The 72089-nt window shown below is 31.3% G+C and overlaps 4 protein-coding genes and 1 long non-coding RNA gene across 5 annotated transcripts; 1 reads left to right on the forward strand and 4 right to left on the reverse strand.

Moving 5' to 3' along the window:
• Positions 1-9012: 9012 nt before the first annotated feature.
• On the forward strand, positions 9013-11586 carry LOC143042799 (uncharacterized). The gene is made up of 3 exons (XM_076215260.1): positions 9013-9198; positions 9829-10041; positions 10792-11586. The coding sequence occupies exons 1-3, from the start codon at positions 9068-9070 to the stop codon at positions 10940-10942; spliced, it is 495 nt and encodes a 164-aa protein (XP_076071375.1). The 5' UTR covers positions 9013-9067; the 3' UTR covers positions 10943-11586.
• Positions 11587-27281: 15695 nt separating this feature from the next.
• Positions 27282-29030, reverse strand: LOC143042797 (uncharacterized). The gene has a single exon (XM_076215258.1). The coding sequence runs from the start codon at positions 28682-28684 to the stop codon at positions 27629-27631; it is 1056 nt and encodes a 351-aa protein (XP_076071373.1). The 5' UTR covers positions 28685-29030; the 3' UTR covers positions 27282-27628.
• Positions 29031-32033: 3003 nt separating this feature from the next.
• On the reverse strand, positions 32034-35564 carry LOC143042798 (cyclic GMP-AMP synthase-like receptor 2). The gene is made up of 2 exons (XM_076215259.1): positions 35512-35564; positions 32034-34277 (listed from the first exon to the last, which is right to left on the reverse strand). Exons 1-2 carry the CDS (start codon positions 35516-35518, stop codon positions 33430-33432), a joined length of 855 nt encoding a protein of 284 aa, XP_076071374.1. The 5' UTR covers positions 35519-35564; the 3' UTR covers positions 32034-33429.
• A 7913-nt stretch (positions 35565-43477) lies between these two features.
• LOC143042800 (uncharacterized) lies at positions 43478-45370 on the reverse strand. Its single transcript, XR_012968131.1, has 3 exons — positions 44990-45370; positions 44155-44234; positions 43478-43595 (listed from the first exon to the last, which is right to left on the reverse strand). It is a non-coding gene; the product is annotated as an uncharacterized LOC143042800 (long non-coding RNA).
• An 8753-nt stretch (positions 45371-54123) lies between these two features.
• LOC143043817 (uncharacterized) lies at positions 54124-56021 on the reverse strand. The gene is made up of 2 exons (XM_076215995.1): positions 54732-56021; positions 54124-54203 (listed from the first exon to the last, which is right to left on the reverse strand). Exons 1-2 carry the CDS (start codon positions 55885-55887, stop codon positions 54124-54126), a joined length of 1236 nt encoding a protein of 411 aa, XP_076072110.1. The 5' UTR covers positions 55888-56021.
• Positions 56022-72089: the final 16068 nt, after the last annotated feature.

Below are 72089 nucleotides of genomic sequence, written 5' to 3' on the forward strand. Positions count from 1 at the left end.
ACACTCAAAAATAAGAGAAAACAAACGACGCAACGTTAAATTGTAACACACACAGAAACGAACTATAATATAACAATGGCCATATTCCTGACTTGGTACAGGACATTTTTAAAGGAAAAATGGTGGGTTGAACCTGGTTTTGTGGCATGCCAAATCTCGCACTTTAATGGCAATGTTAAATATAACATAGCAATGACAACATAATATTACAGGAATACAATACAAATAAATAGGAAAACGTATAAGACAAAGAAACACATGGTTAATGAATAACAAAAAGCATCAGGTTTAAAATTAATACGCCAAAAACGCGCCTCGTCCACACAAGACTCACCAATGACGCCCAGATATAAAAGATCGAAAGCGAAAAAAAGTACACAGTTGTACAGCACTGAAGATCAAAATTTGAAAAAAGGTTGTGTCAAATACGGCTTAGTTTGTATGCTTGGGATAAGAACATCCTAATTATTTAGAACAATTAATGCTATTGCAAACAGTAAATTTTATCAACTGAATATAACAGATATACATAATGAAACTGAAGTATTAACTCATTACATAAAACAAACACGAATACATAATGAATGACCAACACAGAATAGACACACCCGACTCAGTCCAGGCCTCAACGAAGTAAATTATGAAAATGACGTCACATACGACGGTGAAAAGGCATTAAAAATAACGTTACATACGATGGTGAAAAGGCATTAAAAATTTGAACATATGAAATTTCTGAAACAGCAGAAAAATTACGTCACATATGAAAAACTATATCTCAAAAGTAAGATAGAATTAGGATTGATTAAAGATTAAAATAGAACTAAATACTGATATTGCATTTAAACACAATGCATATTGCAATACTTATTAATTGCAATTAACTATAATATGTATATGTGCAGTTTATTATGAATCCAACTTCAAACTTAAATTATCGTACAGATTATGTTGACCAAAATTAAATCTAATAAATGACGTCAAACCGTCATTATAACCTTTTGCTCATAACCCCTAATATTTGTGGTATAAATTGGCACTGATCAATGAAAGAAAGACAAAAGATAACAAAAGGACATTCAATATAATTAGTCGGAATCAATCTAACAATACCATAACTTAGTAAACCACGTTTTACATGTAAACTTCAAGTTGACCTCAATCAAACTTACTGTGGTTTCATTTATATTAGCTGGATACCGATTTCGTGGATTAAGTCGGTATAGGGCATTATTCATTCTATTGATATAGATGGTAAAATTCGGACTAGAAAATGAACATGCAATAGCATTTTGAATTATGTATGCAATGTACACCAAAGGTACTTAATTTTAGAAAGGACAACACGATTATTACATCATACTTATATCATTGTAGTTAACTTTTCAACATATTTGACTTAGAAATGGTTGTTATGTCACTGGTTTGAAATCTACAGGTCAGTTCTGATTTATTGTAGTTTGTTTGATGCGAAAGAAATATTTTGAATGTATTTGTTAATATCATTTAATCATTGAAATAACAGTCAAATTGTTTATTTGTTCTTTTAACAAAATGTTTCTAGCTGAGAAATCGGTAAAATGTCAGTTATTTATATGAACCAATACTTGTCTTCACTTCGCATGTATGTTACATGATGACAGGAATCAGATACATGTACCATCTAATATAAGAAGGTGATTTGAAAATAAAATAACTAGAAATTTACGACGTCATCCTTTCCTTCGTTCATGGATACTAGCGAGAGGCAATAATACTAAATTTCGAATAAGAAAAACTGTATAAAAAAAACTGAAGTTCCAGCAGAGTACCTCCTATGATAAAAAATTACGTTTAAAAATTACTGTAAAACAAACTAGTATACAGTTCAACACTGATAAGACAAATATTTCCCGGAAACAAATCCTATCGTTCCACCAATCAGGTTCGTTGTTTAAATAGCTTTATGAAGCGGATTACGAGTAGTTCAAATATTTTTGTGAACCGCTAAGACGTATAATAAAATTACGACCTGTATCTATAAATGTACCGTACATGGATACTTGAATAATTGAAACCAAATGTTGAAGAGAAAATATTGCAGGTCTGTCCACCCAAACAGATCTATTTTGAAACAAAAATATTAAAATTCCTTTAAAAATGTCATCTCTTGCGTCAAATGATAGCTTATTGTACGCTGATTTAAAAAAAATGTGGTTTCTAGACATTTATATTTGATTAAGGAAGTTAATTTGTTACTTTCGGCTGGAAGAATATCTCGTCCGGTATTGTTACTTCCGGCTTGAAGAATATCTCGTCCGGTATTGTTACTTCCGGCTTGAAGAATATCTCGTCCGGTATTCCTACGAAAAATGGAAAGATTTATGATTCAGACATAAAAATAAAATCACTACATGTATATTGTTCAGCAGCAGAAGCCACAGAATCAGCATCTTCGAATTGGAGACCACCAATAACTCTCATGTCTGTTAGTCTTCGTGACTTGTGTCTTGGATGGAGAGTTGCTCATTGCCACTCAAAATATATCTTCCTATATCTGTCAGTCTTGGTTTAGGGATTGATTTGAAAAAAGAAAAAATATTAATATCTTTAACATTGCTATAATTTTTATTCCTCCTATATACAAATGCACAGACATATACTGACTAAATATACATCAACTTTGATGAATACCTATTTAAAGCAGTTAATACAATACAGTTGATGGAAAAAAAACATAATACTAAAAGAAAAAGAGCTAATAATGAATATCTGACAAATGATTGGAATGAAAAAGTTTTGCCGGTGTACATTTCAATAGAATACTAAATAATATGAATAGCTGTGTGGTATTGTTTTCTTCTGTAAAAAAATGTAGATAACATTAGCCATTCAGACACAGCGTTGTGGTGTGTGTTTAGAAGGAGAGTACTTATAAGTATTATACTCTTTATAAATAGATTTATCACATGACATATCCTCTAATAGTAGAAATCACTGACTTCTGCAACAACATTTGGACAAATAGTATGTGGACAGGTATTTGATGTTTAGACTCTTACTTGACAATATCTTGTATATAACTTTTGTCGGAAGAAGATCACTAGTAGATTTCAAAGTTTTTCTAAAAAATATATGATTTTGATAATGCTTTAAGTTACACTCTTGGCATATGAATAACTTTTATCCTGCAGTTTGGTGTTTTACTATACAGATACAACCCTACATATATCGCTGAGCATGGTCAAAAATTGTCGGAAGTGAATATAATATAACTCTTCCACCCAAGAATGAAATTTTCGAGCTGTTGAATTACGTTCTAACAAATAATGAGTTTGAATTTTATAACATTATATGCAAACAGAGATGTGGGATTCCTATGGTAAACAGAATGAGTCCTAGTGTAGCTGATATCAGAATGTTTGAAATAGTCTCAAAAATACTTGATCTATTCCAGTTTAAAAACAATATCACACATTTTCAATTTATCGGGACGATGACTTTGTCCTATTTGATTCCAGTGAAGATAATCTTATGACTTTCTTCGACATCGCTAATACTATACACCCATTAATCAAATTTACACATTATATATCATCAGAAAACATACAGTTTCTAGACATAACTGTCTTCAAAGGTGAACGATGGGGAAAATGCACATTTTAGACGTCAAACTATATAGGAAACCAACTAATAATTTCCAATACCTGGAACGAACATCTACTCACCCTACATCCGTATTTAAAGGATTCATTACTGCAGAAATTCTTCGTTTTAGAAGATCTTGCAATAACCTAAAAGACTTCAATAAAGAAAATGAGATTGACAACATTATAACTAATATAACAAAACGAGAAAGGAAACAAACTTTGAAATACATTTATAAAAATAAGAAAGCGGCTCCACCATTCGTTTTTGCAACAAGATATTACCCAGCATTTAAAGGAATCAGTAGAGCTTTAAGGAAACATTGGCACCTAATTGAACAAAACAGAAATACTAAAAATATCTTTCCAAAACCACTGATTATTGCGTACAAAAGACATAAAAATCTAAAAGAATATTTAACGAATTCTAAAATGGAAAATAATATGATCATATAAAATCAAATAAAAGATCAAAATATCACACACAATAAAATTACAGAATTGCTAAAATAAAGAGAGAAATAAATAACAAAAAACAGATAAAAACAAAAAAAAAACAGAAACGAACTTAAACGTATGAATAGGTGTCGTATCCCCATAAGAGAAATCAAATTTGAATTATTCTACAAATTACAAAGGAGGAAACATATAGGCTAGGGATACCTGATGAGCATAAGCCTAGCTAGGTCTACATGACCGTAACCAAAACACATTTTTTTCAGTACACACACAATAATTATACTACAAACATGCAATTGTAAATTTCTAGAAAAATATGGAAATAAATGCTGAAGAATTTATTCCATAACCGGAAATATATTATTTATCATACACTGAGTTTATCAGCTGTTAATCATTCTAACTGTATGCACATATAAAATTGAATTAAAAACGAAGGATTTTGATAAGATATACTAGATTGGTCCTGGACCCGATTGATTTTAAAGTGTTATTTGGAGTCTCGCTTCATTTCGTGGTCTAACCTGAGTATTGTCTAACTAGACAATCTCCATATATACTTATTAAAACCCTTTGTCTAATTGTACTCATAAAAAGCAAAATAATGGACATGAAAATGAAATATAATTTTAGCCATGGTGTTGTCAGTTTGTTTTAAATTTATGAGTTTAACTGTCTCTTTGGTATCTTTCGTCCCTCTTTTTTTGGAAAAGCTATATGGAATAACTAATGGCCAGAAGATAAGACATTGAAAATATCTCAAATAGATGATAAAAGTGTAGAAGAACATCAACAATTTACATTTGAGTAACAAATAATTAAAATATGCCAAATGAAAAGAATACAGGAAGTACTAAACCAGGATATGTCAATTCAATTCAAATGACAAGAAATATTAATGGCATTAACCGAATGTTGTAAATTCTAAACTTATACATATAAGTCAGCGGTTCAAATTTGATTCTCACGAGGAGTCGACCACCTGGTTATGCGTAAATCGTTTACATTACAAGGATCAAAAAGTAGATATAACACAACAGTCACTGATCAAATGCACAGACGAAGTCTTAAACGAAAGAAAAGAATGTCAGATTCGGAATCAGAAATGGCCAAAGCATTTAAAGATATTCCAAGTGCACAACCTCCAACTATAACTGTAATACCCATTAACTTTGACATGGATAGTTGGGACATTGGAAATGCCAATGAAGGTGAAACACTTATTGATAGCTGTGTGGAAAAACAATCCTAATTTGTCATATAAAAGGCGTCACATATCAACCCTAGTCAGAGACAAAAGAAGATTTCAAAATGATGAACTGCCAGTGTATGCAGTACTAAAGGATGCATCCTTCTCATCAATATTTGGCTCGGACGAGGCAAAAACTTTTTTCGGCGAAAAAAAATAAAACAATTCAACATAGAAATGAGAAGATCATATAGGGAATTCTTAACAACTGAATCAAAGATATATGTAGATAGTGCCACTAAAGAAATACACAAAATTTGGCAAGAAACGACAAAAGAGATACAAAGCCGAAACAAAAACAGTTCCAGGACAATAGTAAAACTTAACGAGAGGAGTAGACAGTTAAGAGAAGAATGGGCAGAAAATACAGGAGAGCAAGTAATTAACCAGTACAGGGAAGTAAAGAAAAAATGAAAGATATCAAGAAAGAAGCAGAAGAAGAAAGAACAAGACCAAGAAAACAACATGATCAAACGCAAGGTGCGTGTGATAGGGAGGTGCAGAGATTAAAAAGAGAATCAAAGAACATGGTCGAAGGAAATATATCTAGAAGCAGAGGTCGCGAGGGAAGAGGTTACAATAGAGGTGACTGTTACGCCTTTGTAAAACACATGTTAAAATTCTCCTTTATAACGACCATTTGGCTTTCCATTAAACGTTACGTATGATATATTAGTAGGTTATCAAATTTACCTCCAATTGCCTTAGTTTTACAAGATTATATTATTTATGATCTACATAAAATAAGGTCGGGTTGTTTAATAACCCGACCTTGTTTTATGTAGATAAACTCATCATATGAGGGCATGTGATAATTCAAAATTGAAATGCCTTTTAAATACAATAGCAAGGAGTGAGTTTCATGAATTTTTTCAAATTGAAAACAACAAGGTTTAATGATTTCTTGCGTTCGAAGTGCTTTTCTGGATTTACCTTCATCAGTAACACTCAAAGCCAAACATTTGAAATACGAAGATGAGTAAGTATCGAAACTGTTGAAGAGCTATATGTCAATAATACTTCAAATAAATAGCCAAATTCATATAAAGCCAACTTTGCCTGAGGGAGTTGAAATAACATTAACGGTACCAATTTTTCTGCACCAGATGCGCATTTCCACAAATAATGTCTCTTCAGTGATGCTCGTGACCAAAATATGTAAAATCCAAAGCCTATATAAAAGATGTAGAGCTTTAATCCCAACGTTCAAAAAAGTATAGCCAAATCCGTGAAAGGAATTTGCATGAGGGAGATACAATCCTTAATTTATAATAATTTTTAACATTTTGTAAAAGCAAATTTAATAACACAAAAAATTCGTATTTTCATGCCAGTACCGGAGTACTGGCTACTGGGCTGGTGATACTGGTGATTTCTGGGAAACGATCTTAAAATAAGGTCGTTCTATAAGAAGAACGCAATATAATATTATAACTTTGATAAACAAGTTCCAGTTACGTATATGCGTATCAAATATTGTACACTTTAAAAACTGATTATAAACCATACTTTCTTAATAATTTCAAAATTTATAAAACAGTCTGTCAATCCAAACTCGTAACCACAATTTTCACAGAAAAATTGAGGTGTTTTAAAATCTTGCTCTGTCAGGGACAAGTCTAATTTCATTGAAAGATAACGAGTGACTGTTACTTAAAGCTTTCAGTTTTGGTTTTGAACATATTAAGAAATGGTGAAAATGTCAAATTTACCTTTCTTCAAGTTGTATGAATTATGTCATAGTACTGTTTAGCCTCAAAGAGAACTAACAAAAAGATGTTCAAAGGTCGATGCAATTAAATTACAAGTTCTAAATGATGAAGTTGAAATCATCCCTTCGTAAATTTTACGGATGCTATTTAATAACTGTTTCACAGATGAACTCGGATATCTTCCTTGCGTCACAATCCCCGTCCCTTTTCATGAATGAGATGTACCGAAGGAGACTATCATTTTGGTATCTTTTTATATGTGTTTCATACAGATAAACCTACTTCGTTCTCAAAACAAAAAGTATGAACCTGTTTTTTTTCTGTATTGCATAACTATAGTTTACAATTCCGCATTTGTTGTTTTATTAACTGTTGTCTGTCTTTTCAGACTATTCTTTTTTGTCATGGCGTTTTCACTTTAAATTTTTTTTTGATTTTTGATTTTAATTTGTTTCGGTGTTTTCAGCTTCACTTTTATATGTAGTTGATTTCTGGGACACGATCTGAAAATAAGCTCGTTCTACAACAAGGACGCGATATAATATTATATAACTTTGATAAACAAGTAACAGTTACGTATATGCGTATCAAATATTGTACACTTTAAAAACTGATTATATTTTGATTTGAATAATTATGTCGGTGACCCAAACGGCATAGTTAAAAATAGACATAACTAAGTTAATAAAGCTTATGCATATGCAACTACGACACGCCGTTTTGAACAACTGCCTCAATGGACCAAAAAAAGTACTATCATTTCAGTAAATGAATAACAAAACAAAGACATCTTGGTGCATCAAACATTTTGCTGAAGACACACATATTAAAGAGATTCAAAATTATGCTATTACCAAAATCCTATATGACTGAAACACAAATTTCGCATACATGGCTCGCTATGCGGGATGGGCTTTGCTCATTGTTGAAGGCCATACGGTGACCTATAGTTGTTAATGTCTGTGTCATTTTGGTCTTTTGTGGATAGTTGTCTCATTGGTAATCATACCACATCTTCTTTTTTATATATGAACATGGATCATATGATAAATACCAATAATAGATGTGTATATCCAACATTCATGTAATTATGATCGATGACTCTGCAATGGCTTCAGTTGGATGATGTGTTTTGCCTGACCGTTTGTAGTCCAAATAATCATAAATTATCTTTCAGTACCATCATTGTGATGAAAAAATGTTTTGACCGGTTTTTTGAATATTGTTAAATCAGGTTGGAGATTTCATGTCTGTAAATATTACATTACTGTTTGTGGTGTCTGTCGTTGATGGAAGATGTTCTGCGGTATGCATGCTGTATCGAATATTATATTATATGTGTGTGCGTTGCTCTGGAATGAGTGTTCTTGCTTGTGTTTTACTGTACTGAATGGAGAGTATGACAGTTGCTATCAAATGTATCTTTACTTAATATGTAGGCGGTTTTTTTTTGTTGCACTGCACGCATCCTGTTGTTCATGTTTTCCCCTCTTATAGTTGATATGTTTCCCTCGGTTCTAATTTATATCCCGGATATAATTTCTCTCAATCGATATAGGACTTTTGAACACCTCTATCCTACTGCATAGGTGGATATAATTTGTCTTTAGAAGTGTGAGCTAGATTAATAAGAGTTTCAAGCTGGTAGAATTCAACTTACTTCAACTCAGTGTTTGTATGACAGAAACAATAATTTAATATTTGGTTTGGACACAACTAATTTTTATCAAGAAACATGTACACTTAATATGTGCACTGCAAATTATGCCAGTGACTAACTAGTACGTCTAAAGATAAAATGTAGATAATAATAACAATTTAGAACTAGTATCTTGTTTTAAAAATGACCTTCTAATAATTCCTCAAAAGAAAATGCGTAATTCATATCAAAACGGTACATTAGTCCATGGTCAAGGTAGTTATCGTATAAGTAGTATATAAAGCTTGATAGATAAAATCATATATCATTTTGTATTGCAATAACGATTATTTTTTATAGGTAATACAAGGTGGAATCGAATATGCTGAAATTTTTGCTGCTAATTAGTTGTCTGATATCTATCGAAACTGTTTTCTGTGTAGATTGTTCAGATTATACATGCCTCAGGACACTCTTTAATGCACGGGTGACAAAAGCAGAGTATTATACAAGGTTTGTACTTACTGATTAAGCAATTCTGAGAAGTCAAATAACGGTATCCAACGAATAAACAAATCATAGTATCCAAACGACAACTCTCGCATGATTATATTAAGTATTCGTTTTGAGTTGTGCTGTGGAAATTTGACCATTTATTATATTCTAAACCAATTTAGTCGATTATTTAAAGTCCAACTACAAATTTAATTCCATTTAAGAAATTTATCATCTAAGAGTACTTTTCATGTATGGGTTTTATATTCCCCCCTCCTTTTTTGGGCGAAAAACAAATACCGGTCTGTTGCTAAGGTGAAGAAGAAGAAAACAACCGAAGGTTTATTTGTGTTCTTCTATGTTTCACATATCTTCTGAAGTCCTTAAGTCGTTAAAGAGGTAAAAATAGTACAATTCAGTGACATTGATTTCTTTTGATTTTATCAGATACCGCACTACGAATTTTCAAAAACAACCAAATGATGTGTGTGTGTTTTCGTTTAACAGATTTTCTGATGAAATTGTATTATCGTAAAAGTGGTAATGAACAGTCCAATACCGTGACATTAATTTGCTTTTGCGTTATCAGATTTGCATTACTAGTGATATTTTCAAACATATTCAAAGTAGTCGAATTTCTTATTGTAGACCTTTGAGCAGCTCGTCATCATCATCTTCCGGATGGTGGCCATTTTCTAGTAGGAGGAAAAAGAGACACAATTACCATTTACATCACGCAGGGGTTGTTGTGACAATAGACCGTTACGTGGAAGGAAAGAATAAATGGCTGATACACAAAGGCGAAGATTATGGTGACGCTTCTGATACTGTCATAACGGATGCCGATTATATGAGTTCAAGGTAAGCTACATTGAACCGTCCTACATTGTAAAATTATTATATCTAAACATGACAAATGATAACAGATATCACCAAATATAGCTATCACTTTGATACATTTTCTATAAAAATGTAAAAATTTAGAAATATAAGACTGGATGTTTAGTTTGTAATGATCATATGCCTTTAAAAAATGATATCAAATTTTATAGATTTCATGCGTCCGGAGCCGTTTTCTTGATAAGCATTCAGCAAGAACGTTCGTTGCTAAACATTTGTAAGCAAAGAATGTATAACAAGCGAAACTGTTGAAGATCTATATTACCGAAAAAACCTTAAATATTAATTCGATATACATATAGTAAACATTCCTATATGGAGTTGAAACTTTAGTTTGTTAATAAATTCTGTATTCATAGCTGACAATAAATTCAGTTAGTACCGATGTACTGACTGCTAGGTGGATAATACCATTTGGGATTGATAGTCCACCATCAGCGGTATCAACCCAGTACTATCAATAAAAAACAATAATACATACAATTTTAGAAACGCTTTTCTTGATTAACTTTCATTAGTAACGATCATATTTAAATATTAAATGCTGGTTTTACACATGCTACATATTTATGTTTTTTTTTTTAATTTGAAACAATCTATTACACTAACGAACTGACGAAGAACAAACTATTATATTACAAATGAAAATGTGGCGTCTTGTATTGAATAACATAACATGACAATTGAAATCAGATGGTTTTTTTTATACAGATGGACAAATACAAAAACAATGTATCCTAGCTGCCGTTATACTGTGAACAGTTGCATGAGAGCAGCAAGAAATGATTTCGTATATAGTGTATATGGACCCAACTGTCAAACCGCTGCTAATGGTATATGGGACCTACTACGGAGTTGCTAAATGATAATGAAATATTTCTCGGAAGCTGAACGACATAATATACAATATAGTTTTCCTATCTCTTTGTCCCTTGCTCTTTTTATGAATTAAGATTTAATCATTGTTCAGCAAACAGAAGTACATAAACAGTCATACAAGACACAAATGTTTGATTTGGCTGGAAATACATCAGACATATCCAATTAATCTATGTTATCTTTCGCTTGATTACTTAACATGTTTTTACTATTAGTTTTGGAGATTTGTTCACCAAAATCAGTATTAATTTCTGAGAGAACAAATCTTCATACCCTGTTAAGCTAAGGGAATGCATGATTTTTCCATACCTATACATTTGATTTTTTTTATAATTTGCTTACATTTTTTATAATCCGCTTTATTTCTAACTACACAAGACATTGATAGTACCAAACAAAATTTAATTATGTGATTAATGACATGTGTATATGTTCTGCGGTTACGTCTGACCTCATTGTTAACGCATGATGGACTTTATTTACACTATTTAAATTAATTAATTAACTGTCTATGTTGTGTCATATCAAATAAAAAAGATATTTTATAAATTGTTTTATGGAATGCATCACAATATAATTATCAGATTGTAATCCTTAGAGAATAAAAAGTATGATACTCGAACCATTTATATTTTTTAGATGTTTTCTTTAGATCCTTTGGGTATATAATATTAGTTTTGTAGTTAGAAGCATGGTGAGCTACATATTAGACGGTTTGTCATGATCTGTCACGGGTCAATAGTAAATGTATAGCAATATAAAAATGTTATTTTAAATCCAAATCAATCTTAACCAATTCAAATAATATAACATGTATAACTCATATGGTTTGATATTGACCCCCACGGATCCATAGAGGGTTAGTAAAATCAATAGGGGGTGAGGTCAAAACCATAGGGATAAACAAAGCGAGTACTTCCCAGTTCACCAAATGGCTTTTCAAAATGAGCAAAACTGACAATGTGTTATATACTATAAATTATCATGAGATAAATTAAAAATCGAAAGAGAAAACCAACTAGCTGATTTACAACACAACACTGAACGGGAAACAATTATGGGAGACTTTAACCAACGACAACCATGAAGAAAAGTGTTATTTTCAGACACATTTACTGCAAACAACCCAGTGTTGTTAAATCATTCGCTTGCAGCCAATGGTTATGTGATAAGTGTGTTCTTTTAAATACATTTTTTCATTGTTTTATTCTACATTGACTTGAGGTATAGGGAGAGGGTTGAGATGTCACCGAACATCTTAACACCTGCAGCATGTTTGCGCATGTCCCAAGTCAGGAGCCTCTGTTCTTTAGTTTAGTTTTTTTTTATTACCAACGAGATTAAAACCAAGTTAGCCATTTAATGTTCATCTAAATTGATTAATGTAAATGATATACAATACTCTAGCTAGAAAAAAACATTGAGTTGAAGAACAAGAATCTCATGGAAACCTGATACTGCTTACCAGTAATTTAAGTTTCAATCATTTGAGTTATTTGCAGATCAAACCTTGCTGAACATTTTTTCCATGTACACACTTTTTTGATTAAAGCAAACAAGTCCATTTGACCACTAAGTTCTATTTTGAGCCTTCAAAACTTTGGATAAACCAGTTCCCTAAAGAAAATTCAGTTTAATTTAGAAGGTATTTGGCCTAGTAGTCTCAAAGGAGAAGATACTTGAAATAGGTTATGACGACGACGACAAATGACGGACAACGTATGCCAAGTGATGGCATGAGCTCAAATGGGGCCAATGGGCTGCAGTAACCAAACAATAGTTTTTTGGTACTGTGTTGTTTTTCTAAACAAATGCCAAAGAAGTTGGCTAATGAAAATATCATCAATCAATACGCACCATAATATAAACAAAATACACATCTTGGAAGAAAATGTTGCACTTTTTGAAAGCTTTAACAGATGCTCAATAACCAAAAAGACATGTTCCACTATGTCATGTTGTGTTAAGGTTGTTAAATTTTAGTTTTTACTTTCACTTGCATATGTAGTTTTGTAGTTTTTATGCCGATATCGGAGAGCTCATATTTACAAAATAGATGAGCTATGTATTAAAAAAGTACTGCATTCGTAGTGGGTATTTATAGGGATTTACGCATGGTTTTGGATATAACAGTTGTTATTAATTCGTTTGATGTGTTTTTGTTGAGCTTTTGAATTTGCCATTTGATTTGGGAATTCCCGTGTTGAATATTCCTCGGGCCTCAACATTTTTGTGATTTAACTTTTTTGTCCATTTTCATAATTCGAAATGTCTTACTCATGGTAGTATCTATCTATTTAATTCAAACCCGGTTTAGACCGTAGTGATAAAGAAAGGGAAAGGCAGAAGATACCAAAGGGACATTCAAACTCATTAGTAAAAACAATCTGATAATATCATGGCAAAAACACGAAACGGCAACAGCACAAAAACAATGAAAAACACAACAACAAAGGAAATTAGAAATATAGTAACACGAAACCTACAAAAACTGGAATGTCCACATGTGCTCTTGAAGGGAAATCGAATCTGGCTTCATCTGTAGCCAAGGTCGTCCTGTTGATAATTTAAGTACATAAGTGAAAAGTTTAAATAAGTAGGTCATATTTAAGGAAAAGAGGACAGGATTGCGGTTATGACAATTGGCACATATCCATCGTCATCTGTGAAATAAATATTCTATAACTGTCAACCAACTCATTAAGGCGTCATGAAATTTTCGCTGAGAATATTTAAACTTCACCACTTGGAACTCTTGGTTCAATAACCTCTATGAGCATTCACCATATATCAAGGAAATCATGATAGGCAATTAATGCTATGAAATGAGAAACAACACTAGTCACCAGTATATGGTCTTTAATAATTTTATGTCGCATTGATGTATGTTTACGTACCATTAACTTTCTTTAATCTTTTAACATGTTTAAAGAACTCAAATGTTATTTAGTTGCAACCATCATATTGAAAATCATAGGCCATCTTACCGAATATTCTTTGCTCAAATCGACTAGCAGGAATAAATTTGGGGAAACACAGCGTCTTAAATTGCAATGATACTTTTTTCATAGAAAGAATTATATAAGTTTCATGATATAACATAAATTGATTCAAGCACAGTGAAAAACTTCTAGTATACTGTAGATACTTAACTTATACGACAAGAATTTACATGCAAAATAAAATAACACTTTCTAATAAAACAGTACAAAATACGATTGGGAACTCTCCACAAGATGAAATAATCTACAAAAAGGAGAAATAGTACATAAAAAAGAATTAAAACAACTATCAACCGAAGTTCAAATGAAGTACATGTCAGCAATTAAACATGGTATAGGTAACCGTATCGTCTGATATATACGACCCAGCATGAAAAATATGGGGGGATTAAGGTAGGTATGTTGTCTTCCTCCATCTTGAATTTGGAAATACCAGAAAGCAAGGTTTAGATCTTTCATAAAATGTGTAAATTTTTAGAGTTTTTGCAAGAAACTGGGTTTTCAATGCATAATCTATACACGATCTTTCAATTTTGAACACCATGTAGCGTGAAAGTAAGCCCCGTGACCCATTCTTTTTATTATTTGTTTTAAACAAGCATGATATAAACTACATTTCGACAAATTATTAGAAAATTCTATGGATTATAATTTAGACACACTATCTACCTTAAACAAGAAAAAGGACTGTCAAATTAACAAAACAGACAGTTTAAGAATATTTCTTTGCAATTAAGTTTTCCCGTTTGAACTTTAAATATTTTATAAGCAACATTCTAACAGTACTTGCGTATGAAGTATGTAAATCAAAATTGAAACTATACACCAGTGAGTGCCCTTATTCCCTACGAGTCAATCCTTTGTCAATACGTTGAACCACAAACGTCAAAATTATTCAATCGCGTAGTGAAATGAACTATTTGTTTATTTTTATATTCTTGTATATACATTGAATGACAAATATATGTGACGTTTAAAATTTTCTGACGTAAGACACGCAGAACAATGAATGTGTTTTTGAAAATAGATGCTTTTGTGTTTTGTTAAATTGTTCCTTTCAAAGTTGTTACACGATTATGACTGCTGTACCCATATTTTGACTATTGTATTAATTATGTCTGTTTAGTTCACGCATCACTGTAAATACAACGTAATTAAATGAGACTGTCATCAAAGTGAGAGGTTTAGTGCTAAAACCCAGGTTTAATCCACCATTTTCTACATTTGAAAATGCCAGTACCAAGTCAGGAATATGACAGTTCTTGTCCATTCGGTTTTGATATGTTTTGTCATTTGATTTTGCCATTTGATTATGGACTTTCCGATTGGATTTTCCCTGAATTCAGTATTCTTGTAATATTACTTTTTTGGAGAGGGTTGGTGAGCACAAGATGCGTCAAAAAAAGAGTTCTGTATTGTTAAGATGATACATGTAGTGTTTCTACCAAAAGTTTAAATACTACACGAATCAATGTCGATTGATTCTCGTTCTTAACAGTTTTCATGAATTGAAAGAAGGTGCGAAGTCGATAATATTTGATTTATTTAGGTTATAAAATGTTGATGCAAGCCTTTCAAAAATTTTGCAATTCCTTAAACATTGAAATGAGTGGTTAACATCTTCGTTACAATTTTGACAAGATCTAATAAAAAGAATCAAATTCAAGGTCAAGGTCTTCAACATCTCTTAACCTTTCACAAGTTTGAGCGTTCCCGAAGAACATGATATACATAAGGATGAATCCAGAAAAGGGTCTCGTACATACGATTTTTAACTAGTTTTATAATTATCTACATGTCATCGTAGGGCCTGCCACAATGAACAATGCAATGAATGTGACCTACCGATTTAGACTATTTACCGTGTTTGTAATAACATGAGCAACACGACATGTGTCACATTGGTAGCAAGATCGATTTACCCTTTCAGAGCACCTGATATTTGTTCTTCTTGTTGGTCGTGCTCGTGTTGCTTAGTTTTTTGTTTTCTGTGTTGTGTTTTGTGCACTTCTTTCTGTTTGTAGTTTTCTTTTTTTGCTATGGCGGTGTCAGGTTATATTCAATCTATGAGTTTGAATGTCCCTCATGTATCTTTTGCTCTCTTTTCCTAACCATATTGTTAGCTTTAAAAATACTTAGAATCACAAATTATTAAGAAAAAAAACCGAAATGAAGACAAACAATCCGATTTTATACAACAGAAGTAAACAAGAATAACTTTGACTGATATCAATCAACTACAACTTCGTTTTTAATGCTCTTGGCCTACAACAGGTAGATAAATATATCATGTTAGTGACTGTCGGTATCTTTCTTAGAGGTTTCCAGTTTCAAAGTAAAGATAACGTGGATGAAGAAAGAAAAATGGTTTTACAAGGGGACCCAGTACTATAAAAATATACCAACTGTATTTTTGTAACTGTCTTAAGCCAAGAGCGAGTTACAATCGTAATACGCTTTTACAAATAACTTTAAAGCAAAGATGGCAATTGAATTCTACAAAATTACCGACCACAATTGTTTTTTTTTTTATATTTAGGTCTTTTTTACAAAATGTTATCATACCTTCCCATCCATTTTCTTTATCTAAGGTGAGGGAGTAACTTTGTGTGGTTTGGGTGATATTATCGTTGAACCTTTGAAGTGACTGATATATGTTGTTAATGAAGATTCGTTGATAAAAGGTTTGTGAGGAATGGCATACATGAAGGCAAATTGCATACTATATACCTCTGCTCTAAAAAGGTATAAAAATATTAAGTATAAGTACAGGCAAAATAAATCTAAAAAAAGACCAACTTTTCCATCAAGATTGTGGTTTTTGCTTTTTCTATTATTTCAATTGTTCGAAAGGTATATCTGTAAAACAATTCATGTGTTTTTCATGTGTGTTCCTTATGTTTATACAACCGTTTCAAATGCGTGTCAATTATGATGATTGCCGATAATGCATGAGGAATTGCATTCAATTGCAATATTGAATTGTTCTATAAACAAATGAATTTAGCAAGATAAAGATATCATTGATTCCTTTATCTTGGCATTGCACATGGTCATGTTTTTCTTTGATGGTTTATGACACCTTTATACTAAATCCATTGGATGTTGTAATGATTGATATTTTGATATTAGATGGATGATTGTTTTAGTTGTTGGTTCAGGATTTGGAACCAGCTGTCAGTAACTGCGTTAACATGTTTAACCCCGCCATATTCTATTTGTAGGTGCCTGTCCCTAGTCAGGAACAAAAAAATTTGTTGCTGTCTTCCTTTTTTGTTTTTTTGATAATTTTTGGTGAATTAGTTCAGCTCATAGTTTGGTTAGGCAGTTAGTTTGCTCGTTTACATTGTTTTAAATTAGTAATTTATACTTGACTATGCAATTATGGCTTTGGTCATTGTTGAAGGTCATACGATGATCTACCGCGCTTAATTTCTGTGTCATTTAGTCTCTTGTAGAGAGTTGTCTCATCGGCATCATACCACATCTGCTTTATTATATGTATCATAACCAAACCAATATGGCGATTTAACTCTGTTAAATTTGAAATACAAAACTTATGATTGAATATACAGGGCTAAAAAATCTCCTGGAAATGTGATGTGGCAATGCTTATACAACTGAATACTGTATATTAAAGAAAATTGTTGCATTTCAAGACTTCACATTCAGTCAAGATTGATGGTTAAAAATTTACATTACTGATAGTTGATATATAAGGTGATGACTTAGAGTTAGATAAGAGTAGATAAACAATCTAATATTTGCTTGATGTCTAATCACTAAGTATAAATTGTCAAAATATTTTTATTTGAAATACCAGGAAATATGCAAGAAATAGGACTTTATCATATTCTGCTCGTGAATATTATGTACATATATCCGAGATAACCAAAGATGTGTCTTTAGCAGATATTTCTGAATGAACAAAATGTAAAAGATATAATTACTATATATTATGTATTTTTTGGCAGCATTCTTAAATTGGTCTATCAGGTTCTAAGGGTCTAATAAAAACCTTTTTTTTTTTATTTCAACAAAATATGTATTTTTAGGGTTATTTCATATGCTGTATCTTACCGTGACAATATTAATTAGCTATCATTACAATTTTTTTGTTCTTACTACTTGTCTTATGTTTGCAGGAAAAAATGACAGAGGGAACATCTTCAATGAATAAAAAGAGGAAATAAGTGTCTGCTGGAGTAAATCATTATCACAACAAGACTGAAAGGAATATCAGAACACGAAATGAATTTTATTTTTGTCAAAAAGATTTGTTACAGAATATACCTCTTGCAATTCTAATGAAAACCATTGTCATCTTGAAGTAAAAGAAAATTTTATAAAATATAACAGGAAGTAAGGGAAAAGACTCAATCATTTAGGGCATAACAAAGTACAATTCAGCTTTTCTAATTAGTCTGTTAATTAAGAATAACCCTTCTGAAGGAATAATATAGAACAGTAAACATACAATACACTTAAGTTACAATTTTATTTTTTGCAATCAGTGAATTTATGTGTTGTTCTATTACAGGAAAAATGTACTAGAATATGACAGATGCATTACCTTTAAGGTTTACTCAACACATGAATTCCAACATAGCAAATTCAAAAACAGCTTGCACTTACATGTGTAATACATGTGATTCTAATATTAGTTCACATCACAATCAAGTGCAAAACAGACGTGAAAATAAAACAACTTTTTTCAAAGATCAGTCTGTACCATTCATTTCTTATACATTTACCAATCCTTTTGCAACTAAAATTTTCAATTACAAACACGTTTGGCAGGATCTCAATATTGACGACTCCAAGTTGCACTTGTGCTAGTTTCAAATTCACATATAATCCGACTGGCCAAGTTATTACCGATGACCTCGACATTGTCAATAACACTTTCCTGCGAAATGTGTTATCGAAAGGTCCGAAATATCGTGAGTCTAAATCCATCAATTGGAAATACATCAAAATTTTGATAACTTCAGTCGAGGATTATGCCAGAAAATGGGCTTAGCGCGAGAAGGAAGACGTAGATACTCTTTTCGAATGAATTAAGGCTGTGAGGTCGTGGATACAAATCAGAATTAAGAAACTGAATGGGTCTATCAATGCCCCTGCTACGTCAATCTTTATAGACCCAAATGTTGCAAAACACTTGTCCTACGTCCATGACAATTATGTTGTTGTCCCCGCAGATAAAGCCCCAAACAACATCTTGTTTGTGTGTAAAACTCATTACATTAACTGCTTGATAAACGAATTAGGTATTGACAATTCACTTGGAAATTCAATATATATCCTCATGACACTTACCAAAGAGGAAATCCTCGATAGTCATAGGTTTGTTCTATTTTTTTTTGGAATTTAAACCAAAGATGAAGAACTGGATATTCCATCACTGCATTGGATACCTAAACTACATACGTGTCCTTACAAACAATTACATATTGCTGAGTCTTTCAAGTGCTCCACGAAACCTCTTTCTAATTTTTTAACATCTATTTTATCAGTAATCAAAACCTGTTTTCAAAGTTATTGTAAAACTGCCTATTCTAGAGGTGGCGTCAATCAGATGTGAATACTTAAAAATTCCAAAGAACTGTCAGATTACATACAATTTAACTCTCTTTCATCTTGCAATGGTATTAAAACATTTGACTTTTCTACACTTTACACAAGTATTCCACATTCCAAACTAAAAGACAAATGGAAAGAGTTGGTGTTACTTTGATTTATAAAAAGAATGGCCAACGTAGATGCAAGTGTCTTGCCTTAAAGAGGGATAAATGCTACTTTGTAAAGGATCACTCTGATTCAAACAAAACATTTTTGGAGTGTCAAGAACTCGTTGGAAGTACTTGATAAATTGCATGCTTATATTGGTGATTTTGAATCTGTTCAAAGTTTTGATTTTTCTACCCTGTATACCACATTGCCTCACATTCTCATTAAGAAAAAATTCACACACCTAATTAAATGGGCATTCAAAAAATCAGAATGTGAATATATATGTTCAAACTCTTTTAGGTCATTTTTTAGTAGCAATAAACAAAAAAAACTATGTTAATTGGACATGCTTTGATACTATATATGCCCTTGAATTTTTACTAGATAACATTTTTGTTCGCTTTGGTGATTCCGTATATCGTCAGATTATCGGAATCCCAATGGGGACTAACTGTGCACCACTTATTGCGGACCTGTTTTTGTATTGTTATGAGTTACAATTTATGACAAAAATAAGCAAAGACCCATCGAAACAACATCTGATAAACAAATTTAATAATACTTTTAGATATTTGGATGATATTTTGGCTCTCAATAATGACGACTTCAGTATGTATATTAATGAAATTTATCCTGTTGAACTTACTTTAAATAAAGCTAATACTAACAATGACCACTGCCCTTTTCTTGATCTTGATATCTATATCACTAATGGAAAGCTGAATACTAAAATTTATGATAAAAGGGATGATTGTTCATTTCCTATCGTTAATTATCCGTTTTTAGATGGTGACGTTCCCTTGTCACCATCTTACGGTGTTTATATATCTCAACTTGTACGATTCGCTCGTGTATGTAACAATGTTTTCGATTTTAACGAGAGAAATTTATGTATTACTGAAAAATTATTACACCAGGGTTTTCGATATCACAAACTAGTCAAAACATTTACTAAATTTTATCATCGGTATAAAGACATCATTCGTAAATATAGCTCAACATGCAGACTTCTAATACGTTCAGGTATTTCACATCCAATTTTTTATGGTAATATTCTTTATAAAGCACAAAGGTGTCAGTATTCACCTCAGAAACTTACAAAACCTTTGAATAGACTTATTAAGAAGGGATATAATTACGATACTGTTGTCAAGTCATTAAAGATTGCATATTTTGGCGTTAATATTGAGTCACTGATAAGGTCTTTGCATCGGAACTAAACACATTTATTCTAAAATACAGTTGTTGGCATGACACGGGTTATGTTCTTCTCATATATGTTATGATGGTATGATACTAAACCCCTAACGGGAAGGATTGTGCCTGATGTTCATATGATGAAATCATAATCTTTCAGTCAGTTTAATTGAAGTCTGGAGCTGGCATGTCAGTTAACTGCTAGTAGTCTGTTGTTATTTATGTATTATTGTCATTTTGTTTATTTTCTTTGGTTACATCTTCTGACATCAGACTCGGATTTCTCTTGAACTGAATTTTAATGTGCGTATTGTTATGCGTTTACTTTACTACATTGGTTAGAGGTATAGGGGGAGGGTTGAGATCTCACAAACATGTTTAACCCCGCCGCATTTTTGCGCCTGTCCCAAGTCAGGAGCCTCTGGCCTTTGTTAGTCTTGTATTATTTTAATTTTAGTTTCTTGTGTACAATTTGGAAATTAGTATGGCGTTCATTATCACTGGACTAGTATATATTTGTTTAGGGGCCAGCTGAAGGACGCCACCGGGTGCGGGAATTTCTCGCTACATTGAAGACCTGTTGGTGACCCTCTGCTGTTGTTGTTTTTTATTTGGTCGGGTTGTTGTCTCTTTGACACATTCCCCATTTCCATTCTCAATTTTATTCTCTGAAACTGACATTATCAAGATCTTGATTTTTTGCTTGTCAACATATTTGTTATGTTCAGAGGACGTGTTTTTTAACAAACTATCGGCATTTGAATGGGAATCAAGTGTGCCCCTCTTCTTGCAGACTTGTTTCTTTATTATTACAAGGCTGACTTCATACAGGAACTTCTTAACAAAAAAAGATAAGAAGTTAGCAATATCCTTAAACTTTTTTTTCCGCTATATAGATGATGTTCTCTCACTAAATAATTCAAAATTTGGTGACTATGTTTATCAACATCTTTCCCATCGAGCTAGAGATAAAAGATACAACAGATACAGTTAAGTCGGCCTCATATCTTGACTTCCATCTAGAAATTGAGACAATGATGGTCGGTTGAAAACAACACTTCACGACAAAAAAGATGATTTCAGCTTTTCTATTGTGAACTTTCCATTTCTAAGTAGCAACATTGCAGCAGCACCTGCATACAGGGGTATATATCTCCCAATTGATACGATAGTCCTGTGCTTGTATTTCCTATAAGGATTTTCTTGATAAAGAGTTCTGCTCACAAAGAAGCTATTAAACCATGAGTTCCAAATGTTGAAGTTGAAATCATCCCTTCGTAAATTTTACGGACGCCATCACGAGTTGGTTGACCGTTAAGGAATAACCGTTTCACAGATGATATCGAAAATGTGCCTTACGTCGTAACTACAATCCTCTTCCCTTTCCTGAATGTGACCTACCGAATTAGAATATTTACCGGATTTGTTATAACATGAGCAACACGACGGGTGCCACATGTGGAATAGAAAATAGTAGTCAAAGAGTCAATTGTAGCCATGTTTGAGTTTAGTAATCTTTCTGCATTCTTGGCATATGAATGACTTGTCTCCTTGCATCCTTCCGACATTGCATTAAAATTCGAGAGTTGTTCCGAAAATAAGATTCATTGCTAACCGTAACTGTTTAGAATTTGAAACCTTCTTAAAAGTAATTTCTGTGCTTTTCCTCGGATCTTATTCTCAAACAGATTATTCTTTGGAACATTTCATGTAACAAGATATTAAGTTTTCAGGTTTCCATTATGATGAAGGTAATTCTTCACATATCCAAAACAAAATTGTTTTCATGAAATATGAACAAAGCAATTATTTACAATATATGTATTAAGCTATTACGTCTTTTAGAACAATTTTCAAAAGTGCATAACATAGTAGTTGTGTATGTGTAAATGAATAAATAAGTAGTTTTTCACCAACGGAAAATGATATTCGCCATTCTAATTCTTCTTGTATAGATCCTTTCACATCTACAGGTACAAAGAGAACCCCATGTTTCAAAATAGCTTCTTTTACATCGTATCTCGGCCATGAATTTTTTAATCGTGTTATCCATTTTGTTGCTGGTTTTATCCATAACTTACTATGTACACAGGTAGCAATGTCAAATATTCCATCGTCGTCGGACACACATGGCCCATGTATAGTCGAAACAAGGTCGGTTGAAAATTCTTGTTTAACTGAACATTTGAAAAGTAAAAATCCCCACCAATTTCATTAAAATCTTTTAAAATATTCCAGTTATTGTTGTGCACTAGACGTAACTTAGTATTCCCCATTTCCATAATGAAATGTATGTTATCAGGATTTAAATAAATGGGTGTGTCTTCACAGATCTCAATCTGATTCCCTACTGCCATTATATCTAAATCACTACATCGCATCTGTAGACCCGCTCCAAAACTTCCACTGGTAATCAGTGTGCAATTTGTGTTGCCCTGTAAATTGTGTGTGACATTGTTTATCAATCTGAGAGTTTTGACCTGATCCTCTGTCCCAACAATGTTCTGACATAGATAATGATACAAAGCAATTGATGCTTTTTGTGTTGCTGATTCTGTAAAAATAATTCAATGAATTTGTATTCAAAGTCTTATAAATTGCCTAAAAATTGATTAAATATTAATCATTTCACTAAAAAAAATACATAGAACGAAAGATACCAGAGCGACAGTCAACTCATAAATTGAATTAGTTATATGTCTTGTTTCATTAATATGTGTATTTATAATCATATGATGTGCATTTTCATTTTACGATGTGCAATCACCTTTATATGATGTGAATATATCCTTTTATGATGTGGAAGTCTCATTATATACTACCAAAGCCGTTCATGGAACAACTTTTTGGGATTGTTGGTCCTCATTACGCTTCAACTTTGTACTTGTTTGGCTTAATATCTATTTTAATCTTAGCGTCACTGATGAGTCTTATGTAGACGATACGCGAGTGTGGTGTATTGAATAATAATCCTGGTACTTTTGATAACTATATAATGTGCATATATACTTAATTATGATGCACAAATATCCTTATATGATGTACATTTTCCCATACATTATGTAGACACACCTTTGTATGATGTGGTTGTTTTTTTATATTATGTGCTCGTAGCATTACATGAACTGGTTCGGTTACTTCATTATATGATTCAAAACGTCCTTTTATGATGATGTTGAGTTGTTATATTTTTTGTACTTATATCATTATTTAATGTAGTTCGGTTAACTCCTTATATGATGTTAAGACGTCCTTGTATTATGAGCTTTCATTGTTGCATTAACATCATCACGATTAGAAGAATCAAATATGTAGCTTCGGAAAATGGTTGGGATTTCAAAAGAGATAAAAATTGGCACGTTCTTTAAAGAAAAATCACATGTTATAATATTGTTTACAAATTGACAACATATGATGAGCTAAGTTTAGATGGGTCTTCAGGTATGAACATACGATTAAAGTATTTTCTTCATATTTTGGAATAGCATTACTGTTTTCTGTTCTAGCAGCTTCAGTCTTGACTCAGCTCCCGATTTGCTTTTGTACTGAAATAATGGGACAGTGCAACTTAAAAAAGTTCAACGTTTTTTTTTATCTTTTCCGATATAAATTTAGATCAATTTATACAAGAGCTAGTTGCAAAAATTTTCTACTGCTTTTAAAGATATGATACTATCAAACCTTTTATGCATATCTGGGTCCCTTCGAGTTAGGGCGGTCTAAGTGGTTAAACAATTGAAGCACCAGCCTGTCAACACGTAGATTGTGAGCTATAATCATGAAAGCAGGTAAACTCGAAATTTGGCGGTTCTCTCCAGGCACTTAGGCCTCCTCTGCCAATATAAACTAACTATTTTGAAATAACATGATAGTGCTCACGGAGGCGTTTAACACCACATATAATTAATCAATCAATCATCCATACCAATATACTTCTGAATGGGAAAATATTGTATAACTATTGATATTAAATGATTTTAAGAGAAACTGCAATTTAATTGGCAAGGAAATAAATAAAGTTTCAGCGGCAAACTCACTGCTCCTATAACAGAAACAGTAAACGTCCATTAAAAAGAAAAAAGAAGAATAAATGCAAAATATCACCTGGTAAATCAAATATTTAAACCTTACTAGGTGCTCAGCACAAACAGTCTGTGACCCATAATTTGATAACTTAAATGGTATGTTGATTTTAATAGTCTAATCGATTAAACATAAACTGCAATTCATATGTTGAAAATTTTTCACTATCTGTATAACATGTAATCAGTCATGACTTGGACAGTAATCGTTATAATGTTATAATGTAAATCATGATGATTGACCATAGCAACGACAAAATCACATCCCAAATGACGTTTTGCTATCATATAATCTTATAATTGAATACACCGAACTACATCATTTGTGCAAAACATATAATGACAAGTACAAGATATAAAGGTAAATGAACATCGTTTAATAAAAATGTACATACTAAGACAGTTAAAACATTGTCTTCTTATTTACTTATATATTACATGATGACCGAATTTCGAGCCAAGGGAAACATTTGTTTCTCAAAATAAGAATTTAAATAGAAAAAAAATACGATAGATAGATAAAGAATTGGTCGGAGATTGTAAAGACTTAGAATTAGTATGGTTCAGACTTGGTAAAGTAGGGTTCAGACTGAGTCGAATATATTTCAGACTTTGGTAGAGTATGATTCAAATGTTTTTAAATGGTTAAGAACATGTTCAGAGTACATAGTATAAGAGATATGTCGAGTGAAGTGCAGACTACGGTAATTAGAATGGTCGAGTTTAAGCATGAACAGTTACTACCGCAGTCCCATTAGGCAACGATCCCATTACGAATAAAATGCAAATTTTGACGATCTTAGTACGATCGTGTAGATCGCAGTAAGGTCATATCACGGTCGTGGTGAGGTCGTCAAGATCGTGATGAGCGTGGCCAACTTTGAACATGTTCAAAACAATCGTGGTGCGGTCGTGGCGAAATCAGGTCGTAGTAGAAGCGTAGTGAGAGCGCATTAAGGTCGTAGTAAGATCGGAAAGGTCGCTGTACCATCGTAGCAGGAGCGTAGCAAAAGCGTGATTCTATTCGGAGAGACTGCACTACGATCCCATGGCGACGTTAATACGACGTCAAAAATATAATGAAGAAGGATTGCAAACAACACAAAATTGCCTATATATTTTAACTTCAAGTTGGCAAAAAGCTAGAACCTTTGCATATATATAATATGAGTAGAGACACAAACTTAATTTTATTTGTCTTATCACATAATTAATTTTAAAGATATTACCTTAAATTATGTATTAGTTATGTTATACACCGAGTTTTTGGTCCAGTTTTTAAGGATATTGTATTAAACAAAAATATCTATGACTGCATCCAATGTTAAAAAGAGTGTTTACGGTTTTTACATTGTTGATTACAGAACATTTCGAATCACATGTTAATGATATGTATCAGCAAGAGGACATTTCGATTCGTATTCTGGTTGTCGAGTAGTTTTAGGGGAAAGGAACATTGTAATACCAACCGGACGGTGACTACAATGGACGACGGACACCAAGCTATGAAAAAGATTACTTGGCATTTTGATTTTACGTATGTTTTAAAACACAATTAGCAATATTAAGCACTAAAAAAATATATAAAACCTTTTATTTCATGCTTCATTTAATGGCAAACATTACTTCTGTCCATCAAAATTCATCAGACATAAAAAAAACCAACAACATCTGAATATCATATTTGAAACTACTTCTGCAAATGAACAACCACGAAAGAGTCATTAACAACCACTGACAAAATGCCTAATGTGAAAAAAATATTTACCACATTATGAAATATTAATTATGAATATTCTAAATCTCCCAAAAGAGGCGTGGTTTGAGAAACAAGGTGTATTTACAAAGTGCAACCTATATTTGGTGTGTTTCCTATAGTTTTAGTTTGTAAACCGGATTTATTTTTTTCTCTCAATCGATTGATGAATTTCGAACAGCGGTATACTACTGTTGCCTTTAATTATATACAAATTATACTTTTTTGAATAAATATTAACAATATAGATCTTCTTTTGTAGATCAGTAATACATTCACTAAATAAGACCATATCGTCAACGTATATAAAAAAAATGCAGATATGATTGACTATTTTGTGTAATAAGTTCTATCTGAATATTATTAAATTATCATGAATACAGAAGAGAAGATAAGGATTATCCAAACATAAAGTCAAACGTTTTTTCGCAGTTTTTTAATTTATTAAATCATAAGACATAAAACAAAATCACTACAATCGTCAACAGCAGCATCAGCAGCAACATTATCATCAACTTCAAATTGAAATTCACCAATATCTTGCGCGTAGGTTATTCTTGGTTTAGTCATTGTTCAAATTAAATGAATAGGTCTGTACATAGCTATCGTTTGTTTTCCTTTCATTTACATACTTTGAGACTTACATTGACTACGTATACATTAGTTTTGATATATAAGGGTAAATAAAATTGATAAAAAATACAGTTGACTAAAAACGCCATAATGATAATTAAAATATCACAAAAATGACAATTTTCGGAATGCACTGTTGTACCTTTCATCTGGATATAATTGTATTGATTGCAGAAAAGCTTGTCTCGCTGATTCCATGTTGCCTAACAATTGGAAACCTCTACCCAGGATGTAGTAAGATGAAACTTTCAACACAGGATGAGTTATAAATAGTAACCCTCTATCATGTCTATGGTGAACTGTAAATCCCTGAGAGAATCCCAGCATTGCCTGCTATTTTTTAGATGATAATGGCACAAAAAACGAAGAAATTGAGCATATACTATTGAAAAAATAATCGGTTCGTATTCTCCTTGTAATTCATCTGGTTGTAACGTAGAGTTTTCATAGAATACTAAATCTAATAGTAAAAATTTCCATAACCGAACAATTGGCATATTCCTTAATAAGGGTAAATTGAACAGCTCATAATGAATATCTGAAAATAGCATGGAGTAATGAAGTTTTTCCGGTGTACATTTCAATAGAGAACACTGGATAATGTGAAAAGCTTTGATGTATTGTTTTCTTCTGTAGAAAAACGAGGCTAACATTAGCCATCCAGATACGGCGTCGTGATTTGTGTTAAGAAGAAGAGTACTTATATTAGTATTATACTTTTTATAAATAGATTTATTACATGAAACATCCTCCAACGACAGAAAGCGCTCATTTCTGCAACAACATTTGGACAAAAAGTATGTGGACAGGTATTTGATTTTTGAACTCTTACTTGACAATAACTTGTATATAACTTTTTTCGGAAGAAGATCACTAGTAGAACTCAAGGTTTTGCGAATAAAAATATATGAGTTTAATAATCTTTTAACACTATTGGCATATGAATAACTTGTTCCCTTGCTTATATCCGATGCCACTGCATTCAAATTCGAAATTTGGTCTGAGAATAAGATACAATGCCAATCATAACTGTTTAGTATAAGCAACTTATTTAAAAGTGTTTTCTGTGCTTGTCCTTGTATCTTATTCTCGAAAAGATTGTTCTCAGGAATGAAATAATGTGGACAAACTGTGTGTTCAACACAATATATAAGTCTCCTGAAACATCTCATGAAATAAGATATCAAGTTTTCAGGTCTCCATTCTGATGAAGGCACTTCCTCGCATAACCAAAACAAAACTGTTTTTATGAAATATGAACAAAGCAAATCTTCACAACCTACATCTAAAACTATAACGTCTTTTAGCAGTATTTTCATAAGTGCATAACATAGTAACTGTGTATGTGTAAATGAATAGATAAGTAGTTTTTCACCAACGGAAAATGATAAGCGCCATTCTCATTCCTCTTGTGATGATCCTTTCACACCTACAGGTACAAAGAGAACCCCGTGTTCAACAATAGTTTGTTTTATTTCGTATTTCGGCCATGAGTTATTTGATCTTGTTATCCATTGTTTTGATGGTGTTATCCATAGTTTACAATGTAAACAGCTTGCAAAGTCAAATAGTCCGCTTTCATCGGATAAACATGGCCCATGTACAGCCAAAAACATATCGTTTGAAAAAGTTTGTTTAAATAAAAGATTTGAAAAGTAGAAATCACCACCGATATCAACACAGTTTTCAAAAATACCCCGGTGATTACTGTGCACTAGACGTAGCTTGGAGAAACTTGGCTGTGTATCTTCTAGTACCATTTTAAATTGTATGTTATCAGCATTGAAATAAATTTGTGTGTCTTCACAGACCTCAATCTGTTTTATAACCACCATTAAATCTAAGTCACTACCTTGCATTTGTAGACCCTCTCCGAAACTTCCACTTGTAATAAATGTCGATTTTTATGCTCTGTAAATTGTCACTGACAGTGTTCATCATTCTGATTGTGTGTACGTGTTCTTCTGATCCAACAATGTTTCGACATAGATAATGATACAAAGCAACTGATGCCTTTTGTGTTGCTGATTCTGTATAACAAAAATCAAAGAGTAAGATTGCAAGAAAGTTAACTCACAAAGATATTGAACACTATAGAGCATATAATTATCTTTAGATCATTAATATTATCTTAGCAACAAGCTAAAACCTGTGCATAGAAATAGTTGTAATATGAGTAGAGATATAAACTGACTATCACATCATTAATTTTGATGATATGACTCCTAAATTATGTTTTATTCATGTTATACACCGAGTTTTAAGTCCAGTTTTTAATGATATTGTATTGAACAAAAATATCTATGACTGCATCCACTGCTAAAAAAGAGTGTTTACGGTTTTAACATGATTGATTACAGAACATTTCGAATCATATGTTAATGAAATGTATTAGCTAGAGGACATTTCGATTCGTATGTAAACCGTAATTCTAGCAGGTAATTTTGAATCGTGTTTCAATATTTTTACACATAGTTACAGGTCATTTTGATTAGTGTGTGTGTGTATGTGTAGTGTTGGGTAAGTTCATCAAATATATTGAAGAAAAATTTACAAACTTTGATCATGCACATAAATTGTCGTTTTTATGCCGCATATAAGAAACTTTTCACAAGAATCGACGAAATCTCATTTGTTTTTATTCAATCTTTTCAAGAATCTACAATATTATGTACCATTATCTTGTTAGTTCTCACAAAGACGCGATTGAACGCTTAACATAAAAGTATCTGGGATCCTGTGTTAATTCCTCTACGTAGGACTTCATGTAGATACCCGGAAAATATTGGTTTCCGTTTTTTCGTCTTTCTATTCTGTCCTTTTTAAATTCATACTATAATACTTTTTGATATTGACGAGGAGCACTGTAGCATGCCAACATCTATCATAAATCAAAATCATTTTAATATGGTGGGCTTTCATTGGAAACAAAGATTTAAGCAAAATAAAAAGTTATAAAGGAATTGTGGATGGAATAAAAACCCATTAAAAACAATTGTGTTATTAAATAAGTATTACCTGCCATTTTTTTTGTACACTTTATTTACCATGATCTCGTGACAATGACTCCCCTTATATTTAATGTCGTTGCTATCTAATGTTCAGATAAAAACCTTGTTCAAAGATAAATTTACCTTACAAAATACACTAGTGAAATTATGGATGTGTATGACTTTATCTCCCTGTGTGGTGATAGCTTAAAAATATTTCTGCAATCGATTACAAACATGTAATAAACATTTCATTGTTTGAAAAATAATAAAATAATCATAGTCATTTTTTGAAATTTTAGTCTATTTGACAAAACTTTTGTATTTATACAAACAAATATCTCATGGTTGTACCGATTAACTGAGTATAGTAAGTCGCAAACGAATTCAATAGATCGTTCTTATATTCCAGACTATGATGAATGAGCGCTTATAAACATGTTTAATCCCGTAAAACTTTTCACATGTAAGTTCCTCTCCAAAATCAGGATCCTGTATTTTATTGGTTTTTGCTGTCTTATGTCTGCCATACATGTTTTTCGCAAACTTTACGGTATGGATTATTCTTATTGTTGAAGGTAGTACGGTGACCTATAATTGTTTTATAATTCCATTTTAACTTTTTTCATAGGCGATCAAATGACATGTCCTGACTATAATGTCGGGAGTATTGATAATATATGAATCTTTTTAATAATGGTTAACGATATAAGAACAGTGTGCTGGTTGTCGAGTAGTTTTAGGGGAAAGGAACATTGTAATACCAACCGGGCGGTGACTACAATGGACGACGGACACCAAGCTATGAAAAAGCTTACTTGGCATTTTGATTTTACGTATGTTTTAAAACACAATTAGCAATATATGATCAAGCAAAAATAAGGAATATTTGTATTAAGTCCCCATATAAGCACTAAAAAAAATATATAACCTTTTATTTCATGCTTCATTTAATGGCAAACATTACTTCTGTCCATCAAAAGTAAACAGAATAATTAAAGATAGACAACATGTGAACTAGGGAAAATATATGGTGAACATCATTGCCACTGCAAACAAACAGAACATTCATTAAAGGTCAAAATTCAGTATGAGTTCATATGCTATGAAATGCACTAGTTCACCATGTTCATTTTTACAAGAATTCATCAGACATAAAAAAAAGACAACATCTGTATATCATATTGGAAACTACTTCTGCAAATGAACAACCACGAAAGAGTCATTTACAACCACTGACAAAATGCCTAATGTGAAAAAAATATTTACCACATTATGAAATATTAATTATGAATATTCTAAATCTCCCAAAAGAGGCGTGGTTTGAGAAACAAGGTGTATTTACAAAGTGCAACCTATATTTGGTGTGTTTCCTATAGTTTTAGTTTGTAAACCGGATTTATTTTTTTCTCTCAATCGATTGATGAATTTCGAACAGCGGTATACTACTGTTGCCTTTAATTATATACAAATTATACTTTTTTGAATAAATATTAACAATATAGATCTTCTTTTGTAGATCAGTAATACATTCACTAAATAAGACCATATCGTCAACGTATATAAAAAAAATGAAGATATAATTGACTTTTTTGTGTAATAAGTTCTATCTGAATATCATTAAATTATCATCAATACAGAAGAGGAGATAAGGATTATCCAAACATAAAGTCAAAAGTTTTTTCGCAGTTTTTTAATTTATTAAATCATAAGACATAAAACAAAACCACTATAATCGTCAACAGCAGCATCAGCAGCAACATTATCATCAACTTCAAATTGAAATTCACCAATATCTTGCGCGTAGGTTATTCTTGGTGTAGTCATTGTTCAAATTAAATGAATAGGTCTGTACATTGCTATCGTTTGTTTTCCTCTCATTTACATACTTTGAGACTTACATTGACTACGTATACATTAGTTTTGATATATAAGTGTTATTAAAATTGACTAAAAATGCAGTTAACTAAAAACGCCATAATGATAATTAAAATATCACAAAAATGACAATTTTCGGAATGCACTGTTGTACCTTTCATCTGGATATAATTGTATTGATTGCAGAAAAGCTTGTCTCGCTGATTCCATGTTGCCTAACAATTGGAAACCTCTACCCAGGATGTAGTAAGATGTAGCTTTCAACACAGGATGAGTTATAAAAAAGTAACCCTCTATCATGTCTATGGTGAACTGTAAATCCCTGAGAGAATCACAGCATTGCCTGCTATTTTTTAGATGATAATGGCACAAAAAACGAAGAAATTGAGCATATACTATTGAAGAAATAATCGGTTCGTATTCTCCTTGTAATTCATCTGGTTGTAACGTAGAGTTTTCATAGAATACTAAATCTAATAGTAAAAATTTCCATAACCGAACAATTGGCATATTCCTTAATAAGGGTAAATTGAACAGCTCATAATGAATATCTGAAAATAGCATGGAATAATGAAGTTTTTCCGGTGTACATTTCAATAGAGAACACTGGATAATGTGAAGAGCTTTGATGTATTGTTTTCTTCTGTAGAAAAACGAGGCTAACATTAGCCATCCAGATACGGCGTCGTGATTTGTGTTAAGAAGAAGAGTACTTATATTAATATTATACTTTTTATAAATAGATTTATTACATGAAACATCCTCCAACGACAGAAAGCGCTCATTTCTGCAACAACATTTGGACAAATAGTATGTGGACAGGTATTTGATTTTTGAACTCTTACTTGACAATATCTTGTATATAACTTTTTTCGGAAGAAGATCACTAGTAGAACTCAAAGTTCTGCTAATAAAAATATCTGAGTTTAATAATCTTTTAACACTATTCGCATATGAATAACCTGTTCCCTTGCTTATATCCGATGCCACTGCATTCAAATTCGAAATTTGGTCTGAGAATAAGATACAATGCCAATCATAACTGTTTAGTATATGCAACTTATTTAAAAGTGTTTTCTGTGCTTGTCCTTGTATCTTATTCTCGAAAAGATTGTTCTCAGGAATGAAATAATGTGGACAAACTGTGTGTTCAACACAATATATAAGTCTCCTGAAACATCTCATGAAACAAGATATCAAGTTTTCAGGTCTCCATTCTGATGAAGGCACTTCCCGCATAACCAAAACAAAACTGTTTTTATGAAATATGAACAAAGCAAATCTTCACAACCTACGTCTAAAACTATAACGTCTTTTAGCAGTATTTTCATAAGTGCATAACATAGTAACTGTGTATGTGTAAATGAATAGATAAGTAGTTTTTCACCAACGGAAAATGATAAGCGCCATTCTAATTCCTCTTGTGATGATCCTTTCACACCTACAGGTACAAAGAGAACCCCGTGTTTTACAATAGTTTGTTTTACTTCGTATTTCGGCCATGAGTTATTTGATCTTGTTATCCATTGTTTTGATGATGTTATCCATAGTTTACTATGTAAACAGCTTGCAAAGTCAAATAGTCCGCATTCATCGGATACACATGGCCCATGTACCGCCGAAAACATATCGTTTGAAAAATTTTGTTTAAATAAAATATTTGAAAAGTAGAAATCACCACCGATATCAACACAGTTTTTAAAAATACCCCGGTGATTACTGTGCACTAGACGTAGCTTAGAGAAACCTGGCTGTGTATCTTCCAGTACCATTTTAAATTGTATTTTATCAGCATTTAAATAAATCTGTGTGTCTTCACAGACCTCAATCTGCTTCATAACCACCATTACATCTAAGTCACTACCTTGCATTTGTAGACCCTCTCCGAAACTTCCACTTGTAATAAATGTCGATTTATTGTTGCTCTGTAAATTGTCACTGACAGTGTTCATCATTCTGATTGTGTGTACGTGTTCTTCTGATCCAACAATGTTTTGACATAGATAATGATACAAAGCAACTGATGCCTTTTGTGTTGCTGATTCTGTATAACAAAAATCAAAGAGTAAGATTGCAAGAAAGTTAACTCACAAAGATATTGAACACTATAGAGCATATAATTATCTTTAGATATCTTAAGCTAAAACCTGTGCATAGAAATAGTTGTGATATGAGTAGAGATATAAACTGACTATCACATCATTAATTTTGATGATATGACTCCTAAATTATGTTTTATTCATGTTATACACCGAGTTTTTGGTCCAGTTTTTAATGATATTGTATTGAACAAAAATATCTATGACTGCATCCACTTCTTAAAAAGAGTGTTTACGGTTTTAACATGATTGATTACAGAACATTTCGAATCATATGTTAATGAAATGTATTAGCTAGAGGACATTTCGATTCGTATGTAAACCGTAATTCTAGCAGGTAATTTTGAATCGTGTTTCAATATTTGTACACATAGTTACAGGTCATTTTGATAAGTGTGTGTGTGTGTAGTGTCGGGTAAGTGCATCTCAATTTATGTATTAATAGTGTAGGTTCTAAACATTTTCAATACATTTGTTATAGGTTTGGTAACAGAAAATTTCAATATGAATATTTAATGTTTGACTACAAATCTTTAGACGGACGTTTTGTTGTTTTATTTGTTTTATGCTGCTGATTTGATGTTCTGAATATGGTTAACAGATGAGGTATACAATCATATATATTGATTGATTGATTGATTGTTGGTTGCTTTACGCCGCATTAGCACAAAAAGGCTATATCGCGGCGACATATATATTGAAGAAAAATTTACAAACTTTGATCATGCACAATAAATTGTCGTTTGTATGCCGCATATAAGAAACTTTTCATAAGAATCGACGAAATTTCATTTGTTTTTATTCAATCTTTTCAAGAATCTGCAATATGATGTACCGTTATCTTGTTAGTTTTCACAAAGACGCAATTGAACGCTTAACATAAAAGTATCTGGGATCCTGTGTTAATTCCTCTACGTAGGACTTCATGTAGATACCCAGAAAATATTGGTTTCCGTTTTTTTCGTCTTTCTATTCTGTCCTTTTTAAATTCCAACTATAATACTTTTTGATATTCACGAGGAGCACTGTAGCATGCCAACATCTATCATAAATCAAAATCATTTTAATATGGTGGGTTTTCATTGGAAACAAAGATTTAAGCAAAATAAAAAGTTATAAAGGAATTGTGGATGGAATAAAAACCTATTAAAAACAATTGTGTTATTAAATAAGTATTACCTGCCATTTTGTTTGTCCACTTTATTTACCATGATCTCGTGACAATGACTCCCCTGATATCTAATGTTGTTGCTATCTAATGTTCAGATAAAATTGTTGTTCAAAGATAAATTTACCTTACAAAATACACTAGTGAAATTATGGATGTGTATGACCCTATCTCCCTGTGTTGTGATATCTTAATAAAATTGAGAATGGAAATGGGGAATGTGTCAAAGAGACAACAACCCGACCAAAGAATATTTCTGCAAGCGATTACATGTGCTCAACATATTATCGTTTGAAAAATATTATTAAATAATAATAGTTATGTTCTGAAATTTTATTCTATTTGACAAAACTTTTCTATTTATACAAACAAATATATTATGGTTGTACCGATTTACTGAGTATGGTAAGTCGCAACTGATTGTAATAGATCGTTCTTATGTTGTAATGCATCCCAACTGTTCCAGACTAGTGTGAATGAGCGCTAAGAAACATGTTTCACATATATGGTCCTCTCCAAAATCAGGATTCTGTATTTCAGTGGTTTTTGTAGACTCATGCCTGCCATACATGTTTTTCGCAAATTTTACGTATGAATTTTCTTTTTTTTGAAGGCAGTACGGTGACCTATAATTGTTTTATAATTCGGTATTTGAACTGTTTTTTAATAGGCGATCAAACGACATCTCCTGACTATAATGTACTGATACTATATTAATATTTTTAATAATGATCAAAGATATAAGAACAGTGTATACTGGTTGTTGAGTAGTTTTAGGGGAGAGGAATCTTGTAATACCAACCGGACGGTGACTATAATGGACGACAGACACAAGGCAATGAAAAATGTTGACTTGACATTTTGTTTTTAAAACACAATAAGCAATATATGATCAAGCGAAAATGAGGAATATTTGTATTAAGTCCCCATATTAGCAGTAAAAATAATAGAAATATAAAACCTTTTATTTCATGCTTCCTTTAATGGAAACAATTACATCTATCAAACAAAAGTAAACAACATGATTACAGATGGAGAAAATGTGAGCCAGAGAACTTACACTGAAAGATAGTCACACAGACCAAAATATATAGTGGATATATTTCATTCCACGTTCATTTGTATATGAATTCAGCAGACAATAAAGAATCTGTATATCATATTTGAAACTAATTCTGAAAATGAACAACCCCCGAAGAGTACTAAACAACCATACAGGATGCTTGAAGTACAATTAATTTATATCAAGTATACATGATATATAATAAAAATAACAATTTATTTGACCACATATCAGATATTATCAATAACATCAGATTCTGAAATTTAATCATATACTCAACAATATGTATTTTTTCTGCATCTGCACTTTCATTTATTTGGTAAATTAAATATTAAAATATTATAATACACACTGTATATATATGTCTCCTGAATCATCTATTGATAGTATCTGGGAAATATGACTTGTAACTATTCAAATTTCTATTTAAGAATTCCACCCAAATATTTCATAAAAAGAATCAACAAGCTAAAATGCCTTATGCATGAATATGTAGAACATTTTGTAATTTCATATTTCGCATCATTTATCGTCCTCTTAGGTAAGATAGTTATCAAAGGTACCAGGATTATAATTGAATACGAAAGACGTGCGTTTAGTCTACATAAAGACTAATCAGTGACGCTCATATCAAAATATTCATCTATCCAAACAGATCATATTTTTGAGTACAATTTTTTCAAACTATAATACATAATTTTTCACGTTTCAGAATAAATTAATAAAATTATACTTATACATCAATGTCTTTAATAAATCAATAAAAAACATTTAAATCTTTTAAATTTCCAAATTTTGTTATTATTGGAAATAGTAATACTGTTTGTCTAAATAAGTCAAATAACATCACTTGTACGTGAATAATTTGACCAAATTAATTAGGTATTCATTCGACCTATAAAGTAACATATTAGCTGGTTATCTGACAATGAAACTGAAACAAGGATGAACCTTTCGGTTAACTGATTCGACCCACAAAAGAATAATTCTTATACATGTTATACAGGTAAAATGTTAAATAACAAAAATACTGAACTCCGTGGAAAATTTAAAAAAAAGTCTCTAATCAAAAATCAAAATCAAATGCTCACACACATCAAACAAATCGATAACAACTGTAATATTTCTGGCTTGATACAGGCAATTATTCTATAGAAAATGACGGATTGAACCTGGTTTTATAGCTAGCTAAACCTCTCCCTAGTACGACCGTCGCATCAAATTATATTATATTGACAACGATGTATGAACAAATCAAACAGACATAATAGGTAAGCATGTTAAAAATAGGGGTACAGCAGTCCACATTGTGTGAAAATATTAATCACGTAATCGGAATTCATCCACATGGTTAATAAGAAGACGTCAAGTCGTCAATGTGTTGTGACTTGTTTATATTAATGTAACTTTTATTTACGTTTCAGTATATTTAAAATGAGATATGGAATTTCTGTCAAATTGGTGCACATATTGGACAGGTAATGCCCCTTAATTTTGAATTATTTCTGAAAAATCAAGTTCATCACACGATAAGTTTCCGTCTTTTTTGTATTTTTCATTCTTATTGTTATTATTTTCTATAGGTTTCCCAATTCCTCAAACAGATTTTGCAGGTTTTTTTTAGCAGCTTTTCTTGATTGCATGCAGGCAGTCTTCCTGGACATTTTATTTACAAATGGTTCAAATTTTATTTGAAGAAAATATTGATTTATATCTCTTCTTCATTCTTTTTCAACTTAGTCTGCCATTGTTAATTTTTCTATTGATGAATTTGACTGAAACATTCATGTAACTAAACATCAATCATTATAAATCGGACTCGGACTCGGACTCGGACAATGGAGAAATAGTGTCATTTTTATATTTATATTTGTAATTCTCATCGGATTTTGTCTAATGCTTAGGTCGTTTCTGCATGCGTTATATTTCAATGATGTGTCGTTGTTCTCCTTTTATATATAATGCGTTTCCCTCAGTTTTGGTTTGTTACCCCGATTTTGTTTTTGTCCATAGATTTACGAGTTTTGAACAGCAGTATTCTACTGTTGCCTTTTTTCAAAAGTAAATAATTTAAAGTTGGTTCAATGTACTAGTGTGTTAACTGGACTTATCTTTAAGAACACATAAGCTTTTTTCCAAAACGCCTTTACTTATTGAGTTGATATTTCAGTTTCTGAGCTGACTATGATGAATAACATATCAAGTGTATGTTTGGTTCCGCTTTACTTTGACTCCTAAAAATGCTTCAAGCTTGTTTTGCTTGCGGGACTATTCGTGTCGTTTTGAGATAGATGTTTTTTTCCCTAATTCACTAACACTAAGACTTACAGTAACTAAGTATATTTTAATTTAGAAACATATTTCATTCACTCATTTAATTAGAAATACTACTGTAGTACACTATATCGAAAAAGAACATCAGTAAGCGTACCCACACAATAATAAACACAGGAACAATCACATTCAGTTTATCAATGACAATCTCTTGAATGCGCTGTTGTGCTTTTCAATTGGGTATACTTTGGTTGATGGCATAAATGATTGTCTGGCTGCTTCTTTGTCTCCTAACATTTGAAAACCTATACCCAGGATATTGTAAGACAAACCTTTAAAATCGTCACTTGGTATGAAATAGTTTTCTTCTATAGTCACCTGTAGATCCATAATGGAATCCCAGCATTGCCTGCTATTCTTTAAATGATAATGACATAAAAAACGAAGAAAATGAGCATATACTATTAGGGGAATAAATTGTTTTTCTTCCATTTGCAATTCATCTGGAAGTAAACTGGAGTTGTCAATGCTCATTAAATCTAATAGTAAAATATGTCCATAACTGAACAGTATGCATATTCCTGAATACGTGTAAATCAAAAAGTTCATAGTGAATATCTGAAAACTGCATGTATTGATAAAGTTTTTCCGGTGTACATTTAAGTAGTGAATACTGAATAATGCGGAGAGAAGTATCGTATTGTTTTCTTTTATAGAACAGCAAGGCTAACATCAGCCACCCTGATACAGCGTCGTGACGTGTGTTAAGAAGAAGAATACTTCTATCAGTATTATACTTTTTATAAATAGATTTATTACATGAAGTATCCTCCAATTGCAGAAATCTCTCACTTTTGCAACAAAATTTTGACAAATAGTATGTGAACAGGTATCTGATTTTTGAACTCTGACTTGACAATACCTTGTGTATACATTTTTCCAAAACATAATCAAACATAAAACGTAAAATGTCGCAAGCAAACACAAATGAGTTTAATAATCTTTCAACGCTGTTGGCATAAAAATAACTTGTCGCTTTGCTTATATCCGACGGCAATGCATTCCAAATACTAGAGATTTGGTCCGACAATAAAATACCATGCCAGCCATAACTGTTTAGAATATACAACCTATTTAAAAGTAATTTCTGTGCTTTTCCTTGTATCTTAATCCCGAAGAGATTGTTCTCGGGAATAAAATAATGCGGACAAAGTGAGTATTCAACACAATATATAAGTCTCCTGAAACATCTCATGTAACAAGAAATCAAGTTTTCAGGTTTCCATATTGATAAAGGTAATTCCTCACATATCCAAAACAATATTGTTTTCATAAAATATGAACAAAGCAATTCTTTACAATCTATGTCTAAAGCTATTACGTCTTTAAGAAGAATTTTCATAAGTGCATAACATAGTAATTGTGTATGTGTAAATGAATAAATTAGTAGTTTTTCACCAACGGAAAAGGATATTCGCCATTCTAATTCTTCTTGTGTAGATCCTTTAACACCTATAGGTACAAATAGAACACCGTGTTTTACAATAGCTTGTTTAACATCGTAACTCGGCCATGAATTATTTGATCGTGTTATCCAATGTTTTGCTGGTGTTATCCATGATGTACAATGTAAAAAGTATGCAATGTCATATAATCCATTGTCGTCGGACATACAAGGCCCATGCACAGTCGACAAAATGTCGGATGAAAATGTTTGTTTAAATGAAAGATTTGAAAAGTAGAAATCCCCACCAATTTCATTACAAACTTTTAAAATACTAAAGTAATTACTGTGCACTGGACGTAGCTTAGTGGAACATGGCTGTGTATCTTCCATTTCCATTGTAAAACGTTTTGTATCAGCATTGAAATCAATGTCTGTGTCTTCACAAACCTCAATCACTTCTACAACCACCATAACATCGAGATCACTACCTCGCATCTGTAGTCCCTCTCCGAAACTTCCACTTGTAATTACTGTCCATGTCTTGTCGCTCTGTAAATTGTCTCTGACATTGTTCATCATTCTGAGTGTTTTTACATCCTCCTCTGTTCCAACAATGTTCTGACATAGATAATGATACACAGCTATTGATGCATTTTGTGTTGATGATTCTGTAAAAATAATTGAATGAATTTGTATGCAAAGTCTTTAAATAGTTTAAAGATTAATTAAATATTAATTATTTCGCTAAAAAAACATTATATTTTGATTAAAACTAGTTGTGGTATAACAAAGGAAGGAAAGATACAAGAGGGACAGTCAAACTCATAGATTAAACAAGTGATACAAACTAATGCTTTAGTTTTGTCATATCTCGAGTTTTGGTCAATTTTTTATATAATATTTTCAGCACATATATCAATTGCTACATTCTCTAATCTGACAAATGTCTATTAACATTAAATTATATGGAACTAAAAACTGTATTGATATGTCTTGTTTCATTAATATGTGCATTTATAATAAAATGATGTGCACTTTTATTATACGATGTGCAAACACCTTTATATGATGTGAATAAATCATTTTATGATGTGCAAGTATCATTATATATTTTCTTAGCCGTGTATGGAACAACTTCTAAGTACAATTTTCTGTCTGATGAGATATGAGTTGCTTTTTATTTAATAAATTATAATAAAAAAAAACAATACATCTATTTTGCAAAAGTATGACCTGTCTATATTAAGAGAAAACTAAATACGTAATATGAGTGATTTATAATTCTGAATATTTTGTGCATTTTTATTTGTTTCGTACTTTAAATTCTCAATGTTAAATTTTAATTAACAGAGGTCTAAAATAATCAAATATACTTTAAATAAGTTCGTTAATACTTGTTAAGCAGATGGAATGTCATTTTTGTGCTGCGTATTACCATTTTGTACCAAGAGCACACGGATACTAAATGGTTTTGTTATTGCAAGAATCTGCAATATTGCAAGAACTTTATTTCATCTGTTTCGTTTGTTTTCATAAAGTATCGACGAATTTATTTTTCAGCGAGTGACTGTGAGATCCTTTGCTTACATTAAGTTGAAGGATGAGAAACCAGTAAATAATTTGGTTTATTTTTTTTATTCTCTTAATATAATGCATTACATTGCAATGTAACTCTCTCCCTGCCTGGTTGTGTATATGGAATTTATTGAAGAAAGAATATTAAATAAACCGTAGTGCATAATAAAGAAACTATGGATGGAACAGAAAATAATGGAATGCAAAGTTTAAAATGCGTGTATAAATTCTAACTTTATTTATCCTAAACTTGTGACCGGGAATATCTAAAATCTACTTTCGTTTCTATTTATATATAAGAAGATGTAGTATGAATGCCATTTAGACAACTCTCCACAAGTCACCAAAATGACACAGAAATGAATTCATATGTAATCGATATTGAAAGACAAAAAAAACATAAAACATACACTTATTCTGATGTAACGATATGATAGACATTTATAACCTATACTTCTTACGAGGAAATATCAAAAAAGTTATTTTGATATTGATCACATGTACACACTTAACATTTTACTATCATAAGAAATAATACAATTCCAATTATAGATTTACTCTCTTTTGAATCTTGTCTATTTATGAAATTATTGTATATATTTACTTATTGACCCTTTACTTTAAAGGGAATTTGTAAACGGTTCGATATTTTCTTATTTCAAAATGTTTCAGCCAACACTTTCGATTTTGATGTTACATATGTTTTATTGGGGGGAAAAGGTAAGGTATATGAAAGTTTGTTGTAAAGGAATCGTGGTTAAAACCGAAACCAACATATTGAAGTGAAACAAATGTTTCATTGAATAAGTATTACATGTTATTTGTGTTGTAAACTCTTACTTTATATACCCTGACCTGTTCACGGGTAATTCCCTGTTTAGGTGTAAAACCACCATTGATTTTCCCCTATTAGTCTTTGTTAAATTGGCACTTTTAAAAAAAATGTACAGTATTTACCTTTATTTCAACCAAAGAAATACTTTGCATGAATAAAGTTTAATCCTGTCCAGTGCTACAGTGAAAATTTCACACTACATTTCATTGCATATAAGAAAGTAACCAGCACCGGAAGTAAACAACCCAATTTTTACACTATTATTTACTGGTTACCTGCTTTGGTAACTAGGTAACCTTAACTTTCCAAAATATTTTATAAGACCATCAAATAAACAAAGAATGATGCTTTCAGACACCCAACATACATGTTTATGACTCAGAAAAAATTAAGTGCATTGAAATGCAGGGTTAATTTTCTACAACTGTCAAATTCAAGGGAATATTTTTTTAGACCTACTTTCGTATGCAACCGGATGTGCCGTATCATGATTTGGTGGTATTACACCTAAAGAACACCTAAATGTCAAATAAACTTAATGTAATTTTTTTCCCTCCAATTGCAAGTTATTTCAAGCATAACTGCCAAGTTTTGTTTCAGTCAGATCTATAGTTTCAGAGAAAATCACTATAATGTAAGGTCATATCCTACGGCAATTTCAGTCTTATTTCTTCGAAAAATCCTTTTTTCAGTGTATCATTATAAAATGCAGTGTTGACTAATATCTGATCATATACTCATGATCTAAGCATTCAAACAATTAAATAGGATACAAAAGACAACTTTAAGATGATATACAATTTTATTGCACCTTTTAGAGTTCATTTGAAGGTCTGTTTTGGTCTGTTTTGGTCCATTTTCCTTCTTCCTTCTTTTTTCATCAAAACTTGATATCTTTTGCCTAAAAAATAAAGCAAATGTAATTATTTTCCCAGAAAAAATGAAAGAAATGTAATGTCAAATCAACAATTAAAGTGTTTTAGCTGAAAGAACTGTTTCTATAAATGTTAACAGTCTCCACCGAAGTTTCTATAAGCCCTTATGTGTAACTTGAGTTTTTGGTCTGTTCCCCGAGTATGACAAATAACGGTTCCCTTTCAGTCAATCATAATTGTTACTGATATCAAAATCATTTCATTTATTTATTGCAGTATATTTCTAATAGATTTACACCTAAAAAGTCCACTTTCTTGTATTTTACATTAAAAAATGAGGAGAAAGAGTAATAAAAAATACATCAAAATGGTTTTAAAAAGGGTTATGTCCCTTTGAATGCTGGTAAAAAAAAAATTGGTACGAATTATAAAATTTAAGTATGTGAGACTGGATTCTGATGTGTATAAATCCAAGGCAAGTGTTTAGATGATGTTTTGTCGGTGCAAAATACAGATGGCACAATGGCAAATTGTAAACTTTTGCGGCCAAAACAAAAATAAAACATGACATTAGTTGATACATACCTCAATGCTAAAGTGTCATCTGCAGACCAAAACACATATAAGATTTTTCAACAGAATGCTTGTCAGATTCATGGTTAATACTGAAATGAAAAATCACATGTTGTATAAACAAAACTGTAAAGGTGATTTAAAATTTGACACAGAGGCTCACGTAAAATGGGGATTAGCATGGCAAGCTATAAGAAAGGTCTCAATGTAATATATGTATGTTGATTCAAAAGTGTATTTCATAAATAAAATTATATCATATGAAGAAAAATAAGACTTCTCTTTAAAACCATTATTGTTTTACCATTTTAAATCAAACAGTCTTGGTAGGGTTTGTGTTTTCGACACCTTGTTGGGTGTGTACCACGACAAACTTGGCGGTCTTGGTTAATATGAGGCGGCTCGAAAGACAAGTGCTCAGGGTTAATGCATCTCTTCTGATGACACAGATGAGACACATCAAATTCCTCTGATAGGTCAAATTTCTCAGTGTGCAACATGTATGCAAATCTGTGACCATACAAGGTTCTTTTTTTTCTGTCCCAAGGAAACCTAACACTATACACTGAATACAGCCTTGTCTGTCCACCCATTTGACTTAGCAAACACCCGTAAACCCCCATTTCAAGGCAATTTTCTCTCAAACGTGCTTTCTGTGTCTCAATCCATTCCGAATAGTCCATTTTTACAACGTATGAACTAGTTTAGTAATAATTTTTAAAAATGAAAGTACAATAAGGTCACCAGTGCACGTGTAGTTTCCCTAAATAGGTGTAAAACCACCATTGATTTTCCCCTATTAGTCTTTGTTAAATTGGCACTTTTAAAAAAAATGTACAGTATTTACCTTTATTTCAACCAAAGAAATACTTTGCATGAATAAAGTTTAATCCTGTCCAGTGCTACAGTGAAAATTTCACACTACATTTCATTGCATATAAGAAAGTAACCAGCACCGGAAGTAAACAACCCAATTTTTACACTATTATTTACTGGTTACCTGCTTTGGTAACTAGGTAACCTTAACTTTCCAAAATATTTTATAAGACCATCAAATAAACAAAGAATGATGCTTTCAGACACCCAACATACATGTTTATGACTCAGAAAAAATTAAGTGCATTGAAATGCAGGGTTAATTTTCTACAACTGTCAAATTCAAGGGAATATTTTTTTAGACCTACTTTCGTATGCAACCGGATGTGCCGTATCATGATTTGGTGGTATTACACCTTTAATTCTTTGGTTTCTATTTAAAGTTCAAATGCAATTATTATTTAAAAATAAATTTACCTGGTTAGTACACTTTTATGTAAATAGACATGCTTAACCTGTACGTTCTGCATTAGGATTATATATAAAAAAACATATTTTGAAATTGGTTTATCACTAAACATTTGACTTATAATTACTAAAGTAAAAATACAATTTCAATTATAGATTTACTTTTTTTTTAAACTAGCAATTTTTGATTTTATCTTTAAAAGTTTGAATGTTTTAACGGTTCTTCATCATGCATGTCATAGGATGTTTTCTTATATAAAACGTTTCAAGCAACACTTTCAATATTGTTGTTACATATGACATTTTTTTAGGAAAGGGTTTAGTATATTTAAGTTTGTTGTTAAAGAATCGTGGATGAAACAGAAAACACTAGATTGAAGTAAAGACAAAGACCTGCCATTTTGGTTGTAAAATCTTTCGTTATTTACACGAACATGGTAATGGGGATTTCCCACAAATCTACTTTTGTTTCTATTTAAAGTTCATATGTAATTGGTAGTTAGCAGGCGCGTAGATACGTTTACGTCAAAACGCCCGGGCGTACACTTGAATTTGATAAAAAAAATATTTTAATATGAATAGAATACAAAGAACTGGTTAAACGCATATTAGCCTTGTAATTGTTTCCTAGATAGCATGTTATTGCAAAAAAAAACCTGCCGAAATTTACTTTTCAACCAAATGGTATCATAGTATATTTTTTTTCCATTTCTGTCAGCCTGTGAATTTTACTCATGTGCCTTATGTTGAAAAAATGCACTGTCTGCTAAGAATCGATATGTGGCTTGCATTCTTGTCGAAAACGGGATATAGCTATCCTACATTTCGTATTTGGATTGCATATTTAGGATCAGTATGTGGTTTAAGTTGTTTTTTTTTTTGTAACATCAATAACTTCGTCAAACCTGCTTCAAATACCTTCATCGATTTTTATGATTAGTTTCAGAATCACAGTTTTGATAAAGATTTTATTTTTTTCGTTAATTGTTTTTGTATTATACTGACTGATGGACTATCTTTACGCGGTCTATATACACACATGATTGTTTTAAAATTCATGGATAGCTATGCAACTTGGGAAGAAATTAATATTGAGCCGGACAAAGTAAACAAAGAATATCAGATATGATTTCTGACACACTTTTGTCATAATGCCAATCTGCTCATGATGGTGATCGTAATATTTCTTGAGTGATGACCTTAATTTGAGTGATTCATAGCCCTGTTTTAGCAACTTTTGAGAAAGCAGTATTCTTCGTTCAACAAAACCAACGTATTTTGAGCTAGCTCTAGAGTAACAGCTGGTGCCGCTGGGATGTTGCTACACAGAAATAGAAAGTTGACTATAGGAAAATTAAAATCATCACGTTTGTGATAAATTTTGGTATTCAACCTACCATCAGTAGTCATTACGAGAAAAAGGTCTAAATATGAAGCAAATTTATCTGTGTAGGTAGTATATTTGATTTCAAGTTAACATGGATAAATTAAATGTAAGGGACCACTGAATCTATTATTATTAAGGGACAGTACATCATCAATATACCGAAAGGTGAAACTAAAAGACTGAGCTAATTTTTTTTCTTCTTTCTGTACAAGCCCTTGGATAAATTCTGTTACATAGGAATACGAAAACAAATCTGCAAGTAGAGCGCAATTGGTACCCATTGGGATTCCAATAGTCTGTTGGAAGACCAAACCTCCAAATTCAACAAATATGTTGTAAATTAAAAAGTCCAGCATGGCAGTCATATCCTCTTCGGTGTATTTTTTCCTTGACGCTGTATGATTTTTCACAAAGTAAGCTGAACTTCTGCTCAAAACAAGATATTTTTTAAACGTCTAGTGCCCTTTTTTTAAAAAGAAACATAAGTTGACGAGTTCTTTCAGTCGAGCTTTAAGTCTAGTATGTGAAATAGTGGTTGAAAAGAGTTGAAAAATCAAAGGTTTTAATGTTGGTGCAATGTTTTAATGATTGAGATTGTAAATTCACCAATAACTCTTTTGAATTTCTTAGTATCCACATCTGAATAACACCACTTCTTGAATATGTCGTTTCAGAATATTTCTGAAGTCCTTCTTTGAGTATGGCAGTAAGAACTTTAGAAATGGGTTTAGTGGAACACTTAAAAGAACCTGCAATATACCTTTCCCTACAGGGATTCTTGTGAAGCTTAACAATCCAATATAAGGATGGAAGATCCTGGTCTTCATCCTTAGGATTAACACCAAAGGAGATAAGAATTTCCATTCTCAATTTTATTAGAACCGATTTGTAGTTTTCCAGGATCTCCTGTTTCGTAAACACACTTAGTGTATATGTAGGATTTCCAAGTGTGTTATTTATCCCAAGTTCCTTAATCAGGCAGTCAATGTAGTGTTTCTTGCAAACAAAAACAAGATTGTTTGAGTCTTTGTCAGCTGGAACAACAACATATTTGTCATGGAGGCAAGACAACTCCTCTATAACTTGAAGCCATTGAAGAAGGAAGGAGCTTTGGTGCTCATTGACCCTTAAAACTTACTTACTCTTATCTGAACCAATAACCTCACTGATTTTACCCACTCCGAAAGAGTGTCAACCTCAACCTTTTCTCTTTTTGCCTAGTCTTTTGCATAATTCTCAAAAGAATCCATTAGTAGTTTGAAGTTCTCCTTCCAATTGATTAGCTGTAGCTCTCTGTATATCGGACCCTTGGACAATGTTGTCTGAACTTGTACTTATTGACTATGTTTAAATATAAAGAAATGATAAAATATCAATCATAGATTTAATTTACTTTTTTTAATTTATAGATATAAGAAGAGTGCCAATGAGACAACTCTCCTTCCAAATAATAATTAAAAAAAGAATTAGTGTATTTAACGAAATTTTTTTTTTCGAACAGTATTTGTTAACTGTTCGTCATCGTATTGTATTTGATTATTTTAAAAAGTTTTAAACAACACTTTCGATATTGTTGTTACTAAATAAATTTATAATCATACAAACACATCAGATAACAAAAATGATAAAAAAAAATGAAATTGAAACAACAATACGATGGTGGTGCCGATTTACTTAGTTAAGCCATTTACAACTACCTTTTGCATTTTTTTCTGTGTGCTTTAACACCCAAATGCAAGGGACTAACTGATATCCTTTTTCCTCATTCTTGGAGGTCATATGATAACCATTAATTGTTTTATCCTTGTGATTTCAACTCTGACGGATATTTGTTTCATTGGCGATCAAACCATCTCTTTATTTTAAAATAGATAGTATTGGTATTATATCTATCTTGCTCATACTGGTTGAAGAAATCCGACACCAGTGTGTACAGGCTGGTCAGGGCATTATGCACGATTTTGACACGCATACGAGCTGTTATTGAACTCATAGATAAGAATAGCACGTGCATCCTAATTTAAATAAGGAATTGTAACATAAATGTAGATATAAATGGGAATACTAGAAAATATAGAGATATAGTTTTGAATTATTGTCAGCTACGCGAGAAAAACCCTGAAAAATACAGAACTATTTATGTGTAAAGACCTCGGTTGTCGTTTTCTTGCTTCATGCAATTACAGTAAAAAAAAAATATTCGGACCGTGAATGCTAACTTATATCAAGCTTTTTGATTTTGTTCAATAACCCTTATCAGATTATAACCCTAAACATTATCTCCATTACATCCGCAACCCTTATCCTCAATTATAACATAACCCTCATCCTAACTGTAACTCTCACCTCTCTTATATCGCTTACCGGCAGTATCCCGACTTTGATTAACCTGACAATAACTCTAACCATAATTATAGCCCGAACCTTGGTTCTGGCTATATAGATAAAACCATTATTCTAACATTTAATCTAGTCATTTCCATGAGAAAAGTCTTAATCCGTTACACTAAGTATAACCCTTACTCATATTTAAAAACTCTAATCCTCTTCCTTACTCAATTTAAAAACTTATTATCCAACCGTTATCATCTTTTCTGGTCATTCTTATATATTTACAACTTACATTTCTGATTTTGCGTCTGTAAAGGCACGTGTGAAAATATTCGTCAACTTAAACGAGAGGCTTGTACATTTGTACAGATCAAAATTATTTACGACAAACATATAATAAAGAAAGAAATCTAAACATAAATTAGTAAAGAATTCTTTTAAGACAGTAAATGGTATCTTTCATAATGGCATAGTTGCCGTTAACCGTTTTAACCTGCATGCATCTATCTTTTTTTTCATGAGGCATATACCCGAAAATAGTAAACATTATATGATAGTTATATTTGTTATTCACAATTTCTACTCTTATGGTTTTCAAAATAATATGACTAAGCTCGTAAATTTAGCAAAAACGCCATTTAAGAGCAATGATTCATATACTTTAAAGGGGACCCTGACATTTATATCATTTATGTCAGATTTTTCTATTTATCATGTTTTCAAGATTTGACAAGTAATGCATAATATAAAACCCTTATGGCCAATTTTTATTTGCCACAGAAAACTTTAAATTTGACAGAAATTGATTCAGCGGTTTCAGAAGCGATCTTAGCAAAAGTTTACGTCGACTATGAAGGACATCAAGTGAAGGTAACAGCTCATACCTCAGCAAACTTAAATTTCTGAGTTCGTTGTATCCAGAAAAGTAACTAGAAGCTGTTGATATCATACTTTAGGCAGCACATATTATTGCATGACTCTACTTGGTTGTTTTTATACCTTTGCCTTAGTTTGATCTCTCGTGTTTTATCAATTTCAATTTTCATTTCAGAATTTAAAATCTTGAAAGGTAGGAGTCATTGAATTTGTTATTTGTTTAACAAGATATATCTACCAATGCAATCAGATATGAAACAAATCCATCAATCCAACTACGTCATAAGATATTGCACGAGTAACGCTAAAGATGTGCACATATAAGCAGGAACTACTGTTCCTTCTGAAGCATCTTGGTTTAACACCGGGTTTAAACATATGTGGGCCACTGTTCGTCTTTATTAGCCAATTCAAATAAAGTTGTCAAGGCTTATACTTTGGCTAGCCATAAAACAAGGTTCATTCTGTCATTTGAGTTTTTGTTTACACCTTGGTATTGATGTTTTGATTGTTATTGTCTTACATTTGTTCTCAAAATGTGCTGTCCCAAGTCAGGAATATAATAAAAATGTTATAGTACGTATGTTTTAGTCTAATTATCAGTATATTATAAGGTACAACAAGGAAATGGGGAATGTGCCAAAGAGACAACAACCCGACCATAGAAAAAAACAACAGCAGAAGGTCACCAACAGGTCTTCAATGTAGCGAGAAATTCCCGCACACGGAGGCGTCCTTCAACTGGTCCCTAAACAAATATATACTAGTTCAGTGATAATGAACGCCATACTAATTTCCAAATTGTACACAAGAAACTAAAATTAAATCAATACAAGACTAACAAAGCCCAGAGGCTCCTGACTTGGGACAGGCGCAAAAATGCGGCGGGGTTAAACATGTTTGTGAGATCTCAACCCTCCCCCTATACCTCTAGGCAATGTAGAAAACGCATAACAATACGCATTTTTTTCCCCCAAATTGATCATTAAAAAGTTTAAAACTATGAAACCTTTTATTTACTGGTTTCATTGATTGCTTGAATATTGGTACTTACATCAATCAAAAGTAAATGATAACTCTATAAAGACAGGAGATGAAATAGGGAGCTTTTACTCAAAGATAATCAAACAGACAAAATTATGTGGGGAACATCATTGCCAATGCTAACAAATCTCATATCTGAAACTACCTCCACAAATGAACAACCTTTAAAATGTATTGACATTTGGAACAAATGCATTTACCCCATTTACAATACTTTAAAGGCAATATAAATCAGCAATATTTTTTTATGGAATGATAATTAATTTCAAATATACATGATATTTAATAAAACCATTTTTTTTTAATCACATATCAGATATTAACAATAAAGTCAGATTGTGAAATCTAATCAAATATTCAACGTCATATATTTTTTTCTACATATGCACGTTCAGTCAGTTAGTAAAACAAATAGTATTATACACATTGAAATGATAAATGCATGCACATTTTTATGAATATAGTGCAATTATATCTTAATGGTATCTTAGAAAATATGACTGGTAACTATTCATGTTTTTTTGCAAGAATTCCATCCATTAATGTCATAAAAAGCAACAAGAATGCCTAATGCATAAATATAGAAAAAAACAAACATATCCTATATTCCTCATCATCTTTTTCTTCTTCATAAGTTATTGAATACTAGTAACAAAAACAGATCATATTTTTAAGTCAACTGTTTTTCACAAATATTATATAAGTGATTACAGCAATAACTAATATAACAGAAATTGAAAGTTTTACAGTATATGTATGTATGTCATGTCGAAAATCTTCAAACTGAATATGAAAAAAAAAGACTACGTTAAAAGAAAGATAATCTTAAGCCCATAAAATGAAGTGTTCATGATTTGCAGTCTTTTCTTAAAGAACTGCTGCACTGCCATAAAAGATATATGATCTGCAAACTAAACTTTTCACTTACAAACATATCCTTCAGTGCTTCAGTTTCTGAATAAGTCTTCCAAGTTAAGCCCTCATACAAAGTCAAAAATAAACAAAAACAAATAACACAACTAACCCCTAATTTTATAGTATAAAGTTCTTATGATCAATAAAAAAGAGTCTTAAGATACCAAAAGTGAATTCAAATTCATAAGTAAAAAAAAAAGTTGAGGATGCTATAACATGTGTAATTGATAAAACCACGTGTTGCAGGTAAACTTCAAATTACCCAAAAAGAACACCAGTCTATACATTTTATAACAGATTAAAAAAATCTTTATTTCTCATTCTATGGACATGATGGACATGAATGGTGAAATGTTGAGAGATGCATATGAAGACAGTACACACTCTGACATTTTAGAACATTCAGACTTTCCAAATTCAGCATCAAACATAAAGTTTAAGGTAACATACTAAAATTTCAAAATGATAATATTTACATTAGACTCATATCATTGTAATTACCTTTTTAACTTATATGACATTTCATTAGTGGTTATGTCACTGGTTTGCAGTCTGCATGTCAAATTTCACCAAATATTTTGATCCATTGTTTTTTGCTTGCTTTTCGCGAAAATAATATTTTGAAATATATATTTTTTAATATCGTTTAATCATTGAGATAACAGTCAAATGATTTTTTTTTTAATAAAACAATCTTTAGCTGAGAAGTCGTTATAAAAAGTTGTTATTTAAATGGACCAAACCATTCATTTCACAAGTATGTATAATAATCTGCAGTTACCAGCTAATTCAACAATCTGTTTTGAAAAGTCAATTAACTTGATCATTACAAATTCAGGTTTTCATGAGGATACCGTGGATTTGCGAAAGGTCATAAATACTAAATTTCAAATCAGAAACACTGTATAAAAAGAACCGGGGGTCCAGTAGAGTACTCCCTTTGGTCAGAAGGTAACATTTAATAAATTTTATTTACTCACTAGGTTGCTTCAAAGCGAACTATACATTTGAAAACTGATCAAACTTATTACGTGTTTGAAGGTAACTGGTCCTATAATATTCGATTTCAAGATTTCAGGTAACCAACCAACTACAAAATGTAAACACTACAAGGTCACAGGTAAGATTTGATCATATGGAAGCGACACAACTGTCCAAATTCTACATAGTAGACAAATATTTTCCGGAAAGATAATACTGTCGTTCCAAAAATAGGTTGGTTGTATTATGCCTCTATAGGGCGGAAGACGAATAATGAAAACCATTTGATGTACTTCTTAGGCTTTCAATAAGATAAAATCTGGCCTGTCAGAAAATCTATAAATGAACTGTACATGAATAATAAATTGTAGGCATCTGCAATAGATCTAGTATTACAATTTGTACATATTATTTTTTGAACATTCTAATATTGGCCTATTTCTATGTTTTAGTTATGAGATGCTTTACGATATTTTCAAATGTCTGGTTTATATTATATAGTTTGCAGGTCTATCTAAATAAAATTGTCATGACTGTGTACTATACATTTATCTTTACACATGATATATATTTAAATTCTAAATAAACTCAGTTACTTCATTGCTAAGCATTTTTTCTTTCAATTGTGGTAGAAAAATATCTTTACAAACTACACTTTGACTAAACCAAACATATAATTTAATCCATATCTTAACAAAACATCTCTAATTTTACAACACCAGTAATAAGTTATATCGCCATATCATTGACATATAATGAATACAGTACATTAAAATAATTCAAAACACATTCCAGCAAGTTTCAGACAGGTTTTTATTTTGCTAAATTTTAAGACACAAAATCAAAATCACAACTATCATCATCATCAGCATGGCCAGCAACATAATCATCATCTTCAAATTGAAAATCACCAATATTTTGTAAGTCTCGGTGTAGTGATTCATTTAAGTTAAACAAATCTATTCTTACTTTATATCTTAAATATTGCTATCATATCTGTTCATCTTATTGAAAAACATATAAACTTAGAATGACTAATTCAATATTGATTTTGAAATATAACTGTGCAGAGCATTTGATATAAAAGAAGTTGTTGGAAAAAAATATGAAAGTAATAGACATATCATAAATAATAGTCACATTCAGTTTAACAATGACAATTTTCAGAATGCGCTGTTGTGCTTTTCATTTGGGAATAATTCTATTGATTGTATAAATGATTGTCTGGCTGCTTCTCTGTAACCTAACAATTGAAAACTTATACCCAGGATGTTGTAAGATAAACCTTTAAAAACATCACCTGGTATGAAATAGTTTTCCTCTATAGTGAACTGTAGTTCCTTAAGAGAATCCAAACATTGCCTGCTATTCTTTAAATGATAATGGCACAAAAAACGAAGAAAGTGAGCATATACTATTGGGGGAAACAGATTTTGTTCTACCGTTTGTAGTTCATCCGGTTGTAACTTAGAGTTTCCAATGCATATAAAACCTACTAATAAAAATTTCCACAACTGCACAATAGGCATATTTCTGAAAACGTGTAAATTCAAGAGTGCATAATGAATATCTGACAACTGCATGAAATAATAAAGTTTTTCCGGTGTACATTTTAGTACCGAATACTGAATATTATGAAGAGCTGTGTGGTATTGTTTTCTTTTGTAGAAAAACGTAGATAACATTAGCCAACCAGATGTAGCGTCATGGCGTGTGTAAAGAAGAAGAGCACTTATATAATTATTGTACTCTTTATAAGTAGATTTATTACAGGAAATATCACCCAATGGAACATATAGATCACTTTGGTCACAAATAATTGACAAATAGTATGCGTATATGTATTTGATTGTTGAACTCTTACCTAATAGCACCTTGTATATCACTCTTTCTATAAGAAATTTAAAAGGATTAGTCACAGTTTCGAGCATAAGCATGTCTGAGTTTAGTAATCTTTGTACACTCTTGGCATATGAATAACTTGTCTCCATGCTACTATCAGATGGCATTGCATACAATTTCGAGATTTGGTCCAACAATAAGATACATTGCCAGCCATAACTGTTTAGAATATACAACCTATTTAAAATTAATTTCTGTGCTTTTCCATGTATCTTATTCCCAAACAGATTATTGTCAGGAATGAAATAATGCGGACAACATGCATATTCAACACAATATATAAGTCTCCTGAAACATCTCATGTAACAAGATATCAAGTTTTCGGGTTTCCATATTGATAAAGGCAATTCTTCAAATATCCAAAACAAAATTGTTTTCATTAAATATGAACAAAGCAATTCTTTACAATCTATATCTAAAGCTATAACGTCTTTAAGGAGAATTTTTAGAAGTGCATAACAAAGTAACTGGGTATGTGTAAATGAATAGATAAGTAATTTTTCCCCAACGGAAAAGGATATTCGCCATTCGAATTCTTCTTGTGTAGATCCTTTCACACCCAGAGGTACAAAGAGAACTCCTTGTTTTACAATAGCCTGTTTAACATCGTAGCTCGGCCATACGGTATTTGATCGTGTTATCCATTTCTTTGCTGGTGATATCCATAATTTGCTATGTACACAGTATGCAATGTCATAAAGTTCATCTTTATCGGTGATACATGGCCCATGCAGTCTCGGAAACATGTCTATTATGAATTTTCGTTTGAATGAAAGATTTGAAAAGTAGAAATCATTACCGATATCATAACAGAATTCTAAGATACTTTGATCACTAGTGTGCAAAAGACGTAACTTGGTAAAACCTGGCTGTGTATCTTCCATTTCCATTGTTAAATGTATGTTATGTACACATACAGACATATTGGTGTCTTCAGATATATCAATCTGTTTCAAAACCCTCATAACATCTACATCACTACCTCGCATTATAAGTCCCTCTCCGAAACTTCCACTTGTAATCATTGTCAATGTCTTGTCGTTGTTTAAGTTGTCTCTGACGTTGTTTATTATTCTGATTGCTTTTACATCTTTCTCTGTTCCAACAATGTTTTGACATAGATAATGATACAGATCTATTGATGTATTAATGATTGCAGATTTTGTGAATAAAAATATGAATTAGTGCGTTTGCAAAGTTTTAAAAGTTGCCTATAGATGTTTTATTTTGTTCACTATATTTTGCACAAAAACTGATCATTATGTGATATAACTAGTGATACAAAATTTTGATTCATTTTTGTCATATCCCGAGTTTTGGTCTTTTTTCACGTATAGTTTTAGGCAAAGATATTAACAACTGCATTCTCTAATAAACAAATAAGAGAAAATATTTCGTGTGTATACCTTATATTATATATTTTTTTTAAATATACGGATATCAATGGTTCTGTGAATCCTGTGTACGGATATACTATATTATACGACCGCTGTTGCTTTGCGTAGCAATACACAAAGCAATACACAGTTAGGAGTTTCGCATTTTGGCCATGATTGATTTTTCCAATATGAAAGTAATTGTGCAATTTAATTATTTTTAGACAGATGATGAGTAATAAAGCCTTCAATTAGGGGTTTTAAGAACATCAAGATTAATTTTTCCACATTTTTTGGCTATTTTCTTTTTTGACTTTCAGTCTTTTTGTAGCCTGACTGTCCATATGTTTAGAAATTATTATTTTTCGCACGAAATGTTTGACGCAATTTTACCAGAAAAATGAGATGAAAGACATATAATTATGATTTTATCTTTTGATAAATATATGTATCAGAAAAGGTACCACTCCAAAGGATTGAAATTATAATTATTTCTTTTTTGTTGTTTTTGTTGTTGCAATATTTCATAGCAATTAAGTGCAGATTATTGCCATGGATACATAGCAAAGAAATTTTACTGATTACATACATATGCGATGCACATATATGACACAACAAAAGGCTTAGTTTGTAAAAAAAGGGGCGAAAGATACAAGAGGGACAGTCAAACTCATAGATCGAAAATAAGCTGACAACACCATGGCTTAAAATTATAAAGACACACAGACAAGTAATAGTACACAAGACACAACATATAAAACTAAAGACTAAGCAGCACAAACAAAGTTATAAAGCAAATAAAATGGTATGGTAAAAATTCGAGGGTATAATTTTATCATTTTTCGTAATTGTTTTTTGCTACCTAACCTACACACATCCAGATTTATATGTTTACTCCTGGTTGATTTTATTTATTTTCTGCTTTTTTTTCCTATCTCTTTTTAAACCGTTCATGCTGTTTCTTCCAAATAGATTATGTATTCATAAGGCGTTGTTATTCCTGCGAGCATGACAGCATCTATCATTGCTAAGTGCTGCTTTATAGGCTTGTGTTTTATTAAAGAATTGCAAATATTAAACGACTTTAAAGTGTTAAATTACAAATGTTAAAAAATGCTTAGGAAGAATCCTATATCGATACTCATTCCAGTGTGGCGTCATATATTTTCTAAATTCTTCATGACGTCAAAATTTTACGGGAACTTTTGTGATTTCTACTTTTTTCTTTTACAGCACATTTGTAACTTTTTAAATTTCTTTTCATTGTGTTCAACTTGTTTACAAATGGCCTTTGATTGACAGATTACTGGAAGTTAAACTCGGGGGCTTGATATGGATTTCGAGGGCTGATATCGATATCGGCCCCGAGGGCTGATAACCAACCTTGACTTCCGGCTATTATTGGCCATGCAAAAACGTACATATCAGTACAAAATATGTGATAAGTTGTTCTTACTGAATCCCGGATTGTTATGTTGTTTTACATATTAATGTCAAATTTAAAGGTTCGATTTTTCGAGGTAAAAAAAACTATGATTTCAATTCGGACTACATTCAGGTAGTCATCTTAAAAGCAATTAGGAATTTCATCAAAACCTACAGCTATCTCCATAACATATTTATCTTACAAAAAATACCAAGGTTTTTATCTGAATTTTGTCAAAACTTAAAATGTTAGCCTTTTTTTTTTTATCTTTCAACAGAGTCGCTGAATTAAGAGCAATAAACAAAAATACAAAAATACAAAACAACCGGCTTTTTGTAAGATAAACATATAATACAGATACCTGAAAATTTTGATGAAAATCCAAGCTGATTTGAAAAAAAATTATAATTTTGCTTAATTGACACCTTTTGTTTTGTTAAATAAAGAATAGATTATCTAAAATCAAATGTTGATTAAATTTTCTTTTACATGTATTATCTTATAAATTTACGGATATACTATATTATACGACCGCTGTTGCTTTGCGTAGCAATACACAAAGCAATACACAGTTAGGAGTTTCGCATTTTGGCCATGATTGATTTTTCCAATATGAAAGTAATTGTGCAATTTAATTATTTTTAGACAGATGATGAGTAATAAAGTCTTCAATTAGGGGTTTTAAGAACATCAAGATTAATTTTTCCACATTTTTTGGCTATTTTCTTTTTTGACTTTCAGTCTTTTTGTAGCCTGACTGTCCATATGTTTAGAAATTATTATTTTTCGCACGAAATGTTTGACGCAATTTTACCAGAAAAATGAGATGAAAGACATATAATTATGATTTTATCTTTTGATAAATATATGTATCAGAAAAGGTACCACTCCAAAGGATTGAAATTATAATTATTTCTTTTTTGTTGTTTTTGTTGTTGCAATATTTCATAGCAATTAAGTGCAGATTATTGCCATGGATACATAGCAAAGAAATTTTACTGATTACATACATATGCGATGCACATATATGACACAACAAAAGGCTTAGTTTGTAAAAAAAGGGGCGAAAGATACAAGAGGGACAGTCAAACTCATAGATCGAAAATAAGCTGACAACACCATGGCTTAAAATTATAAAGACACACAGACAAGTAATAGTACACAAGACACAACATATAAAACTAAAGACTAAGCAGCACAAACAAAGTTATAAAGCAAATAAAATGGTATGGTAAAAATTCGAGGGTAAAATTTTATCATTTTTCGTAATTGTTTTTTGCTACCTAACCTACACACATCCAGATTTATATGTTTACTCCTGGTTGATTTTATTTATTTTCTGCTTTTTTTTCCTATCTCTTTTTAAACCGTTCATGCTGTTTCTTCCAAATAGATTATGTATTCATAAGGCGTTGTTATTCCTACGAGCATGACAGCATCTATCATTGCTAAGTGCTGCGTTATAGGCTTGTGTTTTATTAAAGAACATGTTTAATAAACCAAAGTTTGTTATAAAGGAACTGTTGGTGAAACAGAATGGAATGAAAAGGTGAAAATGGGTTATTACCTGCCATTTTGGTTATAAACTCCAACCTTATTTACCCTTAACTAGTGACGAGGAATACCCTTAACCAGTGATGAGGAATTCCCTAAAATCTACTTTCGTTCCTATCTAAAATTTATGGGAAATCGATATTCAACCAAATAGATTACCATACAAATACACTGTGGTTCTAATTTAGTTATCAAAGACACATTGATAAACTGAACGTCCTGCGTGGACTTGATTGAATTGATTACACACTAAGCTTTTGATTATCTAAAGTAATAATAAAATTCAATTATGAATTTACTTTTTTCTAATCATTCTTTCAATTGAAATTATTGTATCTATTTTCTAACTTTTGATTCCTTTAAATAAGAAATTTGTTGACAGTTTTTCATCGTATGCTATTTTCTTATTTCAAATGGTTACAAGCAACACTTTCGATATTCTTGTAACATATGTTTTATTGGTTTAGTATATTGAAGTTTGTTGTTAATGAATCGTAGTTGAAACAGAAACCAATAGAATGAAGTGAAGAAAAAATGTTATTGATTAAGTATTACCCGCCATTTTTGTTGTAAACTCGAACTTTATGTACACTGAACTGTTGAATGGGAATTCCAGAAAACTTACTTTAGTTTCTATTTATAGTTCATTTGAAATCGATATTTCAACAAACATGTTACCTTTATACACTTATTTTGATGTAATGATCTAACTTGTATTGTATGTTCTAAATACTGTATTTCAAACACGTTCGCAGGTATTTATTTTCGCGGTTTTATAATAATTACCTTTCAGTTGAAAGGTTTGATTTAGATTTGCGTGTATTTATTTTCGCAAAAATAAACCAACCGCGAAATTCGTGAAAATAAATACACCGCGAAAATAAGTACACTTATAGTATACTCAACATTAAAAATTTGAAAATCTAGAGAAATAATGAAATTCAATTATAATATTTTTTTAAATATTGTAGAACTTAACGCGACAAAGACCAACATGTATACACTGATCTGATTTCTTAAGTCAAACCAACAAGATTGATCTAATACCATTACAATCCATATCAAGAGAAAGAGAGAGATGGTATGACCGCTATAAACACATATAGCCATCTGAGTTCAAATGACAAAAATGGGCTGATCCCATGGACCATATGGAAAATAAAAGTGGGCTGATACCATGGACCATATGGAAAATGACATGTTATAATCTATTTATCACATATTTTCAAGCAGGAGAAAACAAATAGCTTACAACAAATTATGTTTGATATTTCATCAAAAATCAAAAGATATTCAACGAAAAAAATAAATAAATGTATCAATGTGAGTTAAAAAAAAAAGTATCACAGTAGGTTAACAACGTTTTGTGAAAAGTTTCAGAAATAATTAACAATAAACATATTAAGTCTAAGAATTGCAAATATTAAACGACTTTAAAGTGTTAAATTACAAATGTTAAAAAATGCTTAGGAAGAATCCTATATCGATACTCATTCCAGTGTGGCGTCATATATTTTCTAAATTCGTCATGACGTCAAAATTTTACGGGAACTTTTGTGATTTCTACTTTTTTCTTTTACAGCACATTTGTAACTTTTTAAATTTCTTTTCATTGTGTTCAACTTGTTTACAAATGGCCTTTGATTGACAGATTACTGGAAGTTAAACTCGGGGGCTTGATATGGATTTCGAGGGCTGATATCGATATCGGCCCCGAGGGCTGATAACCAACCTTGACTTCCGGCTATTATTGGCCATGCAAAAACGTACATATCAGTACAAAATATGTGATAAGTTGTTCTTACTGAATCCCGGATTGTTATGTTGTTTTACATATTAATGTCAAATTTAAAGGTTCGATTTTTCGAGGTAAAAAAAACTATGATTTCAATTCGGACTACATTCAGGTAGTCATCTTAAAAGCAATTAGGAATTTCATCAAAACCTACAGCTATCTCCATAACATATTTATCTTACAAAAAATACCAAGGTTTTTATCTGAATTTTGTCAAAACTTAAAATGTTAGCCTTTTTTTTTATCTTTCAACAGAGTCGCTGAATTAAGAGCAATAAACAAAAATACAAAAATACAAAACAACCGGCTTTTTGTAAGATAAACATATAATACAGATACCTGAAAATTTTGATGAAAATCCAAGCTGATTTGAAAAAAAATTATAATTTTGCTTAATTGACACCTTTTGTTTTGTTAAATAAAGAATAGATTATCTAAAATCAAATGTTGATTAAATTTTCTTTTACATGTATTATCTTATAAATTTACAAATAAAATTTTATTGTGTATCCGTTTTTTTTTAAAATTAGACATTAACTGATTACCTTAATATTCTTATTGCCCGATATAAGTTGCTGTCTAATTTGTCTATATGATAGTTGATATGATTCTTTTTCAGATTTTCATATTTTTCCATGTTATGAATATTCTTACGTAAAATTGTGGAGTTATTTCTTTCAGTTTATTGATCAAATTGATATAGCTGAAGTCCATTTTGAATATAAGACATTTTTGTTCAAATTTATCAAAATAAGATGTTGGTAAGACTTTTCAATTGGGTAATAGATCTTCGCTATCGATTATAAAATTAAGAATGGAAATGAGGAACATGTCAATTAGAGAACAACCCGATCATAGAACAGACAACAGCAGAAGGTCACTAATAGGTCTTCATTGCAGCGAGAAATTCCAGTACCCTTTAGTTGGCCCCTAAACAAATATAAATAATATAAAAAAGAAGAAGTGGTGTGATAGCCAATATGACAAATCTCAACTGGAGACCACAAAGACACATACATTGACAACTTTAGGTAACCGTATGGTTTCAACAATGATCAAAGCCCATACCGCATAGTCAGCTATAAAATGCCCCGAAATGACAATGTAAAACAATTCAAACGAGAAAACTAACTGCCTTAGAAAAAATGAACGACAAACAAATATGTAACACATTAAAAACACGACAACCACTGAATTACAGGCTCCTGGCTTGGGACAGGCATATACTTACATAATGTGGGTCAGTGATAATGGACGTCATACTAAACTATACGCAAGAAACTAAAATTAAACTTAAAACAAGACTACCAAAGGCCAGAGGCTCCTTACTTGGGACAGGCGCAAAAATGTGGCGGGGTTAAACATATTTATGAGATCTCAACCCTCCGCTGTACCTCTAGCCAATGTAGAAAAGTAAACGCATAACAATACGCATATTTAAATTCAATTGAAAAGAAGTTCGAATCCGATGTCAGCATAAGTTTTTTAACTCAATAATATGTAAAATTGAGAAAGGAAATGGTGAATATGTCAAAGCGACAACCACCCGACCATAGAGCAAACAACAGCCGAAGGCAACCAATGGGTCTTCAATGTAGCGAGAATTCCCGCACCCGTAGGTGTCCTTCAGCTGGCCCCTAAAATATGCATAATAGTACAGTGATAATGGACGTCATACTAAACTCCGAATTATACACAAGAAACTAAAATTTAAAATCATACAAGACTAACAAAGGCCAGAGGCTCCTGACTTGGGACAGGCGCAAAATTGCGGCGGGGTTAAACATGTTTATGAGATCTCAACCCTCCCCCTATACCTCTAGCCAATGTAGAAAAGTAAAAGAATAACAATACGCACATTAAAATTCAGTTCAAGAGAAGTCCGAGTCTGATGTCAAAAGATGTAACAAAAGAAAATAAATAAAATGACAATAATACATAAATAACAACAGACTACTAGCAGTTAACTGACATGCCAGCTCCAGACCTCAATTAAACTGATTGAAAGATTATGTCTTCATCATATGAATATCAGGTACAATCCCTCCCGTTAGGGGTTTAGTATCATACTATCATAAAATATATGAGAAGAACATAACCCGTGTCATGCCAACAACTTTTTTTTTTAAGAAATAAATGTGTTTAGTTCCGATGCAAAGACCCTATCAGTGAATCAATGTTAAAGCCAAAATATGCAATCTTTAATGACCTGACAACAGTATCGTAACTATATCCCCTTTTAATAAGTCTATTTAAAGGTTTTGTTAGTTTCTGAGGAGAATACTGACATTTTTGTGCTTTATAAAGAATATTTCCATAAAATTTTGGATGTGAAATACCTGAACGTATAAGATGTCTGCATGTTGAGTTATATTTACGAATTATTTCCTTATACCGGTGATAAAATTTAGTAAATGTTTTGACCAGTTTGTGATATCGAAAATATTCCAGATATTTATCTTTGTTTATGATTTGAAGTCCGCCATCATTGTAGTTATTACTTATTATAATTCTTTAAAAATTTTCTTGTATATTGTTCCATAGAAAGTTATTTTTTTAATTTTGCATGGTATTCATCAATTTTGGTTACTGATGCAACATAAGTGACATTCGGTAAAGGTAAATGATTTAACAAGAGTTAACTTACCTCACATAGTTAAATTTCTTTTATTCCAATCTTTTATTTCTTTTTCAGATTTTTCGTATTGTCGTAATGGTCGTTGCAAATCTAATATTTTACACTCATTTTTACTAAGTCCAAACTATATTCCTAAAACTTTTATCGGTTCTTGTGTAAACTCAATATTTTCAACTTTATATCCATCTGTTATTCTAATTAATCTATTTGAATTGTTTGTAGCATTATCTTACTCGAAAAATCGATATTGCATTCCTTTCATTTACCTTATTTCATTTGTTTTCTTAAACTCCTTATCTGAATAGAGATCTTTGTATTATACAAATATAGAGAATGATAAAAGTAATATCGTAACGTAATTGATAGCTTTTTTCAAAATCTCAAATGTCACATAAGGCGACAGAAATTATTTTCTGTTCAATATATTAATGTTATAAACTTTGTAATAGTAAAGTAAAAGACACATTGGAAATCATAAAATGTTGATTAACGTAATAGCAATATTGATTTGTTCGTTTTGTAAATATAAGACATAAAAAATCATCCCTTCTTTATCCTCTTATTTTATTTGATAATTTGATCATTCGTTTAATGCTAATATGTTTCGTATGATTACCTTTTCATTTATTGTTTTGTTACTTTTATTACTCGAACCGTTTGATATTTAATGATGTTCAATTGTCAACTTTTTGTTCTTTTGCAGTATTTTATTATCTTTTGGGGGAAGGGTCTTCTTCAGGCATACTTGTCCTTTTCGGTTTCAATTTTTGTGCCTGTCTTGTTTGTATCACATTATTCTCAATTTTTACAAAAATCGATTCCGCGTCTTACGCATAAAACGATTACTTATAACTGCTCTCAGATATTTATGAATGCTTTCTGTGATCCGAAAAAGAGAGTAGTTTTCAGTTACAAAACATTTCGAATCGCATACTTTTGTATTTATCAAAGACAATGTTCGATCGTGTGCTCTTATCATTTACTGAACACTTAGATTATACTTTGAAACACATACTTTACTGATTTTATAATGCTCGAAAAATGAATATAAAAAGTTGCTTAACAAAGGATATCGGGTATTTATCGATGACAAAATTTCACACAAGAAGTAAAAGAACAGCAGTGCTATTGCTGTTCTTCATTTAAAACTTACGGTGAGGACTTCACAACGGAATTAACAAAACAAAACACAAATCATCAACACCTGAAGTCTATAATGTACCGTTAAATGAAATGTTTTCGCTTTATACCAAAGAGTGGTTATTTTTCTAATATGATGCAAAAAATGGACAACTCGAGACCTGCATTTTGGCAAAAATGAAACTGGCCTTTTCTCAATGAAAATTAGAGGCAGGTGAACATAATTATCAATGTGAGTCCAGTTATGTTTTGTTTTTATTATTCTATGCTTTTTATTCCAAAGTTATATGTGGTTAACATAGGGCGTCTGTAGTCAAATACCCTTCAGAAAACTTTTTTCTTTATTTTTTATTTTTGTTGACGAATTATGTGTAATAACATACGACAGTATTAGCTAAATATTATTAAAATAAGTAACAATGATACAGATATAATACGATATACATACAACAAAGTTACAAGTTTACAAACTTATGTTTAGCCGCCTTTAAAAAATTTGGCAAACGAAGAGACAAGAGCTCAATGATTTTATATAAAAACTGTGCCATAATATGTCTTATTTAAACTTGTAAAAGATCGTTACGTTGTCATTTTTCAGAAAGATCCGACGACACACTTTACTTAGCGAACGTCTTGTATCCTACGGTAACTCTTTGCTGTTGGACGAGATAACGGAAATTATCTCTTTTCTGATGATCTCTACTTTCTCGTCATGTTTTCTCTTCCATAATTAATGCATCCTTACGAGCATGGTATTATCTATCAGTTTATTCAGCAAAGTTAATGCGTAAAGCTGAGTAGATAGCCACATATTTAATAGGTTAACTTTTGTTGTAAATGAACAATTGGTAGAACAGAATTAATGGAATGAAGAGGAGAAAATGCGTTATTACCTGCCATTTTGATTGTCTAATTCAACTTGAGTATCCCGGACTTGGTCACGGGGACTTCCCTGATATCCACTTTCAGTTCTATTCAAAGTATACATACACTTGATATTGACAAAATAAATTATCTTTTAAATACACCTTTATCCTTACTAAGTGATATAACAGACATTATTTTGAAATCGATGAAATATTTGAAAATCTATGGAAATGATAAAATCAATAATAAATTTACCTTTTATGATTTAATCTATGTATCGAAATCTGGTTTTGTTTTTCTTCAGATTTTGTTTGTAAACTGTTCTTTATCCTATATTTTTTTTCAAATAAGGTTTAAGACAACGCTATTGGTATTGTTTAATTTGTTGTTGCTATAAAGTTCCGTGATCAGACACAAGCAGATAAGATATCAACAAATACAACAAATAGAACAACTAAAAAATTAAATAAAAAGGTTCTGATTCTAACGATATACTGAGTGTGTCTTTTCCGTTTGTTTTATATTGTGCTGCAACACCACTTTCTCAGGTTTTCGAATATCGGAGGGAAAAAAAGAAGGGGGGTTGTACATCACTGGCAAACATGTTTTCACGCCACATTCTTCACACGTATGTGCTCATTCTAAACTTATTTCCTGTAACACGTTGATCTCGTTGGTTTTTGTCTGTCATATATATTTCCCTTCAATTGTTTTTTAATAAATAAGGCCGTATGTGTTCTCGTTTAATTGGTTACCATATTTCTTATACGGGACTTTAATAGCCGAACACATGGTATCGGATTTGTAAAATGCTTAGACTTACTGCCTTTAACTTCGTCATAATTGATTTTATGTTTATCTTTTAAATATGGGTAACGGAAAACAGAACGGTTTGCAATGGTTGTTCAGGATTGCGTATTATACGATTGTGACGCTCCTCCTGTCACACATAAGAACAAAACGTATAGACAAATATTTTTGAAATTATAAACAGAGATATAACTAAAAATCTAAAAGGTCACTCAATTTATATATAAATCTATAAAATATGTCTGATATTCGATTAATTGTTCGATTCTAAATGAGTTCAAGAACCCAATATTGAAGATAGGCCAAAGATAGCAAAGGCATACAGTATTCAAACTCAAAGGCAAAAAAAAAATACTGGTAACCCCATTGGCATATAAAACATAGGAGCAGGCATCAACAATACACAACACATCGCATAGAAAGTAACTATATAAGGACTAAGCAATACAAACCCCAGCAAGAAATTGAGAAGATACGAAATAAGGCGCAGATATGTAATAAAGTCTTAACAAGTCAAAAACACAGACATCACGATTTTCGACATTATTTATTTTATACTTACTAAACGGACCTACAATTATTATACATAAGTATAATGCAATTGCACTGGATGAGCATAATTTAGATTTAGGTTTGTGTTACATTTTATGTCAGTTCTTTTAATTCATTAAAACAATATCCGCGATCTATTCATGTCATTTTTCATTGTAGTACTTAATATTAATAGGTACGATTATTTTTTTTTAAATTTGTATGTTTTGCTCTTGAAATTAATGTTATAAATGAGTCACTGCAGTATGATTCTTTTTCACGATTTATAATATTCAATTAAGTCGAAAATGTATATGAAAATTACAAACTGGCCCATCAATCATATGTGTATGAAACTAATCAGACGACTTTTTTTTCTCACATATGCGATTGAAACCAGTGTTGTGAATACATTAGATAATTGTCAAATAATATTGAGAATGTAAATGGGGAATGTGTCAAAAGACGACAACTCCACCAAAGATCAAACAACTGCCGAAGGCAATTAATGGGTCCCAACGCAGCGAGATAATCCCGCATCTGGAGGTGGTCCTCAGCTGTCCCCTAAATAGATTTGTGTACTAGTTCAATGAAAATGTATGTCACTCTTAAATCAATTTATCTCTCCAATAAAAAGCGTTATCATGATAGCTATATGTATATGTTTGTCAAAACTTAATGACAGGGTATTCATTTTTGTTATTCAAACTATATAAAAAAAGGTTGGGTACAGCTTTGATCAGCAACAAACCCCTACCTTAAAAGGATATCCTATTCCCCTCCCATTAACTATCCCATCAATTCGAGGTTGAATTATCTATGTAACTAGTTTCAGCTTTCTTAAAAGCTGAGTACTGCTTCCCTCTATCCTAATGTAAGGAAAGATTTGTGTATTTGGTTTTTTATGTAGTAGTGGAAATGATTTTTTTTAGATATTGATTGATATAAATTAGATTTACTTAAAGAGTGTGCGTTATACACCAATGCTTTGAACAACATTGTACACTTTACTTGTTGAAAACATTTAAGAGACATGACTCGAGATGTTTAACGAAATATAGATAATGCATTTATGGAACATTATATAGGAAAATTGTTATTGTAGTTTTACATAGCAAATAAACACGCGTTAATAATTGATATTTCAATATTGAATATTTTCCAATGTATGTTTATAATAGAACAACAAAGCTCTTTAAGGTATTATGTGCTTTATTATTAAAAAAAACTATATGAACAATATTCAAACCAAAATCCTAGATTTGAAACTTAACTTATTTAGCACATTGAGTACGTATCAGCATTGATTACTCCAGTGATATCCTACGAGCTCTTTTCTGCATCTCAACAATTCTATAAAAAAAATCACCTCCATTATCATATCTCCATATTAAACAACAAAAACCATAAACAAACAGAATATAAGCGCTTTAAAATAACTTCCTAATTTAAATATGCCGATAGGTATTAGTTTGAATAAAAATGCAACACAAGAACTTATGCTTTGACGTACCTGATCAATTAAAAATTTTCAATCTAATTTTTGTCAGTATATATACTTGTTATCATTTTATCTTGTATTAATATATATTACGTTTATGACCTACCAAAGTTCTTGGTTGTTTTGTTCCAATTAACAACTAAAAACACGTTTTATTGTTTACTTACAACAGCCATACCCAAACAGCCCTGGTACTTATACCTAACATAATATTATAGAACTTGTCAGAGATTTGTGTTTTTCCGGATCATATTTTGACGTAAATTCTATACGGAGGTGTTACAAAAGATGATTTAGTTTACAAACATAGATACATTTTATCGTCTAGCAATGCTTCACTACTAAACTGTCTATTTAAGGTAGCACAATACAAAGATTTTATAACTCCAACTCCCAAGTTTTAAAATGCTGTAACTTTCTCAATAATGCTTGAAAATTTATAAAAGTGGTAGTTTTGGATAGCTAACAGATTACTCTTTCAAATTAATGCAATGTTAGTATTATGCAACAATTATGTAACCAATTATAATGTTAACTGTGTCTAAAATATTTTTCACCAAATTTCCACTTTCAAATGAAATTAGCTTCTTCATAGGTATCCCTAGAGGATTGATTTTATTATATGTTGTTCTTATGGCCATTATCTACAAAAGGGTGTCTCAGATTTCAGATAGAATGTATAGAACAAATTTTACAGCTAATTAAACATTATCTTCTTTTATGTGGTTAGGATGTTTACACTAATTAGAGATTTATGAGAGAATGGAATACCATAGAGACAATCTGAGACACCCTTTTGAAGCCCATGATGTGTTGATTAAGATTTCGTTTAAATTTTCTGTATAATTAAAGAAATGATAGAGCTAAATTCATTCAAGTGAACTTACCCAGATTTTGCCACTAATTACATAATAATTGATTACATAATGATTGCATAATAAAAATATTGCATTCATTTAAAATATTAATTTGTTATCTATCTATTTATACCTCTTTTATTATTTTCTATGCATTCATAAGAAAGTTACAGCATTTCAAAGGTTAGTGATTGGAAGTAAAAAAATCTTTGTATTGTGCTACCTTAACTGACTAGTACAGTTAGAACAATAAAAACTGGCAATCAATTTATGACTATACATTTTCTGTTTTCTCATTGGCTTAAAGCCTAAGATTTTTTATTATAAAACTTTATTTACACGGCGGCACTGTAAGTTTAGTATTAGATTTTGGAACAGCGTCTCTGTACCTAAATATAGATTTTCCAAAGTAACGTTAATGACATGGAGTAAATTTCTTTTTTCCTTTCTTAATCTTTTTGTTTTCGGTGTATATTAGATTCACATGATTCCTACAAGAAAAACTCACACCAACTTTACAAAAAAACCGGTATTTTTGATGATTTCACTTAAATTTGAAAATTCTGATATTGTTTGAATTGCCTTTTTTTTTAAGAATCATGAGATTTTTCCGTGAAAAGAATTCAGTTATCTGAGTTTCATGTATAAGCTCGTTTGAGGTAAAATTCAATTCAATTAAATTCTACGTGAGATTCACATGAATTTAAATTCACTTGAAATTGATGTGAATGAAATTTGCCTGTGTAGTTGGTGTCATGATCCCGACTATAATCTCCTTGTATTATATATAATAGATGATGCGATGATGCTAAACCACTACCTGATTGAAATTTATTTTGCTATGGTAAATCATTAGTTCAATAAATGTCTGAAGCTGACATGTCAAGGAACTGTAAGTAGTCTTATGTTAATTCATGTGACCATTGTTTCTTTGCTTAGTTTCATATGTTACATATTGTAACATCAGACTCGGAGTTCTTTTATACGGAGTTTTACAGCGTGCTTTGCTGTGTATTATTGCATTCTGCATTGGTTACAGGTACATGATTTGGGAACTTACAAAATATGTTTGTGCCTGTCAAGAACCTAGAGCCTTTATTAGTCTTGTGTGTGAGTTTGCGTCTTGTTCAAATTGACAGAAGATTTACAGAAGTTTGACCGAAAACTATGACTACCTGTTATTTCTTTTTCAAACATGTCAAAGTTTTTAACACTGACCCATAAAATATTGCAATATGTTAGATAAAAGTGCGATTTAACTGATGTTTTAGGCATAATAAGCAATATATAGTCAGACAAAAAATGGTGAATATTAGTATAAGTCTCCAATGATTATTAAAAAGTCCACAACTACAAAAAAAAATAAAAAACCTTTTATTTCATGCTTTCTTCGTTATGACTCCTATGAATGAAAAGAAAACAAAATAATTAAAGAAAGACAGAATTGATACTTACAGAAAGAGATAGTTACACAGACAATAAAATATGGCGAATAAATCAAACATTCATTTAAATGTCAATATTCCGGGTGTGTGGATATGATATGCAAAAAGCAAAATTACAAAATTACTGAACTCAGAGGAAAATGCAAAACGTAAAGTCCCTAATCCAATGTCAAAATCAAATCATAAAACACTTCAAACGAAATAGCAACTGTCATATTCTTGACATGGACAGGCATTTTCACGCACCACTATTTCAGCAAAGTAATTTATAAATTATTCAGTAGAAATAGAAACACGATTTGTATATCATATCCGATTTTACTTCTGCACATGAACAGGCTTTAGCAACCACTGACCAAATGCCTGATTTTGAACTAATACATGTAACACATTTACAATACTTTTAAGGCGATATAAAACAACAACATCTTTTATGGAATGATGATTTATGTTATACTGCAACTAGTTGTGTTTATTTCCTAATCATAGTAACACAGCTATATTTTGTGCAATGTCAATTTATCATGATTTTTGTTTTGTTTTTTACAGTCAGAAGTTCATTAAGGGATAATAATAAGTTTAAAATTAAATTTACAATTTGAATACCTATCAATGTAGTTATTTCAGTTGCAGTTAAAAACAATATTAGGTCAATGTCAGAAAAATATAAACATTTTTGTACTCGGCATAAAACTGAGGAAGGCCTTAGTAAAACCTCGCCCTTCTCCAGTTTCTCAGCCTCATACAAAAAAGGTTATATAACAAATATATCAGAAATTGAAAGTGTTACAGTATATGTTGTTATGTCAATGCTAAATATCTTCAAACTAATATAAAAACAAAAATACAATTGATGTTAAAAAGAAAAACTGCAGTCCATAAATGAAGTGAAGATAATTTTCATTCTTTAAATTTCTAAAAGAAAGCAGACATTGCCTTAAATGTATACTGAATTACTAATTAATAGTACTAATTCAAATGTTTATTATTTTGTTATATTTCTTGAAGAGATAACAGAAACAAGTGACGTTAAATCTCGTCGTCAAACTAACAAACATTACCTTTAGTCCTTTAGTTTCTGAGTTAGTCTTCAAAGTTTAGTATTCAAACCGTCATTATAACCTTTTGCTACATAGATAGATAGTGCTCATAACCCCTAATATTTGTGGTATAAATTGGCACTGATCAATAAAAGAAAGACAAAAGATAACAAAAGGACATTCAATATAATTAGTCGGAAACAATCTAACAATACCATAACTGAGTAAACCACGTTTTACATGTAAA

The sequence above is a fragment of the Mytilus galloprovincialis genome, chromosome 8 (assembly GCF_965363235.1).
Source record: "Mytilus galloprovincialis chromosome 8, xbMytGall1.hap1.1, whole genome shotgun sequence".
NCBI lineage: Eukaryota > Metazoa > Mollusca > Bivalvia > Mytilida > Mytilidae > Mytilus > Mytilus galloprovincialis.

What these genes read in the sequence shown, in the direction of transcription:
- LOC143043817 (XM_076215995.1), bottom strand. Translation starts at nt 55,887, where the DNA reads ATGATTACAAGTGGAAGTTTCGGAGAGGGACTTATAATGCGAGGTAGT. An exon ending in TCCATTGGGTGATATTTCCT is followed by an intron (nt 54,204 to 54,731) that starts GTAATAAATCTA and finishes TTCAATTGTTAG; the next exon opens with GTTACAGAGAAGCAGCCAGA.
- LOC143042799 (XM_076215260.1), top strand. Translation starts at nt 9,068, where the DNA reads ATGCTGAAATTTTTGCTGCTAATTAGTTGTCTGATATCTATCGAAACT. An exon ending in AAAGCAGAGTATTATACAAG is followed by an intron (nt 9,199 to 9,828) that starts GTTTGTACTTAC and finishes TTCTTATTGTAG; the next exon opens with ACCTTTGAGCAGCTCGTCAT. An exon ending in GCCGATTATATGAGTTCAAG is followed by an intron (nt 10,042 to 10,791) that starts GTAAGCTACATT and finishes TTTTTTATACAG; the next exon opens with ATGGACAAATACAAAAACAA.
- LOC143042797 (XM_076215258.1), bottom strand. Translation starts at nt 28,684, where the DNA reads ATGAAAATACTGCTAAAAGACGTTATAGTTTTAGATGTAGGTTGTGAA.